Below are 72,089 nucleotides of genomic sequence, written 5' to 3'. Positions count from 1 at the left end.
ATACATGAAAAGATATTTAATTTCCTTTATTCTCAAGAATCATACATATCCTAGAACAGCTCTTTGAAGACATAGAGTTAACCTCATACTGCCACGCACACATATAGAGGTATTTACGTATTACAAGGCAGGATTTAAACACTCTTGTCTACAGGGAGCTGATGAACTGAAAACCATTTAATAAGCTTTCTTCTAAAATTCTTAAGGGAGACAGATATTAGCATCAGCAGTATTTGTTGTTAAATGCAAATAAAATCATTCCGAGTGTGGGAATTGCGCTGACCATGCTTCATGAAACAGCAAGCACAGGACCGCAGCGAGAGAGTGGCAATTAAATATTTCACACATGCCTGCCTGTCTGGTTATCTACAGCTTAACGGGTCGTACTCTGATCATATCCAACAGCAACAAAATGGTGTCGGGATGGAATTCCCCCACTAATAATTCTGTGCCTGTTATTAACTTGTGGAGGAACCCACATCTCTGCAAAGACTTCCACGCAAAGTGTCCGAGAAGAATATATAACAGTCAAAAAAGCAACCTTCACTCCAACAAAATCAGCGTAGAGTGGACTAAGTGCTGCAAATCAAGCATGTTTTATTAATTCAAGTATCAAGACAATAATAAATCAAGCACCTCGACCAAAGGAGGAAAAAGGCAATGTCAGCAGTTACAGGCTTTTTAGAATGACCTCAAAATTTGTCTAAAAATCAAGAATATTTCTGAAGGTTACCATAATTAAAGATTAATGGAAAGGGTGTAAAATTCTAAAAAGTTTATGAAGCTAAATCACGCCGAGCTAACTCAACATTCTTCTTTTACTATTGACATTTTAGATGCAAACTCTAATCTATACAGACTCCAGTGAAGCATTTAGTACATCTGGAAAATTATTAATTTAACCTCCAGCAGCTTACTGTACGAGAAAAGCTGAGGAGGACATAATGGTGAGTTGCGTTCAAAAGGGAAGTTCATTAATGAATCTCTCCAGGATGAGTCCCAGGGAAAAATATAGAATCAATAGGATGGTTTGGGTGGGAAGGGACCTTAAAGACCATTGACTTCCAACCCACCTGCCCTGGGCAGGGACACCTCCCACTAGATCAGGTTGCTCAAAGCCCCATCCAGCCTGGCCTTGAACCCCTCCAGGGATGGGGCATCCACAGCTTCTCTGGGCAACAATGCACATGGCCCAGATGATAGGCATAACCTCATGAATTTTGCTGGTGAAAAGGTGAGAGGTATTGAAGAGAATGAGAATATCACGCTGGAAAACCAGAATGACTGTGAGGCTGAAGTAAGACGTGGATGAAATCTGAAAGCACAAAACGCTAGGTGAGACAACTTGGGGACTAATAATAACAACAACCTTGGCTGTATTTGCTGTGACACACAAAGAGGAGAAATGGAGTTGCTCACACAATTCTATAAGGCAGTGATATAATAAGGCAGTGAAAAAAAAATAAAAATACTAGTATGTTCATAGAATACAGTGATACATTAGCAGTAAAGATACATAGCTCCTACTAGGAGGCCACCTGAGATACCACATGCAATTTTGATTATTCAGGAGTGTGAAGAAAAGAATTCTACACGATGCAGTTACGGAGCAGGGCTATTTGGATGAACAGCAGAACAGGCATCCAGGAAACTAGAAAGAATTTGATCTGTTTGGACGAGCAAAACCAAGGCTTGTTTAAACCGGCAGAAAGAAGGCTGGGGCAGAAAGAGGGATTGTTATGTGACTCTTGAAGCACAGTATGAAAAGGGGGGTGGGACAGGATAAATATCAGGGACAAGAATGTTGGCAAAGCTAAAAGGCAATGCTGGCATGAGATCACGCCAGTCCCAACTAGCCATACACATATTGTTTAAGCAGGAAATTATAAGAGAGGTTTTGAGTGTTTAACAAGTGAGAGCCTGGGCTAGCTTCCTAATACAAGTAATAGGAACAAAATAAAAAACTAGCCACATGGTGGAACTTCGTAAGTTCATTAAAATAATTCTAAAATATGTTTTTATGTGATAACAGGGAACTGGATTTGGTCACCAGGCGGTGCCTTTCAATCCTCCATTCCTAGCTGGTTTTTAGCCTTTTAATTATGAATCCTATCACTATAACCATAATGTGTTGCAGCCTCAGGTATAAGAATAACACATTAATCTTCTTCTACCAACCCATGTGCTAAAAATGGGCTTCTACCTTAAGTAACTATATGAAATAGCTTTGGAGGTTGACAATTTAACTATCTTTCAGTGACTTCCAACAACTAAGCCTTTTGCTCCTTGAAGCGGGAATAATCTTTTTGGTTTGTGTTTGGGTGCAATAGGATCCTGAACCTTGCTTGGGGATCTTTAGCCTTATGCTAATACAAATAATAACCAAAAAAAAGGCAAACAAGCCCTGGCACTACAGCACATTATGACGTTTTCTCTTAGGAGGAGAGAAATATAGTTGTCTTTTAGGTCATAGAGAAACATTTAGAGGCTGAATAAAAGCAAATTTCAAAATGCAAATTTGCATGCACCCATCTACTATCATAGCACAGGTAATTACACCAGTGGTGTCCAGGTAGTCCAAACCTCATTGCTGAGTTTATTTGCAATGTTATAGACATTGGGAAATGATCAGTTTTTATAGTTTAGTTTGAACTAGAAAAATAATATGTGTCAACATTCTTCTCACTATAACAGCACCTTCTTTTGTAGCCATATATTTATTGATAAGCTGGATTTACCAAGGTTAGCACTACAGGGCTAACAGAAGAACAATTTGGTTCTGTTAGAGCTTTGTATACCATCAGCAAGTTGCCTCCTAAATTTTCTTTATAAGACCTTTATCTGCAGTAATGATGCATGCAGGAAAAAGACTAGAGATTGATCCGCAATTGCAAAGTTGATTTTGCAGATCTAAACAATTGCAGAAGAACAAAGTCTCACTCCTGCTATGTCATTCCTGGCAACAGCATCTTCCCCACTTTTGTACTGAACTCATGGTAGCAAAATATAACCGAAACAGTTAATTTCATTAAACTGATATGGTAGACAACATTCACTTAACATCAATTAGCTTGTATTATAGCTGATAATTTGGACCAGGGCAGTATGCAATTGACATGCAGAGCTTGGTCTGGACATGATAGGGATAAAGGGGGGATGCCTCTGCAGCTGTGCTGCTCCTCCTCCCCTGTCACTTAACTATGTGTGTGTTGAACTGGGTAGCAGCCCCCCAGGACATCTGCTCCTGTGATTAGGAATTCCAGCAATGTACTAAAATCTAGTTTGAGAAGCAGTTTCTCTTTCTATACATTTTCTTACAATTCTCAGTGAAAATGGAATTTGCTTCCTGAACCTCTGTGATGTATTTTGACCGTTGCAGCATTACTAAGCTGGAATCTTCCAATTTATAGTGGTTTTTATATTTGCTTTCTTTGAGCGTTGAGCACAGCAGTGATATACTTTATTAACTGATAAGCTATTTTTTCCATCTTAAGGCTTGTTTCTACTTACTTAAAAGACAGTAAATGCAGCACAGGAACCAGAATTTGATAGCTTAGGCATTAAGGTTATATGGGACATTGGGTTTATTTTCTTGCTCTCAAAGCTCGTAGGTTGACCTGAAAGAAGTCATGAGAAGAGTTGTAAAGTTGAAAACAAATTAACTTTAGGATGTTTAACTCCTAGAGTTGCAGCACCTAATCTTGCAGCAGAGAAGAAGTGGATCCTCAGCATCATCAAGAAAGAAATATATAATATATTAAATATATATATATAAAATAACATATCAATTATCCTATTAAAAAATACAAAAGACAAAGACATGTCCTAAATCTCACCTTCCTCTGGGCTTAAACACTGGCCTATGAAAAAATAACAGTGTCTGTTTGGAATTTGCCATCTGGGATTATCCTGATCTTTACATCAAGTGATCGCTAGATAGATAAATTACCGATCTTTAGAAGAGGGATCAAGACCAAGTCATCTCTTTTTCAGCTCAATGCCACTTCCTGCTCCTGTATCTGAGGAGCCAGAGCTTTCTCCCAGCATTTTCCCAGAAATCCCCAATTTCTCATCCCTTTTTCTCTTTTGTCAGGTGCTTCCACAGAGGAAGCCTGGCAGAAGTACAGAAAACACGGAAGAAAAATCTCTTCTTTTGAACTATTGGGCAAGAATAGAGACCTGTATCCTCCAGCCAAACTTCTAAAGGAGACAGATACTGGCCTCGTATCTTCTGGAGAGGTTATCTCAGGTAGTACAGAGGGATGTCAGTGTGGGACAGGCAAAGCTGCTGAGCCCTGCTAAGACAGAGACAGTTCTGGACACAAGCAGGAGCAGAATGTTAAGCATTAGAGAAACATCCCTATCAGAAACATGGCCATTAGGAGCTTCAGGCTTGCAATTCTCACAGTACTGCCAGGATTTAAGTACTTGTATTTCACCTCCATGTCCTAAGGCACTGGGGGGTTGTGTTTTAATTTCAAATTTCCCTTTCAAATCTCCCTGCCTTGCCAAGGTGGCCTAAGGACAAATCCATTAATGCATGTGATGTGCAGGTATATTTACATTACGGGAGTTTCGTAAGCAGGTAGATCTCATCAATAATTAAAGACCTTGTGGGTAAAGTAAGATCTGACCATTTTCTTTTTCTGCCTTCTCAGGGTTTCTGTGCAAGTCACACGGTCCATATGCTTTTCTTTTGAATCATTTCAAGGGAGAGTGTTTTAAGGGATGATGGCTCCAAACCTTTCTTCTGCAGGAGGTTGTGTGAGCCTCTCCCATTTATTTCTCATAGAAACAAGCTGGAGGAATTACCAATGTAAAATAGGAATTACTGAGGGAAGGATCGAGCTCTCTAGTTCTATTTTGATGACAGCCTGTACAAGGTGTAATAAAATCAATAGTTTCTCTTGCTGAAAGGTTCTTTCTATCTACAGCAATGACAAGAAGATAGTGGGCAGAGAGCTCTATTAGCTGTTCTTTAAGAATCAATCACACTTAAAAGCAATAGCCAGTATGACAACAGCTGCACAATGGACTATTAATTTATTGACACAAATGTCCTGAATTTCAGAGAAGAGAGATGCTTTTCACGAGATAGGAAATAAAATGTCTGTTTTTCTAAAAATCAAGAAAATTCTACGCATTTCTTACTAAAGAGACTGAAACAAAAATGCTTAGATCCTGAAGGGGTAAAATGCCAAGAAATTCAGTCCACCTGATCAAGGGTGGCAGATAATGATCAAGATGCATTTGAAGCAAAATTTCACAGGTCACATCAGGAAGTTCAAGATCCATGAAGCTGAAGTCCTGGTAGATATCCACCATGGCTGTGTCACTCCTACCATCAAAGAGGGACCTTCCTGCACAAAGTGGCCTAACGAGCTACTGGTCCTCAGCATCTGGTGGAAGATGTGAGCTGATCCAGCACGGAGCCACTGCCTTACACCAGCCAAGAACTAGCTGCTTTCTGCCTCCACATTGTATCTAGAAACAAGATGCAGCACAAAGATGTCATGGGCAATTACAAGGTGGCATTAAATGGTGTGTAGCAAACTACTTAAATACATCAGCAGCATGTACGACAGAAGCAAAAAATAAAACTGTATCAGATAAAAGGCCATATTCGTGCATAATTAATGAGGGGAAAATACCATAAATCAGCTTGTATCACATTGAAATTTCCATATGGTCTCAGTAGTGTGGAAGAGCAAATGAAAGCCAGAGCAAAGAATGGAACTGTGCCTGCAGAATCATTCCTTGTGGACACTGGGCGAGCTTATAGTAGTTCAACAGCAAGCATGAAAGCATAAGCAAGACCAAAAGAAACCCTAGTTAACATGCCTCTAGTTCTGTCTGCAGTGCAGGGGTTTTTGAGATACTATGGTTAAGGACACTGTCACTTACTTTGAGAAAAAAAAATAGATAATAGATGTATGGTGGAGTTACAGACAGAATGACTTTGTAAATGAGGACAGCCGACTGTACTCTGTCTTTTCATGCAGTCATGTTTCTTTGTTGATGTCTCTGTTTTAAGATCAGTTTGCTCCATGCATCACCAATTGTCTTTTGTTTCCTCACAGCAGGGAAGGCTCAGTTAATCCATATGTCACGACAAAAAATTCAGGCTTCTCTTTGATAGGAACCAAGCATGACAGCAATCCATTGAAAAGGTGGTTTGGACTATCATTTCTTCCAAGCTAATTTATTGACTGGATGACTTTCAAAAATAATAGGTCTGTTTCCCAAGATAATGAGCTGAGATGTGACTCATGAAGTCCATGTGAGCACACAGACAGACTAATTATGAGAAATAAACTAATAATAAACTATCAGTCTCTAGAAATCAGTATCTGTTGTGATACATCAGTCTGAACTTCAGAGAACATGCACATTTCCACCTGTTCCCTACTGCAATAATTTTGTTTTATTAACCTTAGATATGTTAAAAAAAAATTATTATTATTATGCCTTAGACAGATCAGGATGCTAAGAAAGTATCTGATCTTTGGAGATGGGGGATGATGGTTTTGCTGAGCAAACTCCAGTTCTAGCATGTGGTTTTATGGGGCAAATGCTATCCCACTAATATTTATTTAGGGTTCCACAATCTGCAGATCTATAAATCAGAGCTGGCAAAGTGAAGGATCCGTAAGAATAAAACCTTTAACACCTCACTGACCGATTTTTTTTTTCCCCAGTACATTTCACTTTAAGTAGATACACCACAGTGCAACTAGACAAACAGTGTATCTTTCCTGTAGCATTTGCGGAATAATTTTAACAATTTTTAACAAATAGTTTCTGTCACTCATTTTCCCATTTCAAGGACAGATGATGGACAGAACACAACCACATTTCAACTGCAGAAAAGGCATTCTAAAGACATGTGGCATACTTAGGAAACATGAATTATTCTCACACAATGAAACTTCTAACAAACAAAATGCCCATAATCTTATCTTCCAGAAAAAAAAAGGGACTATGTCCAACTTCTTCTGAAGCTGTAAGAAAGGCTGTGCAGATCTATAAATCAGAGCTGGCAAAGTGAAGGATCCGTAAGAATAAAACCTTTAACACCTCACTGACCGATTTTTTTTTTCCCCAGTACATTTCACTTTAAGTAGATACACCACAGTGCAACTAGACAAACAGTGTATCTTTCCTGTAGCATTTGCGGAATAATTTTAACAATTTTTAACAAATAGTTTCTGTCACTCATTTTCCCATTTCAAGGACAGATGATGGACAGAACACAACCACATTTCAACTGCAGAAAAGGCATTCTAAAGACATGTGGCATACTTAGGAAACATGAATTATTCTCACACAATGAAACTTCTAACAAACAAAATGCCCATAATCTTATCTTCCAGAAAAAAAAAAAGGGACTATGTCCAACTTCTGCTGAAGCTGTAAGAAAGGCTCTCACTACCTCATCCAGCCAACTTTTAACTCTTGGACTTCAGAAGAAATTTTCAGACTGCAAAGAGCTTTTCTGGCATGTTTACCACATAACAAAAAAAAAAAAAGGGTATTCAAAAAAAACCTTCACAATGTTCTCCTCCCTTTAGGTGTAAACCCAACCGGACTTTTTATGATTACTGCCTACCTGTGCTCACTCTGAAGTAATCAGCTATAAAAACAGTTGAACAGTAGAAAATTCTGGGCCATTGTGTGTTTATGACTCTTTTTAAGGCGAGCACTTTTAAGGCTGACCCTGAATCATCCTGACCTTTACTTGGCTGTTGAAACGTCTCTGCCTTACGTTACCAAGGAAAGAAACTGCTGCCTTAAAACGTTCTTGACCTTGTTCAGCACATTCCTCACACCGTAACTGACTTGCTTTTAGTTGCCAATAAAGCACAGTCAATGAGTTCAGAGATGACAAACAAAAGTTGCAGAAGTTGCATTCCAGGAGCATTTATCATTTCTTCTAAGAATTAAGAGCTCCCTTTTAGCGCCGTGAACTCCAGACTGCTGTGGAAGCTCTGTCTTTTGCTTATATTTCTATGAATTATTATGTGATTTCTACAAGCACACTTCAGCATATTGTACTTACATCAACACTTACTAATGCTTAGCAAAACTTCTGACAAATACGGTCTGTTCTGGTTATGTACAAACAGTGAAAATAATATGGAGCTAGAGAGTCATCATTATTTTCTAAGCCCCGTTTTCTCTTTAGCACAACAGATGTCCATTGAAAAGAAAAATATGTTTCCAATGCTTTGAAAATTACTAGGATTTCTCCTCCACAAACATTTCCTATAAAAGCTGCTCCTGAGAAAAGGGAGTGACCAAAATCCCCGTTTGGAGCTGCTCTGGTGAGCCCCCGTGTACACAGCTTTCCACTTTCCTCTCCTTTTAGGGCCCTGAATAAGGCCTCCAGTTTGAGCAGTTCCCAGTAAATGTGGAACTGCACAGCAGTAAAACGTCCATTCAGCAGAAAGGAACAGATGCATTTTTATTTGTGAAATAAAACCTGGATTTTAAGGGGTGAAATTCAGAGATATAAATAATCCCACGGTGCCATAGCAACTCCGCTACAATAGGTTTTAAACCAATTTGCCAATAAATATTTGTGTGCGAGCCAAAAAAGCAGTCCAAGTATACTAAATTGATACCTAGTAGGTCATTTCTAACTACTGCAGGTCAGACAGTTACCTGTTGGTTTCAATTAAGCTTTGCAAAAACACCCTTGTGTCATGGTGTACCGTGAAGAAAAATAATGAGGCAACATAAAGCAAAGGGCTTTCACTTACAGCGCACACTTTGGGCTGTGTGAAATCACGTTTGCACTAAAAATAAGGTCAATGAAAAGCAGGAGGAAGAGCCGGCAGGGGGCAGGGGGGGGGGAGAAGGGAATTAGAAAGTTTTGTAAGCCCCCCCAGTTTCTATCAGCTGCGTAGAAGCACTTTATGACTTGTTTCCACTGAAACTCTACGGATTGTATCAGGGTAATAAACACAGGCTGTTATTATCTCGCTTGGCACTTCTTTAGCGTGTTCGTCCTGCAGATCTCAAAACCCTCTGGCAAAGGCTGCCTTCAAGTTCTGCAAAAGTTTTCCTGAATGTTATCAGCACTTTATAGACAGAAAGAATAAAAAAAAAATCAATACAAAATCACAGCAGTGAAATATTTTTTCCATTATATTAACATCTAGGGATACTCACTGAGGCAAAATCAGTTGTGAAAAAACATACAGAGAGAGAATAAATTTTTATAGTATAAATAAACAACACATGGGAAGAAGCAAATGACCAGCCCTAATTCACAGAGAAGAAAAAGGGAATATGTAACATGTCCAGAGTCAAGCAGAAGCAGAGATAGGGCATTACACATGGAAACCATAATCCAGGAGTGTGGCACAGGATGGCATCTACCCAGCTGGGGGTCCTGGTGGAGAACAAGCTCCGTGTGAGTGAACAGGGTGTTGCAGAGGCAAAGAAAGCCAACAGGATGCCAGATCCAACAAGGGCATCACCAGCAGAGATAAAGAAGTCATTATCCCACTCTACCCAGAGCTTGTCAGGTCACACCTGGAATACTGTGGTCAGTTTTGGTCCCTGCTATAGAAAAAAGATGTGGACAGGCTGGAGAGGGTCCAGAGAAGGGCCACCAAGATGACCAAAGGACTGGGAAGCTGCTGTATGAGGAAAGGCTGAGAGGACTGAGTTTTTTCAGCGTTGAGAAAAGAAGGCTTAGGGGAGACCTTATCACCATGTCCCAGTATTTAAAGCATGGGTACAAAGAAGATGGAGACTCCCTTTTTACAAGGAGTCACATGGAGAAGACAAATGGCAATGGGTACAAGTTACTCCAGAGGAGATTCCAATTGGACACAAAAAGAAATTTTTTTCACAATGAGGACAATCAGCCATTGGAATAATCTCCCCAGGGAAGTGGTGGATTCCCCATCATTGGACATTTTTAAGATTCAGCTGAACAGGGTGCTGGACCATCTTGTCTAGGCTGTGCTTCTGTCCAGAAAGGTTGGACCAGTTGATTCTTGAGGTCCCCTCCTTCCAACCTGGGATTCTATAATTCTATGAGAGTTTTCTTGAGGCCCATTCCAGTGCCCTGGGCACAAGTACATGGTACAGTATAATGCACTTTTTTTTTTAAGATAGTAAAGGGCATGAAAATGTATCAGCTGATGGGAAGTTCAGATGAATGTTAACTTACAGTTGTAGTTTCTTATTTAGTGACAAAGTGAACATTTTTGAATTCTATGATGAAATCTCCACCCATTGGGGAGGGATTTTTTCTTCCTATTGCCTAGTCACCATTTCTTTTTTGACTCTGAAATAAAACTGGGACCATATAGTCAGGTAGCCCAAACTAGCTTTTATTTTTCTTGGACAGAGTGTACTATTAAGTGAAGTGGAAGAAGAGTGTCAATATGGTATTTATTACTTTGTGGAGAATGAAATGCTGTTGCTCCAAGTCGTTAACCTTTTCAGTCAAACTGCCCGTGTAAAATGCCAGAACCTACCCAACGCAGATAACAAAAAGATCATAATTAATAAAAATTTTGTTCTCTTTATGTGTGTACCAAATGGTCACACCCTAAAGACAGTACACCTTGGTGACAGTACACTGATTAACACAAAAGTGTCCTGGAATACGAAGGGTCCTCTCATAAAGATCCTTCAGACCAGGAGACTTTCTCAGGACCCAGCACTTCCATGTATCCCCATGAAAGAAATACCTGCCTTAGGGAACTCTAGCAGGATTCCTTTTTTTCCAGGAAGTTTGAACATTTGGCGTTTAGTTCAATCTCTGTAGTCAGTGTCTGGAGAACAGACTTTTATCAAGCCTGAAATGTAAACCAAAGGGGTTTTGTTTTCACGGGTCTTAGTTTTGTCAGACAAAAGGGTGACAGAGCTGAAGGCAAAGCCCACCTTGTTCAGTGAGTCACCTTGTTCCCACTCCGAGTCAGAAATAGCTATGGCTCCTCTCCGTCGCAGAAAGACACGAGGAGACCAGAGGCCGTTTTCAGAAGCATCAGTGACTTGGTGCCACCTCGCGGACAGACCCTGGAAGGCCACACCACCACCGGCAGCACCGACACGGAACACTCACCGAACAGCCCAAGGTGGAAGGGACCTCCAAAGAGCATCTCATCCAACCTCTCCGCTTTCTCTCTGAACTGGATTTCCTGACAGAAGGACATCTGTGTTACTGCTGTGTCTTCTGTAGCCCACGGGAACAACACACAAGGTCCCTGGGCTTGAGTGAAGGCTCCAAGTGTCATTGACTGAACAGCCACATATAAAACTGTTTTCAGAATTCTGCCTGCTTCATCCTTAGCATGACATTCCTTACAGCAGTAATCTACAGGGGGCTACAGGAGAGATGGGGAGGGACTCTTGATCAGGGAGTGGAGCAAGAGGACAAGAGGTAAGAGTTTTAGACTGAAAGAGGGGAGATTTAGATTAGATATCAGGAATAAATTCTTTCCTGTGAGAGTGGTGATGTACTGGCCCAGGTTGCCCAGAGAAGCTGTGGCTGCCCCATCCCTGGAGGGGTTCAAGGCCAGGCTGGATGGGGCTTGGAGCAACCTGGTGTGGTGGGAGGTGTCCCTGCCCAGGGCAGGGGGGTCAGAACTGGATGGGCTTTAAGATCTCTTCCAACCCAAACCATTACCTGACTCTATGATAAAGCAGAACACATGCTGTTACTGTTGAGGTATCACAGAGGGCAAATAGATTAGAAATGCAAAGAAGTCATAGTTAAAGATCATTGAACAACAGAGAGAAGAAAGGAGAGGAAGGACAAATTTCAAACTGGTTCCCAGCTCAGACGCCTGAATGGCAGCAAAGACAATTACTAACAAAAACCTTGTGTCGGGGAGAAGCACCAGATGGATCAGAGCAGTTTCTTTTGTAAGGACTGGGGATGCTGAGAAGCTCCTGTCAGTGCCATCCATATACTGCAATGGATAAACACGATGTCAAAATGAACCTTGGAACCACGCCTGAGTAGTCTTAAGAGCAACCAACCCATCACGACAGCACACATACCTATAGAGAGTAGAACTGTGCTAATTGGGAGCCAGAACATCTCAGCGTTTTACCACCAGGCTGTACTTGTAAGAAATATTTCTGTCACTACACATTCTCATTACAAGGTGCTAAAATTGGCCAACAAATATACTGCTCCTTTTTAATGTATAACATGACTGTACTTTAGTCCGTGTTTCTTGTCTCATTAAAAAGTAAAACAATTTCTCATTGGCACAAAATAATTTGTGCTGCTGATTTGCATACAGAGGCTCCCTGATCACTGCCACATCTTGAAACATAAAGTCATATTTCATTGAAAACCCCCAAAAAGGATTATGCAGTTACTTCAAAGCAGTTATAATGCAGCATCTGAGAAGTTACTAAGAATCCGAGAAGGATTTGTTGGATTCATTTCTGCCAATACTGCCCCAAAGATACTTGATTCATTTATTTTTGTGGTGCTTATTGTCATGTAAAGATGAACTTACAGATCATGCACCTCTCAATCCAAATGGAGAGTCCTAAAAAAGCTTGGATAAGCTTCTTGCTGATGAATATGCATCAGAAACATGTAACATGGCATAACACAGGCAGTCTTTGTCCAGAAGGCAGCTGCATTCTAGAAGGAACATAGAAAATAAGACACACCAGGGAACTTGGAGTAAGGATTTTTAGGATTCTTTAGGGTCTCCTTTAAAATGCTTATTAATGAGCTGGGTATCGTTAATTAGCCTGTTTGCCTCTTTTTTTTTGTCTCCCCCCCCATCATCCTCTTCTCTTCAGTTGTATCAGCATTATCGGTCTTTACTAGATGGGCTCTGGTGATGGAGATACATTAGCTAAAAGCTCTTTACTGCATATTTATCACGTCCAAAATGAAGTGGTCATACCTTGTATTTTGTAATCCCTTTTCCAAGTTCAGTTCAACAACAGGGTCCTGATCTCAGGAGACACTATGGCCTCAAAGTACAGTCCACATAAACTTCCAGGCAGAAGGTATTTATAAGACACTGGGCAGAGCAACAGTTTAACCAAAGTACAACATCAAAAAACATTTTTTTCCAGACTCAGTCTTTAGGTGCAAAGGCAAGTAACCTAAATTGGCAGGAGCAGATTCCTAAATGGTTGTTTCAGTAAAAATGTCTCATTATTTGAAGTGAGAAGCTCTCCCCCAGCCTATGAAAACTGAAGGTTTGATCCCCATCTGGCTTGGGATGACATCAAGACTTTTCAATGTGGTATCCAAAAGAGTCAGAAGCCCAGGTATTAATGTAGTGTGCCGAAGCCACTGCTGAATTCTTCCTTTCCCCAATTCAAAGAAGACACTAACCTCCATCTGTCATCTCTCAAGTAAGTTCTATCTGAAAGCTGCCTTGCTGAGGACGCAGACAGGACTTATCCCTCTATCTCAGAAAAGAGCTTTGACAAATAGGGTGTTCTTTCTTCTCGTAGGAGATCTTCGTGTTAAAAGCAGCTCAGATAACAAAGGCCTGATTATTCCTGATGGAGCGTAGAGGCTCATTTACTTTGCTGTTTTTAAAGGCAGGATCCCAGTCAATGTTTCTTGGAGTCAAGGAGAATTTGAGTTCAAAGGAATGTAAATTGTGTCCCAACAAAGCACTATGGCACGGAAACAGGATAGAAAGCTTGGATGCGTGTTTTGGATCTGTTTTATAAATAGAGGGATTGGGGCCCATGCAGCACTAAAAAGATTTCCAGCGATTTCAAGACCTATGACCAGATCTCTTGGGTGAAGTTTCCTATTATATAGAACTGCTATACATATGCTTAATTGCACAATTTCCTCCCTAAGTGAAAAAAACAACTATTATGATTAGCCTGGGGCTTTGCAGTCTTGGCATAATACCTGGGTAAGCACCAACCAACTGGAACACGCTCTGCATTTTTTAACATGTTTGGATAGAGAAGTTGTGACTAGTGGTAACAGCTTTGGCACCTTGAATAGTGTTTGTTCTTGCCAGAAGAAATCCTGTACTCGCTAAAAATGTTGGGCATATGCCACTCACAGGTTTGTCATCAGAGGATATTCTACATGTGCCTTTAAGAAGGCAAATGATATCTATGGGTTTGCTTCTTTACTGCTTCTCATTTAACTGAGTTCCATTTCTTACATGTCTTCCACCTTCTTCATGTGCTAAACCAGAAGCACCAACCTTTGAGCTGCCAACACCAAGGAAGGAGTTCACTCAGCAAAAGGAGCTGAATTGAGGAGCTCACTCAACCTGTTACTGTGAAAAGGAAGGTGCTGGCACTTTGGGAGAAGAAGGGATGTTACCAATGGAAGAGACGAGCTCCTCTGACCCTGGGGCAGCAGAAGGAGACAAAGAGTCACCCTTGGGACAGTGAGAACTTCATAGATGGTGAGAAAATCTGTAACAGCCATAAAAGTGACCTGTCTATTAGCACCAGGAATCATAGAATCATAGAATGGTTAGAGCTGGAAGGGACCTTAGAGATCACCTAGTTCCAACCCCCTGCCATGGGCAGGGACACCTCCCACTAGACGAGGTTGCTCAAAGCCCCATCCAGCCTGGTCTTGAACCCCTCCATGGAAGGGGCATCCACAGCTTCTCTGGGCAATAAGTGTTAATGTTCCAGGTCAGCTTTTGAAGGAATATCTAGGTTTCCTCTGAGGATCTGAAAACAGAAGGCAGAGACGGAGGGGTGTTGAGGGCAGCCGAATCTCTCTTTGTAACAAGGTGTCTGTGTGCCCAGTTCTCCTTTGGTCTCCCAACAGCACCCGTGTGCTGTAGCTTCTCACGTGCACATGAAGCTCACCATGAGCACAAAGTTTACAGGCCAATATTCGCCAAGCAGAAATTCAGTGGGAGTACAAGGTTGCCTGAGAAGGTAGTTAGTTAATAGGCCAAACATCAAGTTTAAACCAAATCCTGCTCTTCTGAAACAACTGTTTTTTCCCCAAAAGTGAGATTATGGAATGTCATCCAGCCTCTGCAAACCTTGAAGTGTTCAGTTGTGTGTTGCCTCATGCACAAACGAGCTAACATGATTTATTTAAATGGATTTTGAAGTGAGCTGTAAAAAGTCCATTGCTAGCAGTGTGGAGCAAGTAAAAGTCAGGGTTTTAGCTGTTCCCTTCAAATAAGGAAAAGAATGTTTTTTGAAGCAAAATATCCTAGATACCATAATTCCCACTCAAAAAAAAATGGAAAATTATTTTCCATTTTAAAAAATTGACTTTGTTTCAGCCCAGGCCATGTGCCTTTGATATTTATAGAGAAATATTGGCATATTTGGATATAAACGATGTGTCCAAAGAGGATGGGTAATCCTGACTGATCCTGAGGCTTCATGTCTTCAGAAAATCATATAAAACCCACTTCTTGAAATAGTTTCAAAATTTACACTGAAACACATGAATAGAGCCCTAAAAGACAGTGTACACTGACCTGAGGAAAAAAAAAGACAGATGCAGAAAGTTCAGTAAGCCCACTTTGAAACCTAATATGTCTCCAAATACCATTGTGATAAATGCAGTAAAAAAATCAGGTTCTTAGGATGAACAAATCAAAGTGGAGTACGAAACTTCCAATGTGATCTAGTCTATGGTTACTATAATCTATTAACCAAACTGCATTTATGTGTCCCATAACAGAGACAAACCTCTTTCCTCAAAATACCCTGCAAAAGTGAAAAAGTGAGAGTCTGACTTCAAAAGCTCTTCAACACTGTAACAGTAGATCAAGTGTATTTTAATTAGAAAAAGATTCAGGCTGCAGAATACAGACCTGGCTCTGGCCCTAAAGTGCTCCAAACTGCTGTCTGGCTGTCATATTTCAGCTGGGGCCTCTTATTTTTACTGTGGAAATAAAGATGAAAAAACATTCTCCACTGTAACATTGGTGTGAGTCCAAATTGACAATAAAATTACTAGAGTTCCTTGGGATTTACTCTAACAGGAAGTTTTATCACTGCATATCAGCATTAGTCATGCATTAGGTTAGAAGTCAAGTCAAAACAAAGTAATCACATATTAAATTGTGAAGTCAAAAGAAAGTAAAAGTGAAATCTTGAGGATACTATATTCAATAATCTGATGTTGACTTTAATAGAACCAGTATGTCACCTAGAAAACTGCCTGTAGGAACTCAGGTCTTTGCTTTTTACACATAATACGCGTTACATACCACGCTTCTCTTCTTTGAAGTGGTAAATATATATGTATATTTGATTTGATTAGGAATTGCACTTTCAATCAACCATTCTTGAGGGTAGGAGGTCAGGAATTATTTTACCTAGCTGCAACCTTCACATTTGGATATTCCTGCTATCTGAAACTGGAGAAAAATATCAGCTTCGTAGCAGCGTGTTTATCCTACACATACTGTAAGTACTCAAAAGCCATGTTGCTTTGTTGCAGCAGCTTTTTCCATTCTCTGAGGCACTTTACAGATAAAACAAGTTGATTTTAAGCAACCAGGAAGTTTACCTGAGTCACCCCAGAAAGTTCACCATAATAAAACATTATTTTGCCAAAATTTGGCAAATTCACTCTCCTCATTGCTGGTATTTGAATGCTAAAATATCCAATAATGTATTTTGATTTCTAAATGTTTTGGTTATTTTACCCCATGGAATAACACAGCTCTACTCCAGATGTACTTTAATCTTCCTTTCTGCTTTTGCCAAATTTCTGTTTTCTGTTTTCCATTTGCTTAGTGCTCTCATCATGAGCAATATGTCTGTGTCACTTCCTCCCTATATATTCAGGCTTTTTCTTGAATCACGCAATATGTAAGAAGAAAAGCCAAACGGGAGAATGGAAGCTCATTACGGTTGCTATTTTTAAATACAGGAACTTCTGTGGGGCTGTTTGAGAAGGAGATTCCTTTTGAAGAGTAGGTAATAAACAACAACATGCTAGAATTAATATGCATGTACAACCGGTCCTACAAAATGTCATGTCCTAGTCATCTAGCAGGTCAGCACAAGTGAGACTCCAAAAAGCACAAAATATCCGAAGAGAAGTAACAGAGAACATGGTCCCAAGTGTGCCTTATACTGTGGGGTTTGGGGATATATGCTGAAATACGTCACAGGGCACCTTCTTGAGGGACCATCAGTTCCTCAGTCATGTATTGTAGTTCTGAACCCTCACCAGGGGACAAGGCTATCTTACATTTAAAATAGAATGAGTGGAAAATAGCAAGAATACGTTCGCACTATACTAGGATATTCTGCTCCGAAACAGCAAGAGAAATCTGGGGAAGCCAAACACTGCCTTTGGGTTTCTGCCAGGATATAAATCTATTCCAGCTAAGAACTTTTGTAGCATTAAATGGTAGCATGGCACCAGGCAGCATGCTGGGGTATGATGAAGACTGTACTCTAGCAACGTGATTCCACTTCAGAGAATGTAATCAGGAGTAAAACCACCGATGCTGCTTAATACCCTAATTCTGTTTACATTCCTCTTTTACTACCAGTTTTCTGTTACTTTTGCCTAAACAAGAAGTTTCAGCAGAAGCTTATCTTTGAAAGTCCTGTGTTTTATAGTTTCCCATGAAAAGTAATGGTAGGTTTTCCCTGTGCTTTCAAGATTTATAAAGTATTTTTCCACGTTATTAGACGCTCGTTGATACCACGTTTCATCCTTTCCCTCATGGCTCACTCTCCTCTACCCAGCCATCAATTTGCATGAAACTTTCAGGAATGTAATATCTGAGATTGCTGCCCTCTGATAAGTCTGCTCGAATCTGCCCATGATTTGCAAGGCTTTAAAGAGAACAACACACAAACACTACACCCTTGGTTGACTACAGCATCGCTTCCTAAGCAAACCAAATTAAATAAAAAGAAATTAAACAAGAGAGTCATGCACTGAGCTGGACTTTGTGCCTCTAAGAGGTTGTTCACCATCATCGCCAGAACACAAGAATGTCTGATAACACAGATGAGTAGGTTTTACTCTCAAAGCTAATTATTTATTATGCAGTATTCCACACAAAGGCAGCCATAGCGCTTCTTTATTCACAGTGTAAATGTGCTGTGTAAATGCTTGTAAAACTTTACGAGCTCCATTGCCTCAAAGCACTCACAATTCAGGTATGATTAATGAATCATGTATGTATGCACTGTCTCGTGTCTCTCCCTAACCTTTCAGAGCAATACTCCAGTTAGCTTGTGTCACGTCACAGCCAAGGAGATCCTCTACACTGACTGAGCAGTGTTGTTAGGAGGCTTTTTTATTAGCTAACTCTAAAACACAGGAGCCCCCTTGTAATAGAGCAGTATCAGAGATTTAATTAACTTGACTTTTTTCACCCACACGTGGTCCACCAGCTGTTGCCTTCACCTCACACACTCCCTGCCTTGCTCATTGCTGCTGCCGAGCACCCACACCCTCCTCAATGATTGCTTTATTTCATGGCCTGACCTCTGTAAGACTTATTTCAGTTGTAAAGCACAGCCTGGTTTCTACTCAATCTTCTGGAGAGCTCCCACTAGGTGGCACCGACTATCTGAGATTCTTCTCTCCACCCTGCATATGAATTTCTCTCGCCTTGCTCCAGGGTCTTCTCTCTCTTTTTTGCAGCGTTTCCAAACACTGAGCTCATCGGTTTTAATAACTGCAAAAACAAACAGCTCCCGGGATCTTTTTTTCCTGTCGTTATAGTGAGTGCTGCACGGATCCAAGCCAAAACGCAGACAAGCTATGTTTTTTCACAGACAAAAAGATGAATTTCTGATGTCATTTCTACAGCTAGTTCAAGAACCTGACTGGTATAACCATTAATTACTTCTTTCAGGACCACCTTCACACAACAAGTCCTCAGTGGTTCTTTACTTTGTCATCCTCACTTACATGTGCGTGCACAATAAACCCAACCTCTGCAACAGAACCCGTTATCCCAGACAGACTGACGAGCTGGACAAACAGGGAAAGCTGTGAGGAAAACTGATGTGGGAGTGACTGAGGCCTGCCAGCAGGCATTTATCTCCTAGTAAATGGGAGGAGAGGGGGAGAGACTCCTACACAAAACCCTCTGAAGGGAACTCAAACAGAAACTGAATCAATCTGGCTCAATGAGTTTTTGGTAGCAAATAAATCATAGAATCATAGAATTGTCTCGGTTGGAAGGGACCTTTCAGATCATCTAGTCCAACCATCAGCCTAACTCTGATAAAAAACCATCACTAAACCACCTCACTGAGCACTGGAGCAACCCGTCTTTTAAATACCTCCAGGGATGGTGCCTCAACCACTTCCCTGGGCAGCCCATTCCAAGGCTTAATAACCCTTTCAGTGTAAACATTTTTCCTAATATCCAATCTGAACCTCCCCTGGCACATCTTGACGCCGTTTCCTCTTGTCCTATCACTTGTTACTTGGGAGAAGAGACTGATCCCCGCTTCTCTTCAACCTCCTTTCAGGGAGTTGTAGAGAGCAATAAGGTCTCCCCTCAGCCTCCTCTTCTCCAGGCTGAACACCCCCAGCTCCCTCAGCCTCTTATCATAACACTTATTCTCCAGACCCCTCACCAGCTTCATTGCTCTCCTCTGGACCCACTCTAGCACCTCAATGTCTTTTTTGTGGTAAGGGGCCCAAAACTGGACACAGTACTCTTAACAGGAATAAGTCAAGAGTAATTACTCACCAAAAGGACTGATGAAATTTTGGATAAAATATTCACAGTCCACAGAGATGAAGGATTTAATACACAGTGAAGAGCTGTATTCATATCACGAAATGGATAAAAGGTTTGCAAACCTGGGGAGCGGCATCATCACATCTCTGAAGGTGTCCAGGCAAGTACATTGAGCCATCTGAACACCAGCACCACGTTCATCCTCCAGCAGCTCACATGGTAAAGAAGAATTCTGTTCAAATTCTTCCAGGCATTTGAGCTACAGTAAGAAAGTAAACACTAACCAAGGAACGAACCAAAAAACTCCACACACAATGAAGTCCTAAAGACATGGGGAAAAAAATGGGGAAATTGCAGACTTTTCTGAAACACAACAAATGAATCAAGTTTTCACTTAAATTAAGGAATTTCCTTAGCAAGAGCTCAGTGAGTTCCTAGGTAGCCTTTTACAAATTGGGACCTGGACAGTGCAAACAAGTTCCTATGTGTTTTAGTGTAACCACTCCCACCCAGTTCAACAGTGACACTTGAAACACAAAGTGTTACAAATCTTTCAGGAGAATAGCTTAAGATTTTTCTGACAGGTCTTTCTCAAATTCAGCTATTTTCTCCACTCCTCTATACTCTTTTATGCTTCCAAACAAATCTGTAAAATTCCTTTGCGCTGGAACTAATTTTATTTTGTAACGTAACAGTGAAGCACTTCCAAGACTAACAATTAGGGCAGATAGTCATACTTTGTGAGAGAAGCCTGCACACATTTTCCTGGTGTATGAGAGCAGCACAAAACCTAGAAGTAAATAACTAAAATTAAAATAAAATTACAACCTAGGGATAACCCTGTAACTGACTGGGAAAACACTTTCGATTTCTGAGTCTGGCAGGTCATGACAATATCACTAACGGAGATGGCAGTCCCATGAAGATGAAAACAAATATGAATATGGCTGTTAAAGTCCTGAGTTGATTTTAGTCTCATTTAAATTTCTTTATCTACATTTATACAGATTTTATACATAAATTCCTGAGTGTTTGTTTTCTCTCGTGAAATTAACTTTACAAAGTAAACAGTTCTGTCCAAACTCTGCTTAAAAGCCTCCATTTCAGATTCACAAAGATATCACTGATATAAACATCAATGAAATGTACATTAGTTCATCAGTCACTGCCTTATCTCACAGTGCAATGATAACGGAAACAGTTATGAAGATGAGCTTTCTCTTTCCTGGAAGGCCAGACAGATTTACAGCTGTAGGCTATCAGACCCTGGCTTTTATTCAGGTGCTGGAAAACCAAAAGACTGTGAAAAAATAGACAAGTCTGACAAGATTGGAAAAAAGCAGAGGATGGAACAATTCAAAATTCACTGACCTATTTACTCCTCCATCTGCCATGGCCTCCAGTCTGGACAGCCCAATGGGAAATGCACCAGGAAAATGCAATCACAGGGGATTATTCTATGCATCAGAAAAAACAGCATCTGTAGTCAGTGTTCCCAAGTTCAATATTTTCCTCTAACTCATAAAAGATGGAATGCAACTGCTATCTTCTGAAACAGTAAAATGGGGAAGCCCGCTTGCCTCACAGAATTTTTCAGCCAGGACACGGGATTCCTCAACACTCTTGTCACGTGGAAAAACCACCAGGCTCTTGTGTCCAAACTGTTCTCCTTACATTTGCAGGATGCTCCCTGAGGAGTGAGATTTTTCTTTCCCATTCCCACCTCACTGCAGGTACAGCCCCACATCTTTTATGTGTAGCTGCTCACGCCACAAAACACACCCTCCTGCACAGGGCAGACTGAGCCTTATGTTGTTTGCATTTCACTTAGTGGTTCAGATTGATCCGCAGCGTAAACAAAACACAGAACCAAAATACACACAGATCTCTGTCTCGGAGCACTTCCTTCTAGGCAAGCAACACACAGTCAAATAAATGCTTAAATGGTCAAATAGCCAGCCCCTTAATCATAAGAGTGCTCATATTATCATTAGCACTCTAACTTTATTATTTTTCTTTTTTTTTTTGTGTGTAACACCAGCTCTCAGGAACACAGAGTTTTTCTAATTTTAAGTTTCTCATAAGGTGGATCATTGGACTATTTTTTAAAGTCAATTCACAATTTAACACACTATTTAAATTATTTGGGATCCTAATATTTGTTAAGAGTATCTACTATCAGTTTTTAAGGGAGCTGTCATGTTAAGAATAACGGAGCATGTAACGGTATGAGTAGGTTTTTTTCTGGGGATTGCAGCAAAAGGCTGATCAAATTGCAGTGTTTCCTAGAAGCTGTTCTGCCTTGAGAGGTAACTTACAGCTCCAGCACAGGATATGCTGCAGTACAGCCCCTTGGAGCTCACCTGCAGTGGCTGTAGGACAATGACATCACGCAATGTATGCCAATTCCAAGTGCCATATGTGTCACAGCTATAGTGAATTTGTAGATCTGTGGCATACATAGCTCCAGCACTCCCTAGTCCTCTTAAAACAACTGTACATTTTAATGCATCTGTTTACCTGCATTAATTATTTACAAAGGATAATGTTTTGGAGCCAGTAAAATGACAAGATGATTTAAGTCAAGAAGCACCAGAAGTAAGATATTCCAAGTCAGAGTGTAGGCTCCTTACTCATCTCCACTAGTAACCACATTTCTCACCTCAGTCTGGAATGCCAGGTAAATTATTCTATGTTACCTACACAGAATTTTCTTACCAGAGTTTTATCCCACATTCCTACCAGTGTTTTATTCCCATTCTAAATGCTAATTTAGAAAAACATATCTTTATATGCATCCATGAGGTAGAAGTCAGTCACCATCTACTGTTCTACAGCCAGAACTGAGGCACCAGAAAACAAATGTCAAAGCTGTGTTAACTCTGAGTATCCAGTTTGGGAGAACTTATGTTTGATTTATTTTTTTTTTCAGAATATTAAGCAGCATAGCACTTTCTGTATTAAACACAGCCCTCCTTGTCCTCACCTCAAATTAGGACATCAGCAAACAGAGTTCAACTGATTACTTAACCTGGACACTCAGACACAGGCAGCTGATATGTCAGCTATAAAAAGCCTGACTTCCCCTAATGTCACAAACTGTGACCTCAGGCAAGGATAAATTCAATTTTCCCAGGAGCATTCACCTCTTCAAGTCCAGCCTTTTTATTCCTCTGGTTCCTGACGACTAATAAATGACAGCGAGTGTTAAAACAATCTTTGTACGCATTCGTAAGCTTCAGTCACTGGACAAAAAGGTCATTCTTGCCTAAACATCTGCAGCTGGAATGTACTTTGTAGCTGGAGAGGTAATAACATACGCCTTGCCAGGACATTCCTTAACTTCTGGCAACCAAATGAATGGGCTGTGACTTGTATGGGACAACCTTCACTGTACACTTCCATCACTTTGGATCCCCCTCCCATTGATCGGTAGGATTTTAAAAAAAAAAGAATAATAAAAGACCTGCTGCCTGATCTATTTAACTGCTGTGCTCATTGGATCATTGTGGAAAAACTCAGAGCTGTTCAATGATCATTTTTATTAGAAACTTGTATCCCTAGCTACAAAATAGTTGTGGAATCAAGCTTAGTAAAACTGACAGTGAAAAAGTGAAAGAAAATACAAGAGAATTAAATTAAGAGGAGGAAAACAAACAAAAGAAACAGAAAACCCCCATGTAGTTCTGCAATGTGCAAACTCGCTGAAGACTGGCTTCCTGCAACTTGTGGTTGATGGTGAGAACCCACGTCCCACAGATGTGGGATATTTCTAACATCTCTCATTTAAGGCTGAGCATGTGTAGTCTCTCCTTCTGTTAGGGAACTTTCAGGGCTGTACTGTATATACTGCTCCTCTAATTTCTCAAAACTTATAGGAACTTCATGTCGCTCCGGATTTCTACAGCCCCGTTAAATTTGTCTGGAATTGGCCAATGAGTTGGCCAACTGCTTGTCCTTACAAGGCACAAACTGACAGACAGTTTGATTGCACAAGCCTCATTTGCTTAGGAAATTAAGCTGAAGATGATAAATAGGTGTGTATAAATGCCTGCCCATGATTTCCCTGTTGCAGCCTCCGAGCATGCTTCCCGTGGCACAACGTGGCTCAGAAAGCACTTACCCCCATCTTGCCTGATTATATCAGTTACTTATTCAGTGATTAGTCAAAGTAACATTCCTCTCCTAGCAACTAATTTAATGCTTTTTAATATATTACAGTCTCTTTTAGGTCCAAACCTTTCTATTTTGGGGCTTCCAATTCAAATTTGTCTAATAGCTTCACATAATGGTCTCTTGCTCCCAATAAATTCCTCATTTTAACTCTAATTGGTCCCGAAGAATCACAATTTACATGAGCTGAAGAGGAGATGTATCACTAGCTACTACTGAATATAAGTAATATTTGATTAAGCAAAAGGAGATACTCATTTGCTTTTTTCTCAGCATTTGTTAATGATATTGCCAATTTCTACAAGCCAATCAAGTATATTTACAACATATTCAATTAAATGTATTAAATAGGTATTAAATAATGACATCAATTCAGTGTCCTCTTAAATTTATGATATCTATTCATTACAATGATAACCCAAAGTGACTACCATATTCAGATGAAGTTCCTGGTTATCCAATCGTTCTCCAGCACAAAGTCATCAAAACTAAAGGCACAGACTGGTTTTATGGAAGGTAATGTAAGAAGTAAGTGGAAACTCAAGAAAATAAATAATTTGCATAGCTGCAATACCAAAGCATAAATCATTTTCAGTAATTTCAAAGTCTGAGTGTAGAAATAAAGAATTGTCTCCTGAGGAGCCTGGGAATGCAAGAATGCAGAGGACACTCCTGAAGGAGTCTGGGAGAGGAAGGGGAACTGGAATTTGGGAAATACCAAGAAACTTACCAGCACTACTTTGTGAAGGAAATGCATGCTGTAAACTGGCACGTTTTATGGAAGGTAATGTAAGAATTAAGTGGAAACTCAAGAAAATAAATAATTTGCATAGCTGCAATACCAAAGCATAAATCATTTTCAGTAATTTCAAAGTCTGAGTGTAGAAATAAAGAATTGTCTCCTGAGGAGCCTGGGAATGCAAGAACGCAGAGGACACTCCTGAAGGAATCTGGGAGAAGAAGGGAAACTGGAGTTTGGGAAATACCAAGAAACCCACCAGCACTACTTTGTGAAGGAAATGCACGCTGGAAACTGGCACAAAGATAAGTCAATTTCAAACATTACGGTTTTGAACAAAAATTTTTAAATGTAACATCGAGAACTTCAGGAAGCTTCTTAAAGGCAAGGGAAGAGAATACAATTTTTTTTTTAAGTATTATTTCAAAGCAATTACAATTTCTTCCTGGGTGTCTAACCCAGAACACTTTGCTCCTCTAACAGGGAGTAGGGCATTCCATTAGATAAAAAGACAAGAAATATAGATTTGAAATACATCTAGATCGAAGTGATACCAGCCACAAAGTCATCAAAACTAAAGGCACAGACTGGTTTTATGGAAGGTAATGTAAGAAGTAAGTGGAAACTCAAGAAAATAAATAATTTGCATAGCTGCAATACCAAAGCATAAATCATTTTCAGTAATTTCAAAGTCTGAGTGTAGAAATAAAGAATTGTCTCCTGAGGAGCCTGGGAATGCAAGAATGCAGAGGACACTCCTGAAGGAGTCTGGGAGAGGAAGGGGAACTGGAATTTGGGAAATACCAAGAAACTTACCAGCACTACTTTGTGAAGGAAATGCATGCTGTAAACTGGCACGAAGATAAGTCAATTTCAAACATTACGGTTTTGAACAAAAGTTTTTAAATGTAACATCAAGAACTTCAGGAAGCTTCTTAAAGGCAAGGGAAGAGAATACAAATATTTTTTTAAGTATTATTTCAAAGCAATTACAATTTCTTCCTGGGTCTCTAACCCAGAACACTTCAGTCCTCCAACAGGGAGTAGGGCATTCTGTTAAATAAAAAGTCAAGAAATATAGATGTGAAATACATCTAGATCGAAGTGATACCAGCTTGCAGTTCTGACTGCTATTAATTACTGTTGTATGTAGAATATTTGAATAACAAATTTTTAAGCCTCTTTGATGTAGTTTTTCTTTTAAGGCCAGAATAATGCCTGTGAAAAATACAGATCAACGAGTTAGATCCGTTTAGAAAATGTAACTTTGGAGTTTGTCTTTGATATATTTTTTTTGCTTGTTATTACGTCTGGTTTAGCTTGAGCTGGTTGTTCTTGGGTTATTACGTCTGGTTTAGCTTGAGCTGGTTGCTTGAGGTTTTTGTTTGTTTGTTTGTTTTCCTGCAATAAAATACACTAGAGAGAACTCTGCCAATTCTGAAACCATGCTGGTTAAGTATAAATGCTGTTAAGATCTGTCTCACCCCTTTGCCCGCGACAGTGGTGTTTGGGAGCACCACGTTAGCAGACACGTTAACTCTCTGCCTGAATTAAGATTGACCGGAGGCCTCTTGGAGACAGAAAAGGCCAAGAGCAATGGAGGCCTTGAGGTGCAGGGCACTGGGCACCCCAGACCGTGGTACGGGCAACGGCCTATATGGAAAAAATAGATCTGCCCGAATTAAGATTGACCGGAGGCCTCTTGGAGACAGAAAAGGCCAAGAGCAATGGAGGCCTTGAGGCGCAGGGCACTGGGCACCCCCGACCATGGTACGGGCAACGACCTATATGGAAAAAATAGATTAATCTGATGAAGACTGTAAATAATTGAGGCACGGGGTTACAAAACGGGGTTATAAAACCAGGCTCTTTGAGACTTTGCCTTCTCAGTACGACACCCCTCACCCCGCAGGCCCCTGTGGGCCCTGAGGCGGCGGTGGGGGCCGGGTACCCTCCAACCCCTGTCACCCCCCGCCCCAGCGCCGGTCCCACAGGGTGCCACAGCCGCCATCTCCCACAGGGTGTCACACACTCAGCCCTCCCTCGGCCCCCTCACAGGGGGACCGGGCCGGTGAACAGCTCCCCCCCCTCCGGATGCCGCCCCGTCCCCCACACCGGGGGTGAGGAGAGGGGCGGGCGGCGGGAAGCGGGATCGCCCGGCGGGCCGGACGGACGCGGCGGGCACCCAATGCGCTCAGGCGCCGCCGCCCCGAAGGGAGGAGAGAGACCCGCGGTTGGGCCCAATGAGGCCGCGCCCGGAGCGGGACTTCCTTCGGGGATCCCGCGGCGGGGAGTCCGCGGCCGAGCGGAGCTGACACGTAAGTGCGAGGCCGGGGAAGTTGCCTTTGTTCCTCTCAGGTTGGCGGCGGCGGCGGCGGAGCCACCTCCCGGGCGGGTCCCCGCGGCGGGGCCGGGCCGAAGGCGCCGCCTGAGGAGAGCAGGGACCGCCCCCGCCCCGCAGGCCGCGCTCGCCAGCGCCGCTGCCCGCCCCTGCCGCGGGGACCGGGACCGTCAGCCCGGGGCCGCCCCCGGAGAGGGGCCGGGCAGCCCCGGGAAGACCCACGGCCGCAGCATGAAGCTGGGGATCCCGCCCCACGCCGCCCAGAGTCCCGCCGGCCCCGCTCCGGCGCGCAGGGCCCGCACCCAGGGAGAAGCCGCCCGGGGCGTCGCGGCGGTGCCCAGGGGCTGAGGCGCTCGGCCGGCCCCTCCGTCCCTCCCTCGGTCCCTCCCTCCTTCCTCCTCCTCCCGGCGCGGGCCCGGGGCCTCCGATGTCGCCGCCTCGTCGCCCGCCGCCTCCTCCAGCTGCCCGCCGCTAAGCCGTGAGGGGCGGGGAGGGCCCTCGGGATCCCGCCGGGGACATGGGCAACGGGATGTGCTCCCGAAAGCAGAAGCGGATTTTCCAGACCCTCCTGCTCCTGACCGTGGTGTTCAGCTTCCTCTACGGTGCGATGCTCTACTACGAGCTGCAGGGCCAGCTGAGGAAGGCTGAGGCCACGGCGCTCAAGTACCAGCTGCATCAAGAGTCCCTCTCCGCTCAGTTACAAGGTACTGACCTCGGCAGGGGCCTCTGCTGCCCTTTCCTAATACAGAAATACCCTCCTCCTCCTCCCAGCTGCCCGCCGCTAAGCCGTGAGGGGCGGGGAGGGCCCTCGGGATCCCGCCGGGGACATGGGCAACGGGATGTGCTCCCGAAAGCAGAAGCGGATTTTCCAGACCCTCCTGCTCCTGACCGTGGTGTTCAGCTTCCTCTACGGTGCGATGCTCTACTACGAGCTGCAGGGCCAGCTGAGGAAGGCTGAGGCCACGGCGCTCAAGTACCAGCTGCATCAAGAGTCCCTCTCCGCTCAGTTACAAGGTACTGACCTCGGCAGGGGCCTCTGCTTCACTTTCCTAATACAGAAATACCCTCCTTCTCCTCCTCCTCTGGGGCAGGCTGGGCTCCAGCTGTCCAACCTCTCACAAAGTTTCGCTCCTTACACGCTTCTTCCCCTTCTCTCCCTCCAGCCTGTGGGGTTTTGGTATCTGTCTGTCTGGATGCTGTCTCTGCTAAAGTCAGTGTGAGTTTTTATCGTGGGCTCCCAGAGAGCTCTCATTCCCCCTCGCTCCCACGCGTTGCATAGAGTGACTCTAATTCCCAAAGGACCCCACATCACTTTGTGAATCCTGGTGTAAATGGGAAAGGTGGGCGTGCTGCCTGCCACTCATCTAACACTACACACCATGTCCATTTCTGGGACTTTTACATGCTTTTATGTTGTTTTAGCAGTATGAATTTTATGCCGCTGAGAGAAAGTTCATCTGCAAAAATGCAAGGCCACTGTTCCTGGGCAGTCTAAACCTTAAATAGCTCCAGGAGGGAGGAGAGGAGTATTCTAATAAAGCATTTTTTTGAAGGGAAATTTAAAAGCAAAGTTCAAATAAGTTATTTGGGTAAGGCTGTGCTATTAATTTTGGAATAACTTTGAATTTCTTGGCTTAAAGCTGCCACCTAAATATAGATCCTTGCATATTCTGGTTTAAGGATGCACCAAATGTGGGCATCCTGTACTTGAAAAGATGCCGATGTCTGACATCTGCATGTCTAGGAATTGGATGCAAAGCAGCAGATACATACATGAAGCTCCAGTGCTCGAGGAAGTGCAGGACCTCAGTGCCTCTCTAGTTTGAAGTACAAGCTTATCAGGTTGGCATACAAAGTCCAGAGCCAACTTTCAAAACTCTTTAGAGTTTTATTTCTCAAAACCGTATAAAACAAGACTAAGAGTGGTCTGCTCTAGCAGCTGTTAGTTGTCACCTCAGGGGTGATCTTCACTGTGGAAGCATACATAAAAGCACGCCTGGAAGCATACAATTTTTATGCAGTGAGCGCAGAATTGGGCTTATGCTGTTAAATTCTTATAGTGATTTGTTTCTTGAATATATTCAACTCTGATCTGAGACCATCATTACTTGGTATTTCAATTTCAGGCTGTTTCCAGGTAGTGCCATGGAAAAATTTGACAGAAACCTTCATTTTAGTCACGAAAAAGGTGTAAATGTTTGGCTGGGAGATGGGTATGTGGCGGATGGCTAAAGGGCTACTTTTGCTAGTCTGTATATTTGCCAACAGTATTTGAAGAGGACAGAGGGACATCTTGTTCTCCAGCTAAAATTCAACAAGTTAGCTTTTTCTGTTGCTTTGGCTATACCAGCCGAGCATGCAACAAACTTTATTCTAACACAGAGGAGAGATTCTTTTGATCAGGTATATTGGATCTGGACCGTGAGTTTAAACTTTCCACTTCTGAAACGTTACTTTCAGTCAGTCACCATCATCTGTCCTGGCAAGTTATTTGAAACAGAATGCAACTAGTAGTTGATAAATGCAGTAATAATGCTGCATTTTATAGAAGTAGTCTCTTATTTCTCTCAGTGTATCAATGAGAAATGTAAGATATGGACCAGAATCTGAAAACAGTAGTGTAATTGATCAACAATGCAATAAATTCACATGGTTCTGGGACCCATGGCAACATATCAACCCTATTAAGCAGGATATCTATCTATGCCTTGTATGGTAGCAGTAAACCTTGTTTAAAAAAAAAATATTAGCAATTAAGTCACAGAATATAAGGAAAGATATAATGTAACAATAAAATTGGTTCTTTGAAATGTTCCTGTATTATGACAATAGCTAATATACCTAAAAGAGGGTGAGGCTGAGAGATGTACTAAATGCAGCAGGAAGTATTAGATGCCTCATCTCCCACTAAAATAAATGGAAGTTGTGTGCCTAAAGGACTTTGGAGGATTTGGCCTAGTGAGCTAGAAATAAACTTTTCTTGCCTGTCTTTCCCTGTACATTTAATGGCTCTTTTCTGCCCTGTGTAATCACTTGGATTTCTGCAGTAGCAAAGTAGTAGAAGAACACTGAGAATTCAAAACCTGTGCCTACACCCAATTTGCCCGGAGATACACAAGTACCATGCTGTTACTGGCAATGTACAACACCAAAACCATTTCTGAACCTTTCCTATTTAACTCTTTGATATGGAACGACAGGAAGGAATTTTCTTTAAATGGAGACTTTGAAACAACATAAAATGCTGACAGAAAATCCTGTGTTTGCAGGTGCAGTGTCTGACTGCACTTTGAACTTTTAAATGGCCTGGATTTTAAATCAACACTGTTTCTGTTGCCAAACAAACAAACAAAAAAAATCCCTAAGAATATCTAGGCTGCATCTCTTTGCGGTCCTTAACAACAGGAGATATTATTCTTTGAGTTTATTCTTTCATGAGAATAACAAAATGTATGGCTACTAAAGCAGTGCAATTTTGTCTTTTCCATGCAGTGTAGTCAGTTTGTGAAGGGTGTGAAGGGTGATGGGAGAACTCTGAAGCCTTTCAAACAGGAACCAATTAAAGGACAAGGTCACTGACACAGCACTGCCAGGAGGAAAAGAGGGTGCTGTGTCACCATTGCCTGATTTCTTAGTACTTTATAGCTCTCCTGGGCAATTAAATAGGACTTTAAGCTCATTACAAGCTGAGGAGAAGACGGAACTGAGGACTGAACCTTGGACTTCTATTTCCTGAACAACCATTTCATAGTTCTAAACTAAAAAAAAATAAAAATAAGGCAACTTCTTAAAGTTGTCCTTTTGAGGATCCTGAGGCCGTGTTGTGCTAGGCTGGCTGTGCTCCTGGAAGGCTGACCAGACTGAAACACTTGGATGACAGTAAAATATCGCCTGTTTTCTGAATTTTGGTTGGGTTTTGCAGTGACTGCTGGGGCCTATGAAGACAGTTGCTTTCCCGATTGTACATGGAGGAGCACTGTTAGGGCTTCTAGGTGAAACTTGAGTCAGTTTTAAATGCTTAAGGATGATAAGCAACTCTTAAGTGCATGTATAAGGTCACAGTTTTGAACCTGAATGCCTTTGATCTGCCCAAAATCTTAAGCAGGACCCTCTGATGCAGCTCAAAATGCAGCCTGCCTTCACTTCCTACCGTCCCCTCAACTGTTTTTCTGTCTCTACACATTTTTTTAGCTTTTTCATCTATGTAGCTAATATGAACCTTCTTTTTGGCATTTGCCAGTTCTTCATGCCCGAATGAGCAGTGCTTTCTGGTTTTGTTTAAAAAAACAGAGGTCTTAGATTTTTATCTTTTTCATTGCCTTGTTTCGCTGAAATGCAGCGTGTGAAGCAGGCTAAATCTTCTGTACAGGTGGGGAAAGAGCACTCCCAAGGCAGAAGGCACAGATCACTGAATAATGGTGCAGGAAGAGGTCTCAAAATCATTTAACCCATGCACCTGAGCTGAAGAGGGCTGCACATGACTGTTATTGTAGGGAATTCTGCTTTCTCTGGTGTTCACAGCTTCAGGTACTCAACTGGAAAGTATTTGTGTCTCTTGAAATAAGACCAGGGTATGATTGGAAGGATGGCAGACTTGGGGGACATGGTTAAGAATAACTGTTTTTGAGAGGCTGGGATCGTAAGATCACCACCTTTAGAAGATTTTGTATTTGAAAGATAAACTTCTTACAAAAATAGAATGTCAAACTTTGGCATTTTTATCTCTTTGACAAAGCTCTGTTGGGCAATGGAGAAAGTAGGGCTGCTTTTGTAACCCACAAGGAAATACCAGAGGCAAAGTTTAGAGATGACACAAAATTTCTTGGCTGCTAAGAAAACCTAAAGTCATTGTTATCTATGAGGTCTTTCACAGAGAAGCTGATCTTCCCAGTAAGCTGATTATTTTAAAATCTCATTCTCTGGGCATTATATGTTCAAAACATGAAGATAATCTTATTTAGTATTTCTTAAAATGATAAAAACCAATCTTGACACTCTTTGCTTCCTACAAAGATGTGCGAAACTATTGGCCATATAGGAACAGGCTTCAGTTGATAGAACAGAAATGCATTAAGAGCTGTAGATGAACCCGATCATATCTTTGACTGCTTCAAGATTGAGTATCTACAAATGTCTTTTTAGCCCTCACAGCTTCTGTCTTCTCATCCTCTGGGTATTAAGTAACCCCTTGTGTTCTATTTTAATCTCTTTAATCTGTTTTAATCCTTAATCCTAATGACAGCCTATATTTCGTGCCTTTTACTACCTTAATTTTCCTGCTCTTTCTCTGGGAGTCTTAGCGTATCTGATGGCTTCAGGCAATCTCTGTGCAGTCTAAGACCATACTGTAATCTTGGGAGCCAACTCAGCAGGGACTTGAAACTTTCAAGTTCAGAGTGTGCCCTACTGTAACCAGGGCATGGATTTCCTCAGAGCTGTCTGATCCAACACTGGAAAGCACCAGCTGAAAAGCAAAGGTAGAATTCCTCTGTGCCTGTTGTGCCCTTTGTCCTAAACCAAGGTCCCTCCTTGGAGCTGACCTGCTAGAAGTTGATCAGATCTATAGCAACTCTACATATAGAGACTTGTGTAACGCATCGCAACACTAGATCCCTAGTTCCCTGTAACTTTGGTGGTTAATATTTATTACGTCTGCCTGCATGCTAACTACTTAGATGCCAAAGCTGTCCTTAGTGAAGTACATACAGATGTGGATGTACTTCTACCTTCTCACCCCTCTTTTATAGTATTCTATTTAAACTTGTACCTGGCAGAGCTAGGAAGAACTGCCAGTACTTCTGGTGCCTTATTTTTCACATGCATCATAGAAGTAGAGCTACATCTACACAGCTCCTATATGGTTTGGCTGTTCTGCGTAATACCAGCAGCCTGAATCATTCCTGTTAGTTTCAGATTGCATGTAACACTACAGTGCTTATCTTGATTGTGTTTTATTGCTATCTGAGATCTGAAAGATCTGTGATAGCACCGCGGTGTTGGAGGTTAGTTCTCTTGTGCTCTTGGCACATGGGTTTATTTCTACACCCAGAACAGGACTGGCTGAAGTGGCACATAGAGCATTCCTAATGCTGCTGCCCAGCTTCCTGAAACAGTGTGCTTTGGTTTGTAACTTCATCTAAGAATCTTTTCTTAGATGTCTTAGGTGTCTTTTGTCCTTCCATTCACATTTTCCACCAGGTATTTAATGTTCTAAATGCTCAAAGCACATTAAACATTTGAAATCATTTGTACAAAATTTTGGTATGGAAGATCTATATGCTGTAAATTTATATTCATATGTGCATTTGTATGTACATATATGTATGTGCAGAATGCATGTTTAGATAGGTATATGTCTGTTTTGCAGCTCAACCTGAAGATTTCAGGTTATCTGGAATTACCATAATCTGAGTACAGAAAAGGCACTAGAGCTTTGGTTCAGTTAACTCAGGGAGCTGGTTTGTGGCTTCTAGGTCCATAGTGAGTGAGAGTCCCAACATCTGAATTCAATGACTGGAAGGAGAAATTGAGCATAAATGCCCGCACTTATATTGTTTTCCCATTTTTGTAACCCATGCACGAATGCCCTAAGTCACTTTCCATGCAGACATAGTACTTCCAGGATAAATTTCTACCAGCACTGCAATGTTACATCCGCACCCAAGTTGGAATCTGGGCTGGGGATCACAGAGCGTGTAGCCTGCAGGAATATGAAGCAGCATGAGGTAATAGGGTGGTTTCACTCCCTGGGTTTTCTTGTTCCTCCCTCCCTGGTTTAATATTGGGCCTGGGAGGTAATAGACCGATGCAAGATGGAGCCAATATCCTGGAACTATTTGTTACTGATGATGATTTAAGCCTTTTAAAGCTTGTGAGTGATTGATCTGTCTGGGTTTGTGAACACTTCAGAGCTGAGAGAGGCGGAGGGAGGTGAGATGGGTGGATGCTTTGGTGAGTTTGCATTCTGACTTCTTTGACAGTTGTCTCCTGTCACGTATTCCTAGCAGGCAAAGCCTTGACAGGAGCTTCTGCATCGCTTAAAACATCATTAGCCTTGTTGGAGGGAGACCAGTAGAGAAGCAGAGGATGAAATAGCCATGGTGGTGATCTGACAATTCCAGCCACAAACTGAGCCAGAAATGCTGTGGTCAGCAGCACAGTTTAAGCGATACCTGGCTGTGCAGAGCACACGACGTGGGAAGAGTCTCTGGGGGGGTTATGACTTTGCAATTTTACTGACAAAACTCTTAATATGTGAGCATTAGGCACTCCTGGAGTGGTTCAGTTAAGATTGTTGCTTCACTTGTTAAAACCAAAGCCTAAACAAGAGAGTGGAATTACTTCCTAAATGAGCAAAACTGATTGATTCCTTAAGTAACTATGATGTTCCAAACGCATTGTCTCATTGGGCCGGTTGTTTTGCTGGGCAAAACACAGGCTTCTCAGCCCCTGTGTCTGGGTGGGGCAACCTCATGAATAAGGTTTCCACCCACTCTGAGATTTGAGTACACGTTCTAGCATCTCTCATACAGTGCTGAGGATGTTGCCAGCAATTTGTGGCCGCTGGAGTTCATCTCCCTCGGTTTGGAATGGGCTCCTTGCATAGGAAAAGTAATTAAATCTCTCCTGCTGAAAGTCAGGTGCTGTTTTGAGGTTTAACGGTAATGAAAGCTAAGTAACGCAGATTGCTGAAAAAAATGAACTATACAGAACAACTAATTATGGCAGAATCTTTCACTGGGTGATGCTTCTTGGGATTTTTAGGATTCATCTAGTCATGTTGGAGCTTGAGGTAAGCACTTAAGGAATTCAGCCTGTTTGGATGCTGTTCTTTGTTTAAAGAAGTCAGAAGTCTTCTGTGCTGGATGCAATTCTGGTTTTTTTTTTGGTGATGTAGCATAAACCAAACTTCCTGAAATTTTCTACTATGCATCATTAATTAAGAAATAAAAGAAACTGCAATTACTCCACCTCTTCCTCTACATTCTCTCCCTCCCTTTCCCCCATAAGGTATCTGAAATTATCCTGAGGTGACTCACATCCCCAAGTTTGGCAGTCATTTCCAGGGCTTAATTACAGAGATGTTGAGAGAAGCATGGCCTGCATTAGCTCCTGCAGGGCACAGGAAGCAGTCTATTCCTATCCATTGCACCACGCTGAACTATGGTGTTTTCTGTGTTTCAGTTAATCTGTCATACTCAGATACATATTTTGAGGTTTGACAGTGATCTTCTGTTACCAAAAAAAAAAATATAATAATAAATGAACCACTAACTGAAGTGATTGATTTCTGTATGCTGTTTTTCAAAATGGACAGCTGGAGCTGCCTCCAAGTCCCCTGTGTTAGAGCTCTCAAACTAATTTGAGGAAGTGTTTTAGGAGTTTTGTAAGGTGATAACTGTAGCTATTACATTAGGTTTTGCCATACCTTACAGCCCCTTCCAGTATCTGAAGGGGGTGTACAGGAAAGGTGGGGAGGGACTCTTGATCAGAGAGTGTTGCAATAAGACAAAGGGTAACTGTTCTATACTGAAAGAGGGGAAATTTAGATTAGATATCGGGAAGAAATTCTTGACTGTGAGGGTGGTGAGACCCTGGAACGGGTTGCCCAGAGAAGCTGTGGCTGCCCCATCCCTGGAGGGGCTCAAGGCCAGGCTGGATGGGGCTTGGAGCAACCTGGTCTGGTGGGAGGTGTCCCTGCCCAGGGCAGGGGGTTGGAACTCAGTGGTCTTTAAGGTCCTTTCCAACCCAAACCATTCTATGATTCTATGATATTCCATTACGATAAAAATGCAAATGTATGTTTCACTTGGGAGAGACTGTTAAAACAACATGTGTGTATATACAGATTACATTGTTTTCCTTCGGTGTTGATTTTGTACTAGTTTCTGACTACGTAACTAGATATATAACCTAACACCACATAGAATCACTAGACTTCTGCATAAAATGGAAAAAAAAAAAAAAAAAGTCTAAGGCAATTTTTGAGAGAAAGACCAGGCCCTTGTTTCCTGGAGCTGAGAGTTGAACAGACCCAGACTTTCAGAGATGACGTGAGAAGGAAACTGTTGTCTCTGCAGCTCTTCAGAATATTTGTGTGTTTTCTTCAAAATGATCTGATGTGTCATGAAAAAATGACAGAATAATGGATAGAAGAAAATCATAAAAAGAAAAGGGAATGGATTTTTTTTTTAGAAGTAAATCTGCTAATCTTAAGAATTTAAGCCTGAAATCACTACACAGGTATTGCTTGAAGTATTTACATTTATCATCACTTAAAAGAGATAATCTTTAGCATAGATAGGTGCATAGAAAAGACAAGCATAGAAAGCACCATATGCAAGGTGAGATGTTAATCTGGCCCAGCATGGCATAGCTGTGGGTGGCACCAAAGGTTGGAAGAAATCTTTTGTGGAGTGCACAGGAAATCTTTCCTGGGATGGAAAACGTGATTTCTTTCCTAAGAAAAGTCACGTCTGAAACCTAACTGTTAGGGATTAAGTATTTAATTGCATTTCATACCCCTTCACAAAATTTTATTTTCAGCAGCAGCTATTACAATTTACTGCTTCAACATGATAAATACCTCCCTAGATCCCAAAGTATCTTGCAATTTCTTTTGAAGTCTGTTGTTTCCTAGAGGAAGGGAGTACATGAGGCAGGGTGGAGTAAAGGGATTCTATTAAATGTAGATGTTTACTCCAGTTTAGAAATTAATTTTCATGTCATCCTTATGACTGAATAGAGGCCATAATTATTTCCTAGAAATATAAGCATGCGTTTGATGAACTGCATTAGTGTGCCAGATTCCCCAGCATTCCTGCATTTCCAGAACTGCAGTTGAAGCAGAACTGTGTAAGATCTGCAACACTTTTCCACCTTGGGCTTCAGATTTCCACTTTTCTTCTTGAGGATACAAAGCTGAAGGTTTGGTAAGCGTGTGAATTTCCTTATATGCTTATTGAAACTCTCCACGCATTCCAGAGCTTTTTGAAGTTCTCTCATGATTAGTTGGGATACCTTGTCTGAGCTCTGCAACGTTAGTGTGGGGAAAAAACCCATGAGAGAAGGCAAGTTTCATAGAGAACGTCTGTGATAATTCTTGTCCTGGGCAAGACATCAGGGATTGAGCTGGAGTTTGTGGAGCCAAAAGCAGGAGTCTCCCAGATTTAGTTGAGTCAGTTGTGAGCTTTAGTGGATTCCCAACACTTGGTGGGAATCCTATTAGCAGGATACAGGTAATTCCTAACTGTTCTTTAGGTTTTCATGTATGTTCCAATTCGCCCAGAAAAAATTCCAGTGTTCCAGATTGAAAGTGCTATATAAAAATTCACAGTCAGTTCTCTGTTATCTTTGGGTATTACCCAGTCTGACCTGGTTTATGGCTAAACTTTGACCTAAGTGCAGGCACTGGATCAGTCTCCACCCCAAGCTCGGTGTGGAGCTGCTGTAGTAACCAGTGGTGCATCTCGTTGATGTAGAACCACTCTGTGGTGGGATGTCCCTCTGGGGTACAGCCAGCTGGTCAGACCCAAGTCTCCATCACCTGCTCAAGTCCCGTTCTCCAGTTCTAGTTTCTTAATCAAGTACTGACTTAAGTTAGAGGAAGAGGCTTATGTTAATTAACAGGTTGATTTTGGTGCGGGATCTTTGAAAGCAGTAGATGTTACGCTTTTTCATTGTGCATTTGAAATCAGTGGTAGGTCTATGACAGACACTACAAAACCCCTGAATATGAAGATCCATATATTAAATACAAACTTCTCCTTAAAATTACTAATACTCCGAGCAACATAGTTCTCTTTTTGTCATTTAAGTCAAAGCAGTGGTTATTTTTAAGCACAGCTGCCGATGCCTGGTTTAGTTTCTAGGAGGGATTCTCTTCTGCAGCGACTGGCTGTGATTTGACAAAGCCATTACTTGATCGTTCTTCACGTGAGTAAATTGCAAAGTGTAGGAGCTTGTTTTAAAGCAAGTGTAATTGTGATACTGCACGCAATGCTGGTTGTGGTTTTCAGTGAGCAAAATGAGAGCCGTCCATCCCTGCCCGTATGCAAAACTGTTCTATAATTAAGTCAGAAAAATGCTTGTTTTTCACGCGCAATTGGTTACGCATTATCTTGGCTTCTATTTCTGTCTTTTTTTTTTTGTATAAATTTAAAACAGAAAACCTCAAGGGCATAAAATAGGAAATAGCTTCAATATTTTTTTTCAATGTATTGTAAATATATGGTTTCTGTCATGTTGTTTTCTTGCACTATACATAAAACATGGTTTTCCTAGACTTCATTGTGGGAATACTTCCATTGTTTCTTAGATGTTTTCAGTCTCACTGGAGTATCTGTTTACAGCTAAACTTTTGATTGAGAGTCTTTGGAATAAATGGAGTGTACCCTATGACCATTATGGGTTGTACTGTGGTGGGGAATCCTCATACTTGTCCGGGAGCTACCCACAGGATGATAATCTGTTTCTGATAATCTTATCAGTAGTGAAATAGTGGATCTCCTTGTTTGAAGCCGGATTCACTGACTTAATCAAATACAGAGCTGGAAGCTTGGGGAGCAGGTCTTGCTATATTAATAACGTGTTCTCCCAGCATAAAATGTTAGCATCGGATGAGTCAAGAAATATCTTCTGAGATCAACATTTTAATTATTGTCATTGGACTAGAAAATCTATCCTACATCCCATATTGAAGGGATGCTTCCTTGGCTCATGGAAATGCCACACTCTCAGCAGAAAAGCGATTTGCATGGGTTCACATTTTAAATGGTTCTATTTGCAGTGACAAGAAGTGGAAATTAACTGTATTTTTATAACTAGTCTATGTTCTAGAGACCTTGATAGTGTCACCAGCAAAGTGCCAGTGTGGCTTACCACACACTACTGTTTCAGTTCAACTTTGCCACAGTTTGAGAGAAAATAACATTGAATGTTGCCAAGACTACTGAAATCTGCTGGTTTTAAACGAAAAGTGTTACTCTAAGCTCAGAGAAAGATTGCACAATTGCATAAGAAACAATAACATTGAAAATAATAAAATTTCTTGTATCATGTATATTTAAACCCCAGTGTAATCTTAATTTTCCAGTATGTAAGATAGTGGGAGCTGGCATATTTTAGACCCTGGAATCACGCTTCTTACGGACCAAAGTACCAAAGTAACACAGTTGCAAAATTGCTGATAATGTAAAATAGGAAAGACTTTCTTTTAAATATACAATAATGGCTTATTTTGCTTAGAGGTGCAAAGGAAAGATAAGAGAAATAAGCATGACAGTTAAATAAGCTTGCTTTCGTCGCATTGCCTGACTCCTGTGTTGCAATTAACGTTCAGCGATGGTCAAAGTGGTGTAATCTCCTGAGAACCTACAGAGAATCACAGCCCTCCCCCCTTCTCTTCCACTTTCTATTCTGTATGAGAAGAACCTTAAATTAAGGACTTGATTTAATTGGGATCAATTCAAGAACTGTTAAATATTTCCCTGTTGAAGGGGGAAGGTGTTTTAACAAGCTGGGATGTCACTGGTTCTGTTTCTGGGCTGGGTCACCTCTCTGTGAGTTTGTTCTTCTTGTTGGTTCATGTAGGGATTATATCATTATATAGGGAACTTGAAGAATTAAACTGATAACCTGCAGTTATTTCAGCTTTGCAATAGTGCCCGTTAGCCATTAGGTGACAATGGTTTTTTCCCTTTTTCGTACCTTTCTATTAAATGTAACACAGAAACAAAGTTCAATTATTTTTGCAAAAATCAGTATAAAATTAAGAATTTACCTTGGAAAAAATTGGTCATGAAGTGCCCTGTGAGTGCATCACACCAGTAGGAATGTGTCAGGTTCCTATATAGGTTCCATTCCCCAGTTGGGAAACCTATAATAAAAAACCCCATATTTTTCAATGTATTTATTTCTTTGAGATTCTTGCTCAGGTGTCTCATGTCCAGGCTGGTAGCGAAGAAGGAGAAATCCCCTGTTGTATTAACAAGAGCCTTGTCGTTTGGACTCTTCTTGCTTAGGAAGTTCTTGACCGTTGGGAATAATTTACATTTATGGGAGATAAACTCCTATATATACTCACAAAGTCTGACCTGCAGTCTAGTCCCCAAAAGAGTGAGAAAACCTGGAAAATATGCTTTCTTAATAATTATTCTTAATCAAAGTCTCATTATGTTGCATGTTATGGACTTTTATGGGAGAAAAACATTGCCGAACCAACCAGTAAATGAACTAGAAAAGGGAGAGGTGTAGGGGGAGGTTTTTCTTAGCCCTTTTTGGCCATCCTAAGGGCTATTTTAGGACATTCCCAGCTTTGTTCCTGTATTTCAAAGGTCGGCACGCAGAAGGTAGCAGTGAGGATGCACTCCCCGGGAGGGGTGTAAGGACATTGCTTGGAAGTTCATGGTGACTCAAGAAAGCCAAGAAAGCTCAAGAAAGCAGAGATGCAATGAGCTGTGAAAGGTGCAGAGCACGGCGGTCCCTAAACCCCAAACTATTGCTTTCTCTTTCTCCTTTCTTCCTGCCCTCATTATGGGTTTGTTGTGTAGGGTTTCCCCTCCCCACGCTCTTCTTAAAACACTGGGAGGAGCCGAGGAAGGCGCGCTGCCTTGTAAAGGAGCAAAATGGAAAATGTTACCTCTGAATCCGTTTGTGGTTTAGTCTCTTTGCCAAAAAGCCTATTTCCACCCCTGATTGCGTGGGAGGGGAAGCCCGTGATGGATTTTCACTTCTCTCCCGAGTTGCTCTGCTACAACCACTGATCCTTTTGCAATATAATATGGCATTCACCATCTTCCGTGCTGAGAGAAAACCATTACTGTGGGGCTGCCACTTTTTTCCCCTTTTTTCCAGCTTACTTGCTGGTGACTTCGTGAATATTCATGACATGCTTGTTTTGTTGCAGAGGGTGTTGGTGCATTAGTTCATCTTGACTGATGCCCTTGACTTTAGAAGATAAATAGCGAAGTAGAGATAGATGACAAGGATTGATTAACAATCCAGCTTCTAAGCCAAAATGTAAACACTTGTCGATAAGGCGGTGGCTGCAGAGCCTGCAGGATACACCTTGATGGAATTAAGAACGTGTTTTAAGGTGCAAGAGGAGTTTTCTGTGGCTGCCAAGCTACAGTTCTTTATTTGATGCTTCTTCTTGAAGGTTTATGTTCGCTAGTGGCTTGCTTCCCAGAAAATGAGTTTCCTACTTTTGAAGGAAAATTCACACATTCTATTCATACAAATCAATAAATCTTTAAAAGAGTGCAAATTATAATTTGGACAGTTAAAGGTACTTGTCTTGAACTGAGCTTGAGCAAATATAATTGCACATTTGCAAGAGTTTTAATTGAATTATCTTTGCTGCAAACTTCAGATAATGAACCTTCAGTCTCTGAGTGATGAGGAAAGGGTAAATGGGGACTGAGGTGCCCCATCGCTCCACAGAGCCATCTGAAACCAGATGTTCAAAACACAAGCTGAATGAAATGCTGCTTTGCTGGCAGCTGAGTGGTGGGACTCCCTGCCGGAGGATATTGGATGTCCGAAATACATGTGGATACAGCGGACAATTAGACAAATTCATAAAAGTAAAATCCATTTTGGAATGGTGTAAGCAAAGGACCTGTGGTCACCTCGGATGGTCTTTGGGAGCCATAAATGGCTGGGAGACAGCGCCAAGGAGATACCGTAGGCTCCTTGTGTGTGTGCTGTATTAGGCATCTGCTCTCATTGGGTCTTGAGAGATGGCGTGGTTGGTTTGTTGGACCATTGATATGACCAAGAGTGATCATCATACCATACAAAAATACAGAAATAAGGTTGTGTCTGCTTTCTGGGATCAAACCTGGAGCAGTCTGTCTCCTGCTGCACCACCCAGTGTTCCAGGGCACTGCCAGTCATTGCTACTGCTCTCGTAAAAACAGTGTAAACCAGCACTGCCACCAGAAGAAGTTGTTACCCTGTCCCCAGCTGTGAGGTCCTACTGTCCCATCACCTGTAGCAGTGAGAGCGAAGGGAAGGACAGTACGAGAACAAGCAGCAGAACCACCTCTTCTGGTAGCAGTGTCAGCTCAACGGGCTTGTAGAGCATGTCACAGCACCTTTCCAAAAAACCTGCAGTTTTTGTAGTTGGTGGCTGTGCTGGAGGAGACAGTGAGACACAGCGTTACACGCTGCATGGCCACTGTGACCTGCTCTGCTGGGGATGCTGCAGGTTGTACTATGAGTGGTGCCCCTGAAACCTCAGCGTGTTGGGTTTTGGCTGAAGCTCTCTACACAGAGCACTTCTACATTCATCTCTAGGCTATCGTGTGGGTATTTTCGCTCAATTAAAGAAAATGCATAAATGGATTTAAAAAATCAGTTAAGATTAAATTTTACCCAAACTGATTTCCTGACGAGCAGGCTCTGATACCTCAGCCTTACAGAGAAGTGTCCAGTTCAGCTTCATGCTTCAGCCATCCTGGACCTTCAAATGATTTCTATTCTTCTTCCTGCCTTATCTCCTGAACTAGGGGGTGAAAAAAAAACCCCTCAAAACCCCCTAAATCCTCCTCGGATGATATGGACATTGCAAGTACAGGGTGCTTTAGCAGGTGTATAGTTGCTGTCAGCACGTGCTGACTAAGAAATGCAGGACATTATATCTAAGTGTTCCATTGTGCAGCCTGTGGATATCCAATGGTGCTGGGGTGTAAAAGAATTCTGTTATCCAGACTTTACCAAAAGAAGGTCGCAGAAAACCGAGTTGTCCAAGTTTTTGAAAGAATTTAGGGCTCAGGTCCTCCACGTCTTAGCTTAAGCAACCTGTCTGTTGTTCTGCCGCACCTTTCTAAGCTCTCCTGCTCTTGTGCATCTCTCTTCCTTCCTTCTAACAATGTGTTTGCTGCAAGGATTTACCCTGGCAGTGAGGTTGTCCTCTCTTATTTCCTTATCTCTTTACAAACAAGGTAGGAGAGGACAAAAGCAGGGGGAAATGGGCACCTGCACACCTAAGGAGGAAAGAGGATTTAGTAACTTTTGTGGAGTAAATTTTGTCTCCATAACCAAATCACTCAAACAGCTGTCCCATAGCACGGTGTCTGTGCTATGGAAATAACCCAGGAGCAATAAAACATGCAAAAAAGAAAAAAAAATGTTACTGTCCAAATGATACAAACAGTCCTTTATCCTCTGACCTCATTCCACTTGTTTTTTCCTGATAGATTCTGTGCCAGTGCTCTCTGGGTGTGCTGAGGGTGGGTGGTGGCTTTTGTATATATTACTTTCTAAATTAATTGTGTATAAAATTTCTCTTTTCAGTTGTGTATGAGCACAGGTCAAGATTAGAGAAGTCATTACAAAAGGAAAGGCTTGAACATAAGAAAGCTAAAGAAGGTAAAACTGTGCTTTTCATTTTGACATTTGATATAACTTGATTATTTTAGAAAGTAACTTCAGATGTATTTTGTTCAATTTTAAATGAGTTAAAAAATGTGTAACGCATTAGCAGGACCACTTTGGCAGATCTGTGGTGGTCTTTTTAGTATCTCTTATTTATTTATTTAATCTTTTTAAAAAGTAATCATCTGTTTAGTACTATTTACAGATGACAGCAGCATGGCATAGTACACACAGATAATACGTGTATATCCATGTACATAAACCAAACACGTACGTGGAGTATGGGCACGTGTAAACCCTGTTCCAGCCTTCTGAAAACTTAAAACTTCTGCCAAAACCATGAGATCTTTTCCTGCATTCCATCAATGTGAAATTAGACTCTGAATCAGTGTTTTTACATATGCTTAAGGGTAAACACATACTTACATACCATTTTCTGATTAAAACTTAAATTCTGTGTGTGTGTGTGAGGGGGAAATGTTGGCACATGTATTTCTTAAGCGGCTGCCCTCTACGAACCTTCCGCCGAATGCAGTCCTCTGAGTTTTCTGTGAGTCTTTTGTTCTAAATTCACTACAAATTTGAGAGTAAAGCCTGTTTTCTTCCTAAAACTGAGGACTCAGCTGCTGAATTAAAATAACTTCTTCAGCAAAGCTTAAGAACGTGTAAGAAATTACTCTTACCGTGCAATTCTGGGTGGCTTTCTGGTGCCATCTAGTGTAGAGCTGTCCCATTGCTCTGGCAAAGGTGAGTGGGCATTTTCAAATCCTGGAAAAGATGATCAGGGAACAAAAGGAGAAATTTCGTTTTATTAAATTTAGCCTAGACTTCACATTGCTTAAATTACATTTTTTTTAAATCCAAAAAAGATGATCAGGGAACAAAAGGAGAAATTTTTGTTTTATTAAATTTAGCCTAGACTTCACACTGCTTAAATTACATTTTTTTTTAATCCAAGTACAAGAAAACATGATTTATAAATGTCTTTTTCCAAAAAAATCATAACTGCATAAGCATTCAGCTTGTAAGAGAATTTATATATGCAACAGTTATGTTATTTAAGTACAGATTCTAATTTTCCTGGGTTTTTTCACCAGTATTTTCTTTTTTGTGTTGTAGATTTTCTTGTTTATAAACTAGAAGCACAGGAAACACTAAATAAAGGAAGGGTAAGTCATCGTTCCTGGTACAAGATTTTAATACGTGATGCTATTTGAGGTGCAAGAAGAAGGAAATGCTTTGCAATTATAACTGTTCAAAGGAAGAGGTCTTACAAAATACTAATTGAAAGAGCTCTCACTTAGCACATTTCTGCTCTGCATGCCTAAGTGCTCTGCAACTCCTAATTATTTGAGCTATAATAGGAGATACTAATATCTTTCCAGAAAATTAATTTAGAAAACATCCTCCTATTTATATTATGGTAGTTCAAACATAATGTTACTATTTTTAAGGGGAAGGGGGAATGAGAAGGCATTAGAAATCTTCTAGTAGCTTAGTCCACGGGGAGAAGGACAGTGACAACTTTCTAACACATGGTCTTTGAACTGGAAAGTATAAAACCATCAAGAAACTTTGTTCTATATACCGAGTGCCAGAAGGAAAGCTGTATTTGGCAGAGGACCCAGAGACCTGTAGAGAACTCGTTATAAAGCAAGTAAATTAGGATTTTATGTCTACTTCATGTTGAAACTGGGGAGCAGTTTGCGAGCGGAGTTAAAATACATTGTTGCTGCAGTAAGTGTACAGTGTATGTGCTTGCTGTGGTTCAAAGCCAGTGGAGAGATTAATTTGTTTCCTGGGGAGTTAGGTCCCTTGGCTTGTGGCTCCTAAATAACTGCGTGTACAGAGGTTGGGGGAATGACAGCATTGCTCCATTTAACACCAGTGTTTTCTTTTTTTTTTTTACAGCAAGACTCAAACAGCCGATACAGCGCGCTGAGCGTACAACACCAGATGTTGAAGGTGGGTAACTGGGATACCCAGTTTCACAGGACACTGGTATTCTGCTGTGGCAGGGAGATACAGCCCTGGAATGTCAGTACATGGAGGGTGCCTTCCTCTTACAGCAGTACCATTAAAAGATGATTTAGTGCAGTTTTTCCTAGTCAGGCTTTCCAGCGGGTAATTCAGTCTTATAAAATGCAATTACTTGTGTGGAACGCTGACTTTATCAGACTTTACGTAGTTTGGCACGTAAGGAATTTCTTAAACACATTCAGCAGCTCCCAGTGGGACAGCACAACTGGAGGGTGAGGTGACGTCGCCCTAGAACAGGAGACTAATCACAGAGATCATTTTGTGTTGGAGAGGAGCTGCAATATGCATGCTTTGAATAATAAACTTCTTGTTCTGAATGCTTCCTATTCATCTAGAGTCGTTTAACAAATTGCCAAAGACAATATTAGCCAGATATGCAGATACGCAACCGTTCCAGTGTCCAACTTGGTATTTGCAGAGTCAACATGAAGAACTGAAGAAACAGCATGCTGAGCTGGAGGAAGATCACCGCAAACAAGGAGAAGAGTTCAGCAGGACATTCAGCGATCACAAGGAGCGATACGTACAACTGCAGCAGGAAAAGGAGCAGGAGATCTCTAAGCTGAAGGGTATATGCAACTGTGTCTGCCTGTCTGCATGAAAGTGTGTATTTGTCGTTGTGTTTTGAGTGATGCGGGACAGAAAGGCATCCTCCCTGTTCTCACTAACGAGTCATTCATCCATCTTATCCCTCCTGATAAGTTATATTTTCTTTATTTTCTCTGACCTCTTTCTGAATTCCTGTGTGTGCTTCCTTTCTCTATCTAGATTAGAGAAAGAGCAAGAAACACAGCACTTAAAAGCACATCAAGTGTCAGAGGATGGCTTATCCAGTCTTTCATTTTCAGTTCTAAGACTTTTATAAACCTGGAAAAACAGATTTGCCACTTTGCCTTTCATTTACAGAAAAGGGTAATCTAAGAATGTTTACCACATCTGTCAGATCTGTAATTGTGCTTCTATGAAGTGACTTTACATACACTTTAGACCTAGTTTTCTCATATCTCTCGGCTTCTCTGAGCCACTGTTGCACCTGTATACTTGGAAGATGAAGCATTTGGTTTTTTATTTGGCATCCAATTCCCTTTTAAACAGATTCTTTGCAGTCTGCAGACCTCGTCAATCCTAATTACACAATTGCATAGAACAAAAGGAGGGGGCTCTCGGCGCCAAGAGCCTTCAGCCGGTTTCTGCCGCGTGTCCCGAACACACATGAGTTGGTTTTGGAGCTGTCTGCAGTGTTGTCTGTGGTGTTTGTGCTTTGCAGGCAGAGGCTGTTGATGAGCTCTGCCTTGGCACTACACCAGCAGAGTCACACAGCTGAGCTCTTGGACGGGGCTGGATTGCAGCCTGGAGTGTGGGGAGAGCTTGCCTCTGTCTGCTTGCAATATTCCACATCAACAGAATGGAAGGAGTAGGGAAAAGAAGCCCCTCTCCCTGGTCCCAGAACGTCAAGCTTTTTAAGTATGCTGGCCATCTGGGCAGCTCTGCCCAAAGAATGGCTTAGTCCTGTGACATAAAATTCTCACTCGCCAGATGCACCGTGGAGGAAGAGAAGAGGGTGCCTTTCTCTCTGTGTTTTAAAGATTGAGATTATCATAATGAATTTTGCTGTCTGCAGTCCCCACCAGGAACAGTGATGCATAATTCCAGTTGCAGACTGCGTGCTCTAATGTAAAATTTAGTGAAATTTTACGTTTTTCTGCTTGAAAATGTAAAGCTTTTTATAGGGCTGGGGAGAGATGTAACATAAAGAAGCCATAGAACTACAGTAATCCATTTTTACTATAGCAATTGTGTAGGATGTTATTAGTTTGTTGTTATAGTCTTAATTCTGGTGCCTAATCAAGTATTATAAATCTGACTGGGTTTAAATTCTGTATGTCATTTCTTTTAAACAGAATCCCTGTATAACTTACGGGAGGAGAACAGGCAGTTGAGAAAAGCTCACCAAGACGTTCACACCCAGTTACAAGATGTCAAGGTAGGCTTTGCTTAGAGGAGAACTTCCACCACCATTAGGAAAAAGCAAAATTCTTCCCAGTTTTAACAAGCCAGAACTGGGCTGTGTTGAAGACTTGTGCTTTTTGTTTTGTGGCAAAAAGGAGAGGAATACAGCCGAACTGGATTTCTTGTCTTTTGCCACCTGCAGTTTAGGTATGTGCTCATTTGAAAAAAAAAAAAAACAAAACCCAGAAGAATTGGAAGAGAAGTATTTAGTATTGAAATTGGAATTGGAAATTTGACTTTGCAAGTTTAAGAGTTGTATTTTGGCGAACTATGTTTGCTGAAATGAATGTTTTCTGGCTCTATTTTTTTTTTTAACGTTCATCAACATCTACTCCAACTTTTAACTTTACTTTAGTTACACAAATTCTGGCCTCCAAAAGTTTCTTTCCTGGCATGCTCTCTTTTTCTGTGTGTTTAATACGCGTTCCATGTTAAATAAATAAATGCTGTCATTCCAGCTCAGGATTTTCTTTTCGAAATAAATTGAATTATCTTCCTACTTCAAAATTCCCCCCCAGGCTACCTAATTTACCTTTAGGATGAACTTTATGTGAAACGTGTAATGTTCTTCTTTTTGTGTAGCAACAGCATAAGAATTTACTCTCCCAACACAACCAGCTTGTGGTGACACTGGAAGACCACAAGAGTGCACTAGCTGCTGCACAGGTCAGAAAGGAAAGCAGCTTCTACTTAGCTCTAACCTCCCTAAAACGTGTTTCTCCTGATTCAGCTGACTGTAACCTTCTGCATGTGGCCTCTCGCATGGGGAATCCGCAGTTAGCGCCGTGCTCACGCTGCAGGGGAGTGCATGAGTTAAAGGGTTGCTCTTAAGAAGAAGCTGCAACAAATTCTAGGGCTGTCGGAAAATAAAAAGCCATATTTGAGGCCCAAGAGTGCATGTATTACTGATAAGAAGAGTATCTCTGCTTCCATGAGAGCTGTCGAATACCTTTCTTTCTCTGTCTTCTCTGATAAGAACTTCTGATAGTTTAGCATCCCCCACTGACACACGTGTGTCGTTATAAAGACTTTGTAAAGTGTGTTGTGTATGGCCAGAAGGTTTACAAGGCAATATGCATCAGTGCAACAGAGGGAGAGTATATACACAGGAATGTAAACTCCAGGTGGAACTCAAATTACTTAAAAAGCAGCAGCAGCAGCATCTCCTTTCTTTCTTAAATGTCATTTTCAGGTAAATTATCCATGAAGCGCAACCTTTGCTAGACTATTGCAGGTTCAGTCAGCTGTGCCAGTACAAGCTGTGGAGGCCACAGGGAATCTGAGAGGAGGAGTGATGTTGGAGCAGAGGAAGACTATTGGTGAAAGATCAGAGGGAAAGGCAGTGAGGCAGGGGGAAGTTTATTTTTATTCCTGACTAATTTTCTTCATTTAAGTATTTTCATGGTCCACAAAATCATTAGCAACACTAAAAGCATTGGATTATTTTTTTTTCCCCCAGTTCAATATGTTTAGATATTCAAAAACTAAGGAAAGAGCAGGAAAGTCCCTCATAGACTAAATATATGAAGAATCATAATTTCCAGTACTAAAATATGCTGGCAGCTAATTTTAAGCTCTTTTTCCCACCGGCCACATTAGCTGCTTGATATGTATCTGCTGCCATCCGAGATTCCACAAAGGCAAATCCAGGATCTGATTTAAAGTTCACCAAATCCAAAGGGAAGAAGCTCCATGTATTTCACCTGGCTTTGATTCTTTAACCAGAAAACCTGTGTTGCACAAAGCCTTTCTATCTGCAATCAGAACATGGCATTTATCATAGGGAGAACCTTTCCTTCAAGAAAAGGCTCCTGCACGTTCTTTCAGAACAGAAGATATTTAGCACAGCCCCATAGTTTCTCCTGCAAACCAGCTGCAGAAAGTTCACAAGGGATTATTGCTTAGAAACACAGCTTGATAAGTGACCCTTCCATTTCTAAGTGTATTCTAGACATTAAATATCAGTAGTCAATACTGCGCTAATGAATTTGTGACCTGAATCTTTAAGGCACTGTAATCTTTGTACTTTTCCATAGCTCAAACAGCCAGACAGATTCATTATATATTTTTATAAACCCTGTCTTTCTGCCAGTATTAATACCTCTCGGGCTATGGCCTTGAATCACAATGTTCAGCTTAGAATGACTCGTGCAGTGGAACGGAGAACTTGAATTCTGCTCGGACGTGCGCTGTTTAAATATCTCAGTATATTAATCTCCACGTGGTCCGTGAGTGGGGAAAAAAACTAATCAGGCACCTGTTAAGTAAATACTATTTTTTTTCCTCTAAAATTTCGCATCGGACTCCCCAAAGGTTAATCAGGAAAACCAGAATTACCCCCCTGGAATGACAAAAGTAATTACTGTGCATTCTGCTTTGCTTTTAGGCCCGTGTGTTTTAACGGACACCCCTAGTCTTTTGAAGATGCTTCGAGGTGCGTCTGGCTGCGGAGCCGTTATGTGTTGCATCATGTCAATCCGTAGCACTGTGGATGCTGTTTTGTTTGAGTATTATGCATTGTACATCGATGCATCGTGCCTGTCTGCTGTACTATTGATTGCTATGATACCACGTAACACAACAAACGACATACACGGTCACCCAGTGTAAACTGTAGCCAGGTTTTTAACCTGAATTTTGAAACAGATTGTGAAATGCACCTCTGACTTCAGAATGGGCAGTAAACACACCCACCGCCTCCTCTGAGCAGCAGAGAGACCCTCTCGTGGTGGCACCACCTTTTCTAAATGCAGCTGGTCAGCTTTTATAAACCCTGGCCATCTCAAAAATGTTACTTTGTGAGATAATCTTTCTTGCACGTCTGCTGTATCGGCAGGGACTGGGCTACCACCCGGTCTGGAGTCTCATACTGGACTGCAGAGCTTTTTGAAAGTATCCTATTTTGTACAGAGTTTAACAGCAAATCAAATTACAACACTTTACAGTTGCATTTCAGGAAGACTTTAGAAATTTACATTTTTCCTCTCTTTTTTTTTTTTTACTTTCTTCCTTCTTTTTTTTCCCCTTCCTCTTCACCAAAGGTGTTCTATGACTTTCTTTCCCTCAGTTCTCTGTGTTGGCTGTTGTCTCGTGTAATGCCTGTCTAAATGTTGAGAATTTGGCATTTTCATGACATGTAAATACTTCCAAGCTACCGTTTCTGGAAGAACTGCACTTCTTTCTACCAGTAAAGGAGAAGCTGTGGTGCTCCCCATTTCCCTCGCTTTAGTCTGCCAAGAAAACAGCATCATCCCCCTTTGACAATTCTCCTGCTTGGCATGAATAAATCAAATCTCCATCTTTGTCCTGCAGAGACTTTGTATGCATGTGCACTCTGGCTGAAAAGATTGTGATGAATCAATGCTATCTAGTGCGTGGAAACAACCGATTTTAAAACCTCCCGTCCTTTCTCCTCCCTGGTATTTGCTCTGATGTGAATATTGAGTCTTTCCACCCTGTGTCTTGCCAGCAAGTTCACTCTGAGGTGACTACGTTTTATTAAGAAATTGATTTGGACGCGCTATAATTAATGTGTTGCCTTTAGTCCCAGGTGGAGGAGTACAAGCAGTTGAAGGACACACTCAACAAAATGCCAAGTTTCCGACAGGCTGAGAAGTCAGAAGACCCAAAGGAGCAACCAGAGGCACAGTCTCCCCACAGCGACCTGCTGACACGCAATGAAGCTGAAGAGCACAAGGAGGTATAAAGCACTGACTGGCTACAGACACTCTTGGAAATGGTTCCTACCCAGCCAAATCCTAGCTTTGGGCTTAACTTCCATCAGAAGCATATGTGTAATTGTACGTGTTTGTCAGTTCTTGAGTAAAGTGGTGAGGAACAGTTTAATCTTGTGGAGTAGGAGAAAAATACGGTCATGATGATCTTTTCTCACATGACTGTAAATGCACTTACAACTGGTTTATGTAAGCCCTTTTAAGAAGCTGCTAAAAATCTTCATTTTTTTAATAATAAGTGATCTTTAAAATTTTAGGTATCTCGTGCTACAGAAAAGCTTTAGTAAGTTCTGAAGAAATTGTCTTTATAAGTTATCGGTGACATACTTAAGTCAGCATAGTTCAAATGGGCACGCTATCCAATGTTCAGAAAGAAACAAAAGCAAAGTTGTGGGCAAAGTCTAGAAGTGACAACATTAGTTGTAGTTTTTTTGTTACAAGAGTTCTTGGCCAGCAGAACCCAGAGGAAATACAAATGCCAAGCTTCCTTTGTTGATACAGAATTGCAATGGTTTTGTTCCACTTGAGATAAACCAAGGCTTAACCTACTTCATGGTGCAGTCGCACGACACCTTGTGCAGCTCTGCAGAGCCAAGGGTCGGGTGGTGGCACCATCTGGCAGGAGGGGCAGCTTGTTCCAAAGCAGGAATTTAGCTCCCCTGACTACAGCTTCACTCCTTTATGGAATAAAGGCATCCATATCTGGTCCTTGACTCTTGAAAATATGAAATCCAGAATATCTTGCGCACACATAATCTTGTGTTTGGTTTGCAGGATGAGAAGCCAAAAGAGAGAGAAGAAATAAATAGCCAGGAAAAAGAAGACGGAGCTGAGCCTTTCCATCCGCAGGGAAGGACTAGTGAGGGCCAGCATGCCAAAGAACTCAATATTCAGGAGCAACAAGAAGCTGGAGAGGATGACGAGCAACGTGTTAATCAGGTTGAAGAGGAACGCAAAAAAGAACTCGAAGAGGAAGAAATGGAGCAGGCAGGTCAGCCTGAGCGCTTAGAGGAGGAACAGGATCAAGCACCAGAAGAGCATGAGTGGAAAAAGCAGGAACAGAAGGAAGAAGAAACCAACATGTTGGGCGATCATCTTCATCCAGAGGTATGGAGCTCTTTTTGTTTTCTACTAATTGATTAGATTGGCTGTTTAAACAGAGGTATCTCTTACCATTGCTGGCCCTGTACTGCACTCACCTATTTCTAGGTAATATCAGCATCATATTGATAGAAAGTTTGGGATTTAGAGCACTTGGATGCATAGGATTCAGGCTCACACGTACTGAATGCTTGCCAGATGCACCTTAATGAGCATTAATTCTGCTGACAAAAAGCAACAGATGGAAAAAAAAAAAGAGCAGTGGGGATGAATCCCATCTCCTGCTTAAAATTTAAGGCCCGAGGTAGCTGATGGGAAGAAGGCAGAATGAGAGTTGTCTTGAGCACTTTGATGCTGTGTCACTAATTTGATGCATCTCAGCAAATTGCAGCGTGTTTCCTTGTCAGGAATACCTGCCTTCTGTAAACACATTTCCATCTAAATGTTCGCTGTCACTTGACAGGAAATTTTAACTGCAAGATGAACGTGCCTAAAATAGCCAGGGGAAATCAGCGCGCAGCGATGGCAAGCCTTGCTCTGTGCAGCTCTAAATAAAACCATTCACCTTCTCGATCGGATCTCCAGTGGAAAATACATTTTACTGATCTCACCTTAGGCTTTGTAAGCACTTCCTTTCCCAGCAGATTAATTCGATAACTCCAGTGTGATGAGAAGCTGCTGTTGAAGAGGTGCAGCGGATTAGAACAGCAGCAGTAGGTTAAGCTGGGAAACTGGAGTTACTGGCTTTAAAAAACGCGCAGCGTCTCCCTTAAGGCTTAAAGCAGCCCTACTGAAATTACCAGTTAAATCAATGGACACATATTTGCTTAATTGTCAGCGGTCAAAACTTCCTTTCACTGGTAATATGTTGGGGAGGGTGGGGTTATTATTCACAGAATCACAGAATCTTCTAGGTTGGAAGGGACCTTAAAGATCATCTTGTCCAACCGTCAACCTAACTTTGACAAAAATAGACACTCACACAACAAACAAGGAGCATCATCACTAAACCATACCTCCCAGCACTTCATCAGCCTGTCTTTTGAACACCTCCAGGGATGGTGCCTCAACCACCTCCCTGGGCAGCCCATTCCAATGGCTGAGAACCCTTTCAGTGAAAAAATTTTTCCTAATATCCAGCCTGAACCTCCCCTGGCGCAATTGATGTGTAAGAAAATCATGGTGTCCCCCAGCCTATTATCTCTTCTTCCTTCCCCATGCCCTCCACAAACACCCCGAGGCTTCCAGTCTGCGTTCAAAAAAAAAGTAATTAAACTTTAAGCAGAGCCAAGAAAACTTAACATAATTTTGCTGTAATTTTGCCTGTTGCGTGTAGCACCTGGAGATCTTTCCCTCTTGTGACAGGTTTGTGCCTGCTCGCTTCTGGTCTTTGAAATTATGATTGATCTGTGATTAACACCTTTCTTTGACAGACAACGTCAACAAAAGCTGCAACAAAAAGACATAAGGAAGCTTATGAACAACAACTAGAGCAGCAACATCTTGCAGCCCAAAGAGCAGAGGAAGCCAATCGGCTCCGAGAGCATCAGGAATCCCTGCACCAGGAGAGGCTGCGGGGACAGCTCTTACGGCAACAACAGCTTGAAGAAACAGAGCTTCAGCTGCAGAAACAGGCAGAACAAGGAGAAAAACTCTATAAAAACCAGCTAAGGTTAAATTCTTTTACATGAGTTTGTCACGGTCTGTGTCTGGCTTTTATGATTTCTACTGTACCACCTTGGAAAAGAGGCTGGTTGAGTGCTATAAACCGAGACTGCCCAGAAACTAAATTCAGTGACCCTCATCTTCTCCTTTCCAAAGATAAATCTTGCTATTTTAAGGGTTTTTTCCTTCTTTTATTTTCCTTTTACTGTGGAAACCTCTAAAATCTGGAGTAATGAGTTCCACGCATTGCCACACAGATGCTTGTTTCCTTCTTTTATTTTCCTTTTACTGTGGAAGCCTCTAAAATCTGGAGTAATGAGTGCCACGCATTGCCACACACACATGCTTTGGGGACGTTGGGGGCTTCTGGCGTACAATGCCCTTTGTCTTAAAGCTTGCTTCAAATTAGTAATTATCTTCTGCTAAGCAGCAATTATGATCTTGTAGTACTGAGGAGCTCCAGTATCAGATACACATTAAGATACCTAAAGTTTCTCTTAAATATGAGATGCTGTTTTCGAGTTAATTCCCTGAGGGCTTTTCTGGACAAGGGTCACTGTAGTATTATTGGTGTTGTAGAGACAAAAGTAGGATTTCAGGAGAAACCAACAAACCCGTTTAGTGTCATAAAGTTACTGTGAATGCAGTTATATTCATGACATTGTGGCTTCTACATGCCTTTCACCCTCCCTATTGTATTTCCTTATACTTCTGCTTAGTTCAAAATTTTTTGAAACTAAAATGATGTATTTGCATTTAATTTTCTCAGCCAACAGGCTCATTACGATAACATGGACCACGATATTGTACAAGGAGAAGAAGAGCAAGGCGTTCAGGAGGAGGAAGGAGGTAAGGTAAAATATCTGTCCCTACCATGTTCTCAGGTTCCCTGTGCACTGCCTTTCATGAGAGATTTTAATATTCAGTTCATATCCAGTTTGGATTCCAATGAAATATGAACTTGCAATTTAAAACCAGAAGCTCAAATAACACTGGCTGAACTGACGGGGTGAAATACAGGGATTACTAAAGATCACGTCCACATTCCTGAAAGGAATAGGGCTTTGTGGATCTTGGGTACATTCCTGGCTCTGCCTATGATTTTGTTTGATCTCTTCAAATTGTATAATCTTTCACTGTCGGTTTCCTACTATCACTAAAACAATTGTGTTAGCATTATATCTTTAGGTAAAGGCTCCCTACTGCTCAAAGCACGTATGGGAGCTAGTATATAGGAGACTTCATTAACTGGGAACTGCTATAATACAATAATAATATCACAAATTTGTCAGCTTATGAACGTGACAACCAGCACCAGGATGAAGGTGAAGATGATGATCAAAATAATGCCAATGAACAGCAAGAACCAGAACACAAAGTAGAAAATCAGCGTGATGGTGACTCAGTGAGTATGAATTAAGATGCTGTGGATTGCGATCGCTACTGAAGTGAAAACCCATAAGTCTCATTATTGCAGAAATAAGGTGAACCAGAGGTCTTCTAAGAAGATAGGTTTGACAGTTTAAAACTACATCTAAGATCTCTTTAAAGTTGTCCTTACTGATTTGGGAAGAAATCAAAAGGAAGGTTCTTTGTTGGTAGCAAGTTGCTTTTCTGCATTCCTTTGATCTGTGTTTTGGGTGGAATAAAGGATTTGGACTCAGCTGGGACTGGAATAGGTAAACTTGGATTCCAAAAAATAACAGGAGTAACTCAGTGGTGGTCAGTTGAAAAGAGTGGTGATGGTGTTTCTCATACTGTTGTTGGTTTAGAGGGTAAGAGCCATCTCAGTAGCCACTGAGACCAGCTGGAGTCAGTACAGAAGTAGTGTGAGATCCTGAAAGAGAAGGTACTTGAGCACTGACCACAGCTGGGTGCACAGAGATCTGGGTGCAGGAGATTCAGTCCTGTGCCTCCCACCAAGTTCCATCTTGGTGGTGTAGAACATCGAGCGTATCTTCTTTACTCCCCTTCCCCTCAGCAAATTAAGTTGGATAGTAAGTATTTCTAAAGGATCTTTAACTTGTCAGCTATAGAGACACCAGAAATGCTTTTACCGAGCGAGGTGCTTGGTTTGTCAATGGCAAAGTATTACAAGAAGTGGGTGTTGTTTTATTGGAAATGTAGACAAGGTCAATGTTGCAGGACAAAGCGGCACTTGCAAGATCACGTCAGCTCTTTTGAGCCATGAGCATTTAAACTCTTATCTTTTTTTCACCTGGCCTTATCAGGCACTGTCAGTTATCAAATAGTGGGTAAACAAAAGGAATTCAGCAGCCTGTGTGAAATAAGCCATCAGCTTCCATCGGGTTTTTAGCAGACAGAGGCCAATACTGTGGTTCTGTCTGCGCTCGGTGCTGAAGGACTTTTTCTTTCAGGAGCTGACGCTTCTCTGCTGGTTGGGGTTGGACCCAGTGGAGAAAGATTCCAGCTGGTTTCAGTGGGAATGGAGTTGGCTCTAATGTCGCTCATGCTGGGGTAGCTTTCAAGTGAAATGGAGCGTGACAGTGAGATAAAAATACGTATTTAACATTCGCATTCGCTTCTGAAAATTACAGAAAGCAGCCATGGAAGACGTGAATCCTGCTGATGACCCCAACAACCAGGGAGAGGATGAGTTTGAGGAAGCCGAGCAAGAGAGAGAAGAAAATCTACCAGATGAAAATGAAAAGCACAAGCAAACCAGTCCCAAACAAGGACGTCCGGGAATGGGAGAGCACCTAGTGGTCAGTAAAGGGGAAGGAAGTGTCTGTGGGGCCCCTTTCAGGACAGTGTAGTGTAGCTTGGCCAGGGAAAACTGAACTTGGATTTGTAAAGATCTCTCTTAAGCCATATTTGACACGGGCAGGTGAAAGTGTGGAATTACTCCTGGTGATACACTGGTTTTTCCATCACTGGCTCCGCTCAGCGAGGTTCTGTAGCCTCAGGGCCCCTGTATTTACCTTCCCCCAAGCCCCTGCAGGAACACCCCTTCATACAACCCTCGTGTCTTTGCACAAGTCCCTTCTGTGCCACTTCAGTGCAGTCAGCACTGGATCAGCTGGAAGCAGTGGTGTCACTTTCCTTCTGTGGCCATTCCACCCAATGCTGCGCATTTCAACCATCTCTAACCTGGAAACTCCTCTGGGCAGAGATAATCTCTATTTTTATGGCATTGGTCTTTTATGGTGGGAATATTTCATTGTCTTCCTGCTTAGTATGGAAAATCTTGCTTTATTCTGTGATTTCTATTATAATCCACTGCCTTTTTTTTTAATTTAGGGCAGTTTTAAATCATGTAGCCAGGCTACCGTTAATGCTAATGAACACACTGAAAGTTCTTACACTATTATTGTTACTTTAGCTTTACAGAAAGTTTTAGTTCCAGAACAAGAAGCTTTAACCTTCAGTCTTCTAAAGTTAATAGGCACGCATGTACAACTGAATTTTGATATGATCTTTCTGCAGATGGCAGGAAATCCAGACCAGCAGGAAGATAATGTGGATGAGCAATACCAGGAAGAGGGAGAAGAAGAGGTAAGAAAACAGACAGAAGGGATAAGTGGAGTCAGGCAGCATAATGCACATCCATTAACCATCAACGGTGGTGTCTTTTATAACTGCAAAATGAACGCAAATCACTTTGACTTTATGAAACAAGAAAGTCTTTGCCATTACTCTGCTGCCCACTTCTAGACTTATCGAGTGTTCCTCAAGCTTATGTGCTGTAATCCATTACTCTACGCCGCAGCACGGTATTAATTGTGCAATAATTGAAAAGATTAAGCCATTCACAACAGAAGGAAAAATTCCAGAAAATGTCAATCCCTCCCAAGGTCACGGAAAACCTCATTAACTTTGCATCTCTAATCACACGCTGCTGTTTTGGGCAAACTGCTTTCTCGGCCACTTACTCCTTAGCTCTGACTTTGATTTATCTGTGCTCCTCCTAATCAATCCAAGTTCTGTAAAGCCCTGCTATTCGTGGAGCCAAACAGGCAGGAAGCTGTTAGCACAGGGCTTTGAGCTGGAGGAGAAAAGGAGGGAGGGGAGGTTTTCCTCGGGATGCTGAATGCCACACACTTATTATGCCTGTGCTCCCATGAGCTGCCCCCCAGCTCTTCAGTCCGTACCTAATCAATCGCTATTTTGTACTTCATACATAATGATTTACAAAAAGCAATAGAAACAGCTACTCATTAGTCTCTCGTGGGGACCACTTTGTCTAGATTAGCTGGTACACACTTAGAATTCACCGGTCCAGAATGTGGTTACTTAAATCAAACCAGGTCATCGGGAACTGGGAATAGTTGGCCTTTGGCAATTACTTTTCGGCTTACGAGAAGTAATTTAATACATGTGTCATAAAGGCCTATGACCAGTGCTTACTGGAAGTATTAAAGAGTGAGCAGTGATTGAATGAGCCATCGAGAACGAGTTAAGATGCTGTAGTCGGGAACAGTTTCTTTAGTAGGTTGACTCAATAATTCATTGCTGTTGTTCAGACCTTTCCCATCTATCCCTGAAAGGGATCCAGGTTTGATGGCTGCCCTTCCGCTGGCAGCAGCACCGAACCCCAAGCAACTTGTTCACAAGCAGCTTTGCCTCCTGATGGAAGCATCTGCTAAATATTCTCTCCTCCTGCTGATTTTCCACAGGAGCCCTGCAGAAAGCAGCATCTTAGGGGTAGGTGGCAGCAGTGAGTGGCCAACGCTTCCCAGGTGGCTGAAACAGCTTATTTTTTTTCCATGGGGGGAGCTGAATGGCCTCCTGGAAGCACCTTACACCATGTACATAATAGCATTCTCCAAAAGAAAATCAAGTTAAGTTAAAAAAAATTGCCTCTTTCAAATTTGCATCTAACCATAAAGGGACGTGGAAATGAGGGAAAGTGCTGCCACAAAGGGCAGAAGTGGTAGATCAAGATCTGGAAAAGACTCAGTGTGTTCTGTTCTCCCTTCAAGGACGGAGTTGGAAGAGATTATTCTTTGCTCCCGATCCCCCCTTGCTCTTTTGTGGTTTTCCAGGAGCAGTTGGCAGAAGGATGGCTCAGCTGCTGGGAAAACACAGACATAGATATCTTCATGGTGTATCAGAAATGAAATAGTTCTGGGAGTCCAGAGCGGGGTGGGAGTGTTGGTCGTGACTCTTTGTGCTGTTGTGATGCTCTTGCCATGAAGGACAAGGAGAAAATACTATATGTGTAAAGTTAAAACGTGGAATGGGAATCTAATTGAGTTAGCTGATGATGACAGGGTCTGTGAAAATTGTATTTAAAAGTTATAGTCTCAGAGGAAGTGAGTTTCCTGATTATTGGGTGGTTGGGTTTTTTTTTCCCTCCTTTAACCTCTCTATGCACTCTCCTCCCTTTCTTTGAATCTTCATTCTGTGAAAGTGTAGCTGTGAAAGTGTGTACGTTTATGCCACAGGCTACTTTTTTAAAGGAAATGAAAACACCCAGAACCTCTCTGTGCTTTGTAGATCCAGGAAGATATGACTGAAGAGAAGAAACGGGAACTGGAGCGCAACGCTGAGGAGCCATATGGGGAAAATGATGAGAACGTAAGTACTTTGGAAACCCACGGACACGGTGACAGGAGGAAACACTTATCACAGCTGTGACCACCTCACACTGACCTGACATCACTCTTCTACTTGCTTTAGATCATAGACCTTAAAATTTCATGTCCCAACTCATCCTTCCACCCTCACGTCCATTCCCGCTGCCGTGAAGGCCTTTGGAAATCTTTTCCTGTTTCTGTCCATCAGCTCCAACAATTCCCTCTTCCTGGTCCTTAACTCCATCTCAGTGCCCCAGAATAAACTAGTAGGAAACTGGCAGTTGCACTCAATCTGATTATTATTTTTTAATTCTTTCTGTTTTTTCCCCCCCAATCAGGCAGATGACAAGAATAACGGCGGGGCAGAGCAAGAGCAAGAGATGCAAGAAGAGACCAACCAGAAGGAAGGTCATGAAGAGAATTATGAGGAGGAAGAGGAGGAGGAGGAGGAAGGCAGAGCTGTTGCAGCAAAAACTCGTAGACGAGGGGAGATGTAGCTCTCCTCATTATTTTTTTTTTGCAGCACACAAATTCCTGTTGGGTCTTTTTTTTTAAAAAAAAAAAAAACAGACACAAAATGCCCACAACAAACCCAACAACTCTTACAGGATATTTCATTTCCAAAAATATTTTCTTTTACACTTTTTACTTTTCTATTAGATGCTCTCCTATGTTTATATGAATACGGTATTTTGATACTCTAGATTAGGATTTCTTTTCTATTAAAGCTGTACATAAACAGACATCACAACAGGATTAATTTTTCGTAATTCGGTGCATGTTTTATAAAGGCCATTTTGGAAACACACTTTCACCTTGTTCAAGCCTGACAGAGACCTTTTTGGTCTAATTTCAGATACATTCAGCATCTGAGAGAAGATATCTAGTGCCTAAACCCAGTTGCCGTTAGTCCACCTCTCACTGTCTTCCTCGAGACAACGTTTATGACCAAGGGCTGGCCCCGGCGCTCACAGAGGCCCAGGGGCAGCTTCCTTTCTTATTATCTCATGAGGTTCTTCAAATCCTTGAAGATAAGCACATGCCTTGCTGTTTGCAGGACCAGGCCTTTTATAGGTGCAGAACAGTTATACAATATGCAAGTCTTACAAGCCTTCCAAACGCAGCCGGGTTAACAGCCGTTAATTTGGGCAGCTGTTTATATACAGTTAAATTATGCATTTATTTTAATGAGCATGCCTGGGTACTTCAATTACATGCACTACACAGCAGATAACGCCGGGGGTGGTGTGCTGAGAGGAAATGGGAGCTGGAAACCAATTTAGACTCGACGATCCATTGCGCCAAATCCCAACGCTACGGCTGTCGCACGGCCCAACGTTTCCAGAAGGAACAATTTTGTTGTCCTGGTTCATAGATAAAACATTTGACCAGAGAAATAGAACTACGTGGCCTCAGGGACGTGCTTCCTGCAGAGAGGGGATTTTTTTAATAGAAAAAAAAAAAAGCATCTTAACGGAATTGACATGATTGGTGCAAGAACGTTGAAGTAAGGCCTTTACCTTCTTTTACTTATTTATTTTTAGGTCTATGCTGGAAGGGTTTCTGTGTCCTTGCTGTGAAAATCCAACTATAAACAAATCCCACAGAAGTTCTTTCTTAAACAGCAAACTTCTCTAGCCCCGCATGCCGAAATCTAAGGGGTGGGGAGGGGGGAGGGAGGGGAAACGACACAAACCTTGTGCCTTGGTCAGCTACTATCAACATAATCACAGTGCATGAGTATATTCAGTGTTTGTATTGGTACAGACCCAGTTATTTAATGGATGTTAAATGGGAGGAAAATGGGAATCTGGATTTCCGAGGCTACGCCTCATTGCTGGAAATGAGGTGCAGGGTAGCTCCCCAGCAAAGTGTGTGTTAATATATGAAAGGAGAGGCTTTGGGATTTCTCCCTTTTTTCTTTTTTTAAAATAATGACTCATAGCAGTGTTTTTAGTTTAACTTTTTATATGAATGTAATTTAATTCATTTTTCTAACTCAATTCTATCATGTTTGCGATTTCCCTAATCGTCCCAGACACAGTGCTTATGTTTCATAGGAATATTTTTGTCAGCGAGTATTTTTGGGTTTTCTAGTTACCATAAATCAGATTTATCTTATGTATAAAAAAAAAAGTTTACATGATACTGTAAAATGTATAATATGTACATAATCTTCAGAATACAATTATTTTGGTAAATTGGCCTGTATTTTTAAGGTTGCAGTATTTAATTATTTGAGGCATAATAAAACTTGACTGCAGTCAATAAACTAAAATAGAGTTCCTGATCTTTCAGGGGGGTGGTGGTTTGTTGTGGTTCTCCTAACGATGGGCTCGAGCTCTGTTTGAATAGAGTGGGGCAGACAGTGGCCGAGAAGAGCAGGGAGCCAGGAGCCACTTTGAGTGCAGGTTTGGGGCCAATGTTTGCAATATTGGCAATTTTGGTGTTCTGTAGATGGGCTCCTTAAGTCATCGTTACCACAGAGGTCCTTCTCCAGCTGGAGGGGTAAAGCCTTCTCCTGGTTTGAGGACATCTTAAGCCTTTTGTATCAAACATGGGTGTGCAAAAGAGGAGGGAAAAGGGCTCAAGAAGCCCTTTTCTTCATGAGGTTCTCTCACAAACAGGACCAGTTGTCCTCTCTCCTGCCCACCCCGTGGTAGGAAGCCAGCCCTGATGTCCCTATCGTGCCCACTCAAGCGAGGAGAAGAGCAGAGGGAGAAGATAACTCCTCTCCTCTCTGTGGCAGAGGGAGAAGGTAACTCTGAAGGTACAGGTACCTAGAGGAATACAACAAGCTCTGTCTTTTCACGTTATCTCTCACACTTATAACGAGCTACACACTTCAAGCATTTGTGTTAATGGGTACGGTGTCACCCGTGGAGAAGAGGGACTGCCTGCTGCCACCCTTACAGTGCGAAAAAGCCACTTCCAAAGCCACCTGCAGGCACAGACTACCTCCCAGCCACTGCATCTTCACATCAAAATAACCTGCTGCTTACTTCTCCCCACTCCCTTCAGCTGAAATGAGTCGGGTCCTCCTGGGCCCTGCTCTTCCCACCACCCCTCGGCACAGAGCGTGTTTATTGACCAGCCCTGACCATCTCCATCAGGCTGTGGGCCTTCACTTGGGTGACTTTTGGCTCCAGCAAGAGTCCAGAGAGACACGAAAACCCTTCCCAGCAGAGAAGCTGCAGAATAAGGGCTCCTTTTGTGCGCCGTAGGAGCCAGTATTCACGGCGGGTGCAATATTTACTTCAGCAAGCAAAACAAGTTCACATCTAAGGGGGACAGGCCAAGAAACTCTTACTGAAAGCCTGTTCTGTGCTTCATCAAGGGCCTATTCACTTCAGACAAGAGTTACTTGACTGAAGATCGACTTTCTGAGTGAGGCTGCAGGCCTGGCTGACAATAGCAGTGTGTGATCTCCCTTACGCGTCCCGGCCACCGCTCCAGCAGCCACTGGTGGGGCTTTCCCACGACTCCCCTGCCAGCTTCTGGGAGCTGGGGTTGGCACGACTCAAAACACCATTCCTCCATTCTTCCAACATTTTCTTTTTTTAATATTTTTTTTTTCCAAGCAAACCAGGCGAGACCTCACTCAACCGCCTGCTCTGTGGCTGCTCACCCCAAAATGTTTCCGATATCTTTGCCCGACACACATTGCTTGGTGCCAGACCCTGTGGTTCCGTTTGGTAGATGAGCTGGTGGTGGGAAGGGGGACCCACGTGGCAGGTCCTCATTGCCATAGGATTACTCCTGGGACACAGGGAACACCAAATTCTTTGCTAAGTCAAGAAATTAGCAAGTTTCTCTTCTCTGTTCTGGTGAGACCTCCCTGCAGTCCTGCATCCAGCTCTGGGGCCCCCAACATAAGAAGGACATGTTGGAGCCAGTCCAGAGGAGCACACAAAGACAATCAGATGCTGGAGCAACTGTGCTCTGAGGACAAGCTGAGAGAGTTGGGGTTGTACAGCCTGGAGAAGAAAAGACTCCAGGGAGACCTTAAAGCCCCTTCCAGTATCTGAAAGGGGCCTACAAGAAAGCTGGGAGGGACTTTTTACAAGGGCATGTAGTGACAGAATGAGGGGGAACGGTTTTAAAGTGAGAGAGAGGAGATTCAGATATTAGGATCGGTTTTAAAGTGAGAGAGAGGAGATTCAGATCAGATATTAGGAAGAAACTCTTGACTGTGAGGGTGGTGAGACACTGTCCCAGGTTGCCCAGAGAAGCTGTGGCTGCCCCATCCCTGGAGGGGTTCAAGGCCATGCTGGATGGGGCTTGGAGCAACCTGGTCTGGTGGGAGGTGTCCCTGCCCAGGGCAGGGGGGTGGAACTCGATGATCTTTAAGGTCCCTTCCAACTCTAACCATTCTATGATTCTAAATTAATGTGTTTATGTGACCTAAAAATAGACTGGAGATGGTCCACAGCTCCGGCCTTGCGGGCACAGAGGACGAATGGCAGAGGGAAACGCTCCGTTTCACTGCTCACAGAAGGTGACTCCCAGCACGACGCTGTGGCAGAGAGGACTAATGAGAGTCCCACACCAACAGAGCAAAAGGATGAACACAAAGGGAAAAACTACATCACTTCTGCATTTGGCAGCAGCAAGACAGCTATTGGCCTGCTGTGACCAGGGCCAGCATCCACCCATCAGAATCCTGGAGACCATTCAGGGATCAGGGTGGGAGCAATGGGAAAACCTGGCTCATAGAAAGAAAGTTCATGGTACAATCAGCTCAGGAAAGCAATGCTGGGGTGAAGAACCCACAGAGGCAGCCAACTGGTGAGACAGGAGTCCGAAGCCCCCCAGTGAAAAACAAAACAAAATCCCACAATAGAATTCAGGCCAGAAATACAGTGTAAATGTTTAGTAATAGAGTTAATTAGTCGTTGCAGTGGTTGTTTTAAAGGCTGTGATGAATTTTTGATGACTAGACATCTTTTAAAAGTCTTTCTAGTTCAGCCCCAGCTTGGGCATCGTGAGAGAAGTCCAACTGCCTACGATAAATTGAAAGGTCAGTTAAGTGGATCATGATATCATGCTCTGGCCATAAAATACACGAAACAATAACACTCAGTGCAAGAGATAAAATCCAGCAGAATTCATTCTGTAGGTCAGGAAATCCTCCAGCGGATCAGATGTAATATTACAGCTCCACAACTCACCTCAAAACGACTGCTCCTCACCCTGTTGCCTTAAATATCTCTGTGGGCATCGGGGAGTTTGAAACCTCCTGCAGGCTGAAAGCCACCAGGGGCCATCAGGGAGTGTCACAGCCCCGGCAGGCAAAAAAACCCCACCACTTTGGATCCAGGTTTTGTCCAAATCCATTTGATACCAGCGTGCCAACCTAAGGCTTGATCTAACCCCAGCTGAAAAGCGCGTTAGGTAGCTCTACTTCCAAGCAAACAGTAGAAAAGTCGCTGTGATTAGGAATGAAGCACAGAGATACACTTGTCATTGAAGTCCAAACTAGTTTCTGACAAGTTTTATCCCCTTTTGCCGCAGGTTTTCCTGACGAAGGAGCCGCAGAGCAGTCATGGCTACAAACGACCTTCACTCAGCTTTTTGAAGTCTGAGCACGTAAAACGTGTTTACTGTGCACACAGAACTTCTTACTCTGCTACACGCAGGAAATAAATTTATATTGCTACAGCCAAAATATTTGCAGGGTGAAGAGAATGAGAAACCCGAAGCTGCACACCCAGAGCAAGATAAAAAGTTGCCTTCAGTGCACCTGACACATCATCAGCCTTCAGACACGTTTCCCTTCAACAGTTCTTGCTTTAACGGTTCTTGCTGGTTCAAATGCAAAATTATATATTATTTCCTCGTCATCGTCGCTTCTAAAGGGAATAAAAACCCAGATAACTTGGCCATATCTACTAAGAAAGTAATTTTAAATTTTTAGGAGAAGGGAATTACCAGCTCCATTATAGGCAGGGATTCAGCTGACAAGATTAGTGATGCCTTTGCTCGTTCCTACCCTCCGAAACACACAACAGAAAATCCACAGGCACGTTGATATCAAATTCCCTGAAACACAATCACTGCGTTGTAATAAATATTTTGTTCTCAAAGCTTCTTCTATCTGCAGATCTCAAACCATTTTTTTAAACCCTATCTTAGAGAGGGTCACAGAGACAAGGCAGAGCAAGGCATTTGGAAAGGGTTTTCAAGAGGAAACCCAAGAATAGAGACAAGATTGGGCCCGGGTTTAGCTCCAGAGTCCTCCAACACCTTCTGATCACCAGAGATATTAATCTCTATCTTCTGTATGTTTTCAACCAAACAGCAAAATGGTTTTATCAGTTCAAATGGAAACCCAAGAATAGAGACAAGATTGGGCCTGGGTTTAGCCCCAGAGTCCTCCAACACCTTCTGATCGCCATCAGAGATATTAATCTGTATCTTCTGTGTGTTTTCAACCAAATGGCAAAATGGTTTTATCAGTTCAAAAAAATATTCTGCAACAGACTTTTTGACCTGGGGCTGATCCCTCACTATTTTATTCTTACAGCCCTGGCTCGTGTGAGTTCCTGGCCTTCCTTTGCATCATCTCTGAGGTCAGCCAGGACCCATTGTGTTTCCTGAGCTCCGTGTCTACGTTTCAACCACATATATTAATGCTCCATCAAAATTTCAGAGGTGGCAAAACTGTCATGACAATTTTTCATTGTAAATGTTATGTACGTCAGCCACATACATGACCACAGCACCACAAAATGCCTTGAAAACTCTTGTAGTGACCTGGAAGCCACAGGAGCAGATCCTCCAGTGGATGTCCACCACAGAGCTAACTGGCTGGAAAAGCTGTCATTTTCATAGAGTTGCCTTTGGTGCTTAACTGACACGATCCCCAGCATTTTCATAGCCCTACAGACTTCCACAGGATGCCCACAAAGAGCTCTGCTCCTTCAAGTTGGGTAGGAGTCCCCTTCCCAACCAACCAGGCCAGCATGTGAACACTCCCTTGCTTGTCTATCTCTGCCAACTCATCCATCTCTAGGTGCCACTTACAGACATACAACAGCTGGGAAACTTCTCCCCAGCACTTCTTTTATTTCCTAAAATAAACCATTGCTGCCTGCAGAATAATCATCCAGTCCCATTCTTGCTCCCCACCACCCAACATCGGTGGGGGCTTGACTGCATTGAAGCAACTTTGATTTCTAAAAGCACCCGAGTCACAGGCACTGGAAAAAGCTGTTGAGGTAAAGAGAAAAGACTCGGATTGACCACAGCAGGGAATGGCTTAGCCCTTAGCACCTACGTGAGATTTCTCCCCCACCACCTAAACTCTTGGTTTATTTGTTTCTCTGTTTGAAAACAGGCCTCCAGAACAGCCATCAGTCACCCTGAGCAAGAGGGAAAAGGCAACTGTAAGGATGTGCTTGCTAAAAAAAATACTTCTGTGTAAAGAAAAATTTCAGGGCTAAGCTTTTGGTGGGCCACAGCTTGAAGCCTACCTGTGACACACCCCACAAGCATTGTGGCAAATCAGTCACCGTTTCCTAAATGTTTGTAGGGAATCCTCAAGTCTTCAGCATTACACGTGCAATTCATCATGCCCTCCTCATGGAGAGGATGGGGTTGTGACTGGACGATGATGGCCAGGGCTGGCCCAGCAGGACCTCCTGCTGGGGCAGTGATGGTGAGAGATGGGGCTCCACAACCTCTCTTTTCCCAAACGAACAAAAATATCTACCACGTAACCCGCTGCCACAGAGACAGGATTAAGGGATCTCACCCATCAGAGGTCAAAGAGATGGGAGGGTCTGTGTTTACATTAGAATCTCTCTAAAGGCTGCTGGGTTTTACTATGAATTTGCATAACGTCCAACGGAAATGTAAACCAAAATCCTTGATTTTTTGACATCACAGTTACTCTCCTGAAAGAGCTCATATTGATGTCAAAGCTGACTGTTTTGCATTTGTCCGTGAGGTGCAATTAAGACCTTAACTATGAATTGAAGTAGATAAAAAGAGGTGAGCTTTAATGGAAGGTTAAGCTTCACAGGGAAATTTCTTGCCTTCTGCCAAGGGAATAAAGAAAGTCCTAGATGGCATTTTTGGAAAAGGCAGCATCCTTAATTAATGAACAAAAGACATTGTTAGCTGCTTATCAGGACAAAGTAGCCGAAGTTGTGTAAAAATGAGATTGTGAAATTAATCCACAGGCTATTTAGGATATGGTATCCCACTGGTGTCAAAGAGAAAGGCAAGACCTGCAGTTTCTCCATGACCTGTAGAAAAGACAAGCTCAATCTTTCCTGGCAGGAGCCACAAAGTACCTTTCTGAAGTGATGGCTCCCATACCTTAAGCTGAGATGGTTTACAATACCAGTGTCCTCACAGCCAGACAAATCCTACCTGGGTTTAGCTTCACTAGTAGCTCTGTACTGTAATGCCACAGAATAAAATCAGAGTCTGGGAAGGCAGAGGGGATGGGAGCATTCATTTAAACGTTGGAGCAGAGCACAAATGGGAGGTGGACCATTGCCAGACACCTCGGCACCCCTCCAGCACCATCGACTAAGAGCAGTAGTGGTGCCAATGAAAACTGCTGTATTTAAGTCACAGCTAACCAGGGCCTGTGCCAGGAAATTGATATTTAAGAAAGATTAAAGGAGTTTCCTCCTTCATCACAGGAATAACCAACAGGTATTAGAAATGAACGCACACAAATGCCTATTGCAGCAGCTACACCTCTGAAAGCTTGAGAGTGACCTCATGGCAAGGACCAAACATCACAGTTGCTTTATCAGCCACGAAGGACAAGCTTAATTCAGCAGCAGCCATCGTGCTGGAGTGCCACTGGGAACCAGGGGATATGGAGAGGACAGGAGGAGGTTGGCAGAAGTAGAGTAACTGGAAACACAGCCAGGGTTACTGTGCCAGAAAAGGTGTAGGGATGAGGGACGTTGGAACGAGTCCAGCAGAGGGCCACAAAAATGATCAGAGGGCTGGAGCACCTCTCCCGTGGAAACAGGCTGAGAGAGTTCAGGCTGTTCAGCCTGGAGAAGGCTCCAGGGAGACCTTATAATGTCCCTTGAAGGGGGCCTACAAGGGAGATGGGGAGGGACTCTTGATCAGGGAGTGGAGCGAGAGGACAAGGGGTAATGGTTTTAAACTGAAAGAGGGGAGATTTAGATTAGACATCAGGAAGAAATTCTTTCCTTTGAGGGTGGCGAGACCCTGGCCCAGGTTGCCCAGAGAAGCTGTGGCTGCCCCATCCCTGGAGGGGATCAAGGCCAGGCTGGATGGGGCTTGGAGCAACCTGGTCTGGTGGGAGGTGTCCCTTCCAACCTAGACAATTCTATGAATATCTACATCCTACTGTCCTCTCCCACTGGAGAGTGGTAACATCATGAGGCAAAGAAGAGACAACTGCACTATGGAAATGGTTCCACTTCTTGTTTTACTGATATGTCAGATGGCCACGTTATCAGATCTATTTGTTTGTAAAATTAAGGGATGTGGTGGAATAACAAAAAACGTTGAGATTTTTGCCATCTCAAGATCAACATTTTGATGGGTTTTAAAATAAATTTGTTGAAAATAATGCTGGAATTGAAGTAAGTCTTTGTAGAGGTGTTATAATTCACAGTGATAAACGTGCAAAGCCACAAACCATGTTTTTCCTGAAAAGGCATTGAGATTTGTTCTGGAGAAAGTTTATTTAAAATTAGAATATTGGACAGCCTGATACCCTTCTGCAGCTTAAAAGTAATAGAAAAGTTATTCAGAAATAAATTTTACATTACTGTTTTTTTTGTATAGAGCTTCATAAAATCTACCAGGAGACATATTCAACTCTGACCGGCTGAAAACCAAAAATACTAAGAAATCATGCTGGTTGCTTGGTGGTTCCGGGACAAAGCAAGGTGACTCAGTACAAGTCTGAGGAAAGCATATGTCATAGATTCTAGTCTTGCTTCGATTTTCCATATTGATTTTAACTGTAATTTAATTAGTAGTTCACCAGGTTATTCTGCATGGTGGTTCCACACTGTCAGACATTCCCCTTAGGGCTTGTCCTCACATCAAACACCATTAAATTCTCAATTTACCTTAGTGCCCGCTACCTTCCCCATCCAGACAAGCCTTCATGCCATATTGCTTCAGTTAACAGGAAGAACTATTGGTCTAACACTACTTAAACGAGACACAGAGCACTGTTTCCCTTTCTCACCCCGTTTTTACTCACATTATTTAGATTTCCTGCCTTTAACAGTTGTTCTTGGGGGGACTGGGTTTTCACTTCTTCATGTAACTCCACACAAATGGCACTGCTACCTCAGGTCTTCCCCTTACACACTGAGCTGCCTTATTGAGCCTCATGGATTCAAGCCCTTTGCAGATAATATTATCATTAATTTAACCTTAAACTCAAAACCTAATCCACCTTGTTAGGGGACCATCTGCATTACAGGAATTAGGAAAGAAAGGAAAGAAGGAAAGAAAGGGGCATTTTCATCTTGTTGGATGGCAAAGGTTTCACATTGTGTAAACTATTCAATGTTATAGTATGGAAGAAAGAAGAGGAGACTATTTGAAATTCCTCCGTATCATAGAAAACTCTTAAAGATTCACAAATACTTCCAAGAGCCCTGGCTTTTCTAGAAAAGTTTCTTAGTTCTCTTTGGTGTGCTACAGATATGGATTTTTTTTCATACCAGATAAGAGCATCACAGATTTATGGATTAAAATGTAGTGTGGGCTGTTTTTTAAGCATCTGGGAAAAAAAAAAAAAATCAACATTGTTCTTTCTATATGGCAATCCCATGCCTTGCTCAGTCAGTTCATGTGAACACAGAACAATTGCAATTCCACAAATTGCTAATTTCTTTTTTTGGTGATAACCATTTTCTATAGCTAAATACACATTTCCATAGAAGCTGGTCTGCCTGACTTGCTCACACCCCATAGTCTCTTACTCTGGTCACAGACAGCTGAATTTTGCTACTACATGTCTCTTGCAGAAAGCAGTATTCATCCCGAGTCAAGTTCCAGTTTTCAATAGTTTTTGTTTCCTTGCCTTCATAAAATGGTATTTTTCCTTCTGATGCTGTTTTCTTGGGACAGTTGTGCCCAGACACCAAAGCAGCTGCCAGGTTAGGATTGCAGGGGACCCTGCAGAGCTCTGCCTGTCTGTTTACTAATCACTCAGCCACCAATTAACACCTCACCTATAAAGCCACCCAGCTCTCACCATGGCAAGCCTGGCATCAGCGGCTGGGTTTGTAACACCACAGAGTTCAGCTCTTCCTCATCACAGAGAGCACAGGCAAGGAAAACACAAAGAACCCAGGTTTCAGCCCTCCCAGGAGGGGCTTGGTTTATCCAGTTCCTTCTGATTTCTCAGGGAGATAAAGGCATTCCACATTTTCTATTACCGAGCCCATATTCAATAATTCAGCCGCCAGCCAACAAACTGCATTCATCCTCCAAGAGACAGGACATAGATCTAACTGCCAGAGACAGAAAGTGATAAACTTGTAGTAAATTTTCCCCATCCCTCACAAGATTTGGGCCCATACAGGTATCTCTTGCTCAGTAGTGATGCAAATGGATTGATATATCGACCCTTTTTATACAAATCATTTACAACGTTCTCATAAAATGACTGATCACATCATTACTTGCTCTCACCAACAGGTAGCAAACATGCTAACAGCCAAAGTAATACAATACCTAATAAGAGGATTAAGTAGAGAGGATTTCTATTTAATATTGTATTAGCAATGGCAGATACCTTCCCTGCCCGTCCTAACTCCCTCACAGGATACAATGTCCATGCTTGTAAGGGAAGCTTATTGACATCTGATCAGTCAATAAATCTGTTCTTGTTTTTTAATGACCCCAAGAGTTGTTTCCACTTGCTCACATAATCTTACCAACAATTTAGCCTCATAAATTAATAATTGCCTTTAGGGCTTTTTAAACCCTAGGACCTGATTTAGCTCCTTTGCAACGATTCACTTTTAATTGCAAATCAAGACTCAGCCCAGAGCAGGATTAAGCCTCCCCAAACCAAACACAGCAGCACATAACAAATAACCAAGAGCTACAGAGACAACAAGACTCTTCTGACACCTACAAATGTTAGCAAAAAAGACCTTCTCATAGGAAAAAGGATGATCCCAGAATTAAGACATTAGATTTTGAATAAGTGGGTTTGAGTCTTTGTTGCGAAATCCTGCATATGCTGTTTGAAATTAGTTTCCCTTCTGTGTTTCAGTTGTCCATGTAAATGGGGAGGACAGCACTGTTATCATACAAGGACTTGATCAATAAGAATATATTAAAGATTCATATGTAAGTGCATTAAAGCATCCATGCCATGCTAATGTCTTCCATTTAAATACTATAAAAAGCTCAGCGGGCTCTTGACTGAGCCATTAAATGAATGATAGGCAAATCAAAAATGCCTGAAAAAAAACCCCCAGAATTACATTCTGCTATGAAACACTGGGCAACTCCTATAAAAATCAATGGGACTGTAGAGTAGTAAATTGCCGGGGAGATGAGCTTTATTTCATGGCTCATAAGTGAAAACGAATCTCTAACAACCTGTCAGTCCTGACAGCTTTGCCTCTGGAAAGAACCAGCTTCTCAGCTGCTGCTGCAGCCTCCATCCCTTGGACCAGCTCCTCTCACAAAACAGTTGCTCCTGGGCACAAGCAGCCCCATCCTTCTATAGGGAACCACAGGCTG

At 42.1% G+C, this 72,089-nt stretch overlaps 1 protein-coding gene across 3 annotated transcripts; it reads left to right on the top strand.

The window, feature by feature from the left end:
- Window positions 1-27,094: 27,094 nt before the first annotated feature.
- GOLIM4 (golgi integral membrane protein 4) lies at window positions 27,095-61,635 on the top strand. Of its 3 annotated transcripts, XM_014938824.1 has the most exons (17): window positions 27,097-27,376; window positions 27,687-27,907; window positions 43,193-43,267; window positions 44,393-44,442; window positions 45,185-45,238; window positions 45,732-45,882; window positions 47,215-47,297; window positions 47,906-47,989; window positions 50,868-51,023; window positions 51,832-52,164; window positions 53,592-53,830; window positions 54,593-54,672; window positions 55,116-55,228; window positions 56,382-56,549; window positions 57,271-57,339; window positions 59,284-59,364; window positions 59,702-61,635. In XM_014938824.1, the coding sequence occupies exons 2-17, from the start codon at window positions 27,721-27,723 to the stop codon at window positions 59,858-59,860; spliced, it is 2,082 nt and encodes a 693-aa protein (XP_014794310.1). In that variant the 5' UTR covers window positions 27,097-27,376; window positions 27,687-27,720; the 3' UTR covers window positions 59,861-61,635. The 3 variants fall into 3 exon arrangements, with proteins under 3 accessions (XP_014794312.1, XP_014794313.1, XP_014794310.1); XM_014938826.1 differs by lacking the exon at window positions 27,687-27,907 and having other exon boundaries at window positions 27,095-27,597; XM_014938827.1 differs by lacking the exon at window positions 47,906-47,989 and having other exon boundaries at window positions 27,096-27,376.
- The last annotated feature ends 10,454 nt before the right edge of the window (window positions 61,636-72,089 follow it).

This window comes from Calidris pugnax, unplaced genomic scaffold (assembly GCF_001431845.1).
Source record: "Calidris pugnax isolate Ruff unplaced genomic scaffold, ASM143184v1 scaffold52, whole genome shotgun sequence".
NCBI classification, from domain to species: domain Eukaryota; kingdom Metazoa; phylum Chordata; class Aves; order Charadriiformes; family Scolopacidae; genus Calidris; species Calidris pugnax.
This window is presented reverse-complemented; position numbering and strand designations above follow the sequence as displayed.

Bases quoted from the DNA above. Each gene is read 5' to 3' on its own strand.
- GOLIM4 (XM_014938826.1), top strand. From the start codon at position 27,411: ATGGGCAACGGGATGTGCTCCCGAAAGCAGAAGCGGATTTTCCAGACC. The intron at 47,990-50,867 runs GTCAGAAAGGAA...TGTTGCCTTTAG, and splicing joins GTGCACTAGCTGCTGCACAG to TCCCAGGTGGAGGAGTACAA. The intron at 57,340-59,283 runs GTAAGAAAACAG...TGTGCTTTGTAG, and splicing joins AGGAAGAGGGAGAAGAAGAG to ATCCAGGAAGATATGACTGA.